At 33.5% G+C, this 72,089-nt stretch overlaps 2 protein-coding genes across 4 annotated transcripts in view; one reads left to right on the forward strand and one right to left on the reverse strand.

Annotated features, from left to right (window-relative positions):
• Positions 1-24,447: 24,447 nt before the first annotated feature.
• LOC123557694 (protocadherin-11 X-linked-like) lies at positions 24,448-55,950 on the forward strand. 3 transcript variants are annotated; one of them, XM_053544050.1, is made up of 6 exons: positions 24,448-24,910; positions 42,882-45,802; positions 49,657-49,836; positions 51,180-51,315; positions 52,014-52,044; positions 53,445-53,584. In XM_053544050.1, the coding sequence occupies exons 2-5, from the start codon at positions 43,076-43,078 to the stop codon at positions 52,031-52,033; spliced, it is 3,063 nt and encodes a 1,020-aa protein (XP_053400025.1). In that variant the 5' UTR covers positions 24,448-24,910; positions 42,882-43,075; the 3' UTR covers positions 52,034-52,044; positions 53,445-53,584. The 3 variants fall into 3 exon arrangements, with proteins under 3 accessions (XP_053400025.1, XP_053400024.1, XP_053400023.1); XM_053544049.1 differs by having other exon boundaries at positions 24,450-24,910; positions 51,988-52,044; positions 53,445-53,563; XM_053544048.1 differs by lacking the exon at positions 52,014-52,044 and having other exon boundaries at positions 24,467-24,910; positions 53,445-55,950.
• A 5,023-nt stretch (positions 55,951-60,973) lies between these two features.
• The window catches only part of LOC123557695 (protocadherin beta-14-like), a 19,430-nt gene continuing 8,314 nt past the window's right edge, over positions 60,974-72,089 (reverse strand). Inside the window, exons 2-4 of the mRNA XM_045349326.2 lie at positions 69,592-72,089; positions 64,809-64,947; positions 60,974-63,822 (exon numbers count right to left, since the gene is read on the reverse strand). The exon at positions 69,592-72,089 is cut by the window's right edge and continues 276 nt beyond it. Coding sequence (XP_045205261.2) covers positions 63,005-63,822; positions 64,809-64,947; positions 69,592-72,089 — 3,455 coding nt within the window. The 3' untranslated portion in view covers positions 60,974-63,004. The remainder of the gene's footprint in view (positions 63,823-64,808; positions 64,948-69,591) is intronic.

Raw genomic sequence — 72,089 nt, forward strand, 5'->3', positions numbered from 1 at the left:
GAGTGAAGTAGAATAATTAAATTAACTAAAAGTTGCCTTCTGATGATAAAGAAAAATTAACAATGTACACTTTGATGTTGATTTTTAGGTTTCGAAGTTTATTACAACGAATACAACTACCTTTCTTATATCTAAATGTTCTTTCACTTGAAATTTTCATCAACATTGACCACCAACAAAATCCGTCCATTAATTTACCTGATTTAGGTAATAAAAGGCGGCGACAAAAAAAGGTGTGACATAGCGACGACTTCAGCTTTTCAGGTAATATTACCTACTGCTATGCTGTGAAGCATCATCAGTAAACATGATCTGACAGAGAATGGATGTGGTCTCAACTTACATGCAAACCTATAATTAACACATTTGTCATGTCCAGAAAAAAAAGATGTCATTTGTTAGCTACCTTTTAAGGTTTCATTTTATCAATGGGTCATTTTTTTTTAAGATTGATATAAATTTATTCTATATTTTGTCATTTTTGTGGGAGTTTACCATCAGAGAAGATGAAAATCTTTTGTCACATTATTACTAATTGGTGCTTACTCTTCTTGTATTTTGCAAATTCATGTTAAGAAAATTACCATATTTTACAGGAATTTTCACGGTTATTTCCATTACCCTTAAAGATATTCTTACAGTAGTGATTATCTCCCTTTATTTAGTATATCTTTAGCCATACTAGCAATAGACATTTGACATGTATACAATGGTGAAGTAAAAAAGAACCACCTTTTGGGATTATTTGTTTTCTGAAAATTATTTCATACAAAAACTTTCACAGGTCATGGATACTATATATTTCTGAGATGCAAAGTTCTCTCCCTTGTTTTTCAGAACTCTAGTTTTTCAAATTGCTCATGAAATTTAAAGTAGTCTCCCTTGATCTCCCGTATTACCAGCAGCTATTTAGTTACAATTTAATGTTTTATTTGGACTGAGATTCATGTTCCGGTGTTCAATGCTGTCTTTTAATGATGATAAATGATAAAATTGGCAATTTAATTTTCTAATAAAATGCAATCTTGTCATGTTCTTTTTCATGTTAACTTCAATATTTGAATAATTATGGTGCATGTTTACAAATGGTGGCATTTCCAAATGATTTTTGGGCATTCTTTCTCCAAAATTTTGAGCATATGATTCATGATTGTCTCGGAAATATTTCGTTTAAGCACGAGAAAGAAGAAAACTATAATGTCCGTCTGACCTTTTTTTCTAGCATTCAAGTTCTTCCCGAAAATCTTGCAAGAGTGATTCATGATGATTTCAGAAATATTCCGTTTAAGAAGAAAAACGATGGCCCCATGATTTGTATTCACTGTAGCAAACTATGATGAATCTTGACATCTGAATGTCCTAAATGGTCGTCAGAATGTCCTAAATGATCGTAAGGGACCGAAAGAAATTAGGAACTTTAAGTTTTTATTATGGTATTATGATACAATTGCATGGCTGAGTACGGTTTATCCATCTCAGGAGGGCAGTATCCAATGAAGATGGAATAATCACTGTGAATTTATGAAGAATGTTTCACATAATTCTAAAAGTTGTTTGGCATTGTTTTTTGGCAGACGGAAAAAGGTTAAATTTAGCGAAGAATCTAAACTCTTGTCATGATGCACCCATAGCAGCGGAGTTTTATCGGGAGTTTTGCGGATTCCAAATGTTTTTAGTAGGAATGTTTAGATTTAATTTGTATTTGAGCATATAAACATGATAAATCTGTATATGAATAAACAGTCTGCTAGAAGTTGTCTTGACAGGCTTTGCTATGCGTAAATATATATGATTTCGGATGGCAAAGTTTGCAGAAATTATAGTCTAAAATTATTAATTTTGTTAAAGAAAAATATATTATTTGGTCTAGAAAACGTGTCTATAAATCATGATGACATCAGTATGAAACGTGTCTATAAATCTTGATGACATCAATGAAAATCCTGGAGTACAGTTTCTTCCAGCAAAATTTCTTCTTCTACGGGCCAAGACATATAACTCACATGGTCAGTGATGTATCTAATATTTCTCTGACCAGGGCACTAAGCACATCAACACCATGGAGCTCTGAAGCAATATTTTGTATTGTTATTTTAGCTTCCATGGCCAGTGACAAATTAAATATTTCTGCACTCGAGTGTATGACAGTGTGTTGGACATGGGCGATGCACATCAACACCTCGGAGCTGTAAAACAATTTTTTTTTCTAATTCTGATGCAAAGGATTAATAAGTCACATGGTCAGTGATGCATTTAATATTTTCATTAGACCTAACAGTTTCAATGAGACATGGGCAGTACACATCAACACCTCGGAGCTGTAAATCAAGATGTAGCGGGTCATAAAGCAAGTCTGGATGATGAGAAAAATGTGATATTAGGACCCTCAAGAGAATCCAATGAAAAACATAAATACCAATAATGATTGAATGTTTCCTATGGTAGAATTTCCCAGTCAGTCGATATTACTGGCTAAAGACTGGTGATTTTTGCAGAAAAAAATTGCTTTGAGATCAGTAGAGAAATGAAGGATGGAAGATGGTGGTTGCAGAGATAGGACGTTTCCATTTTGAGACATAAAATTATAAAGACTGCATGAGCTAATCAAATAAGTACACTTTTACAAAAAAAGGCTTGATATACATTAAACTTTGAATTAAGCCTTTGAATTTAGTGTGTTTTATTTTGCTTAACTGTTTTCTCAAGGATCAACATTATAGGGTGTCTCTGTTGCCAAGTGGCTCATAAATTCTAATCAGTAGTCTCTGAAGTCTGACGGTTATAGCTCAGCTTGGGTTTGTTGCCATGTGAGGAAATTACACAGGAAGCTTGTGGAAGGTTGGGGTTTATATCCAGACATCTGTTAGCCTGGAAGAGCACCTGACCAGGTACCTCTACTTCAAATAAACCAAGAAAGTCGTCGAATGACCTGAAAGGTGTGTGTTTTAAAAAACAACTGAAAGAAAATTTAGCTTCATATAGTATAACAGTAAAACTTCCTTACTTACCTCAAGGGTTGCAATGGGTCAGCAAATTGCTTGCGTTAGCTAGGGTTCAAAATGATCCAAACTTAGAAATATAAAAAAACGGCTTGGAATGAGATATAAATTGCTCATTGTTTTGTGAGTCTGGGTGGCTCAAGTGAGCAAAGTTCTAAAACCTTTGAATCAAATGTACTTTATCATGAGTTCTTCAGAGCCCTGAAAGATTACTTAAAAAAAAAAGTATTTGAAGATAATTATTCTGAAATAATTACAGCAGGCCTGTCAATCTTCAACTGTAATAATGATAAGATACCAGTAAGATAAGACAAGCGTATTCGGTGTAACTTATTATTCACGCAATTAAAGAAAATCCAGAAACTGCAATTTGATTTTTATCTAAGGTTAATGATTTTGCAAACACTTTAAGGAAACCAAGATAAACTTTAAAAAATCAGCTATTTGTGTTCTGTTTCTCTATAGTCAGGAGTTTGTTATAGTAACGCGAGTAACTTTCCCATGATCCGACGTGCTAGATCAATTAATTATGAATGTTGTTAGAATCAAAGAAGTTGTCTTAATTATCACAATGTGTCGTTATTCGTGATGACTATTGATCGTAGTTCGCTAACTGAAGCTAAACACGCCAAAAGACATTTTTAAAATGCTAATCACGATGTAACTTATTTTAAAATGGGTATCAAAGGATTTTGAAATGTGTAAAATTCTTCACAAATACTTAAAGAAAAGATTTTTAGCAGTTCATTTTCTTTTCCCATCTGAGGGGATTAATTAAAACGGGTGTTTAAATTCTAGGAAACGAAAACTCTAAATTTCAATTTTGAGTCATTTCCTGGGAAAATTGCGTTAATTTTCGGATAATTGGGCACTATTGTGGAATTCTTAAAACAACCGACAGTGGCGATGTCTCAGAGGTGTTGATTAATTGATAGAAGTCATTTGTCGTTTCATCATTTTAAACATGTTCTGTGGGTTTATCGTAATTTTGCAAGATTTCAACAAAATGAAAACATAATTTTTTAAATACATTATAAAAGCAGACAAAAGAAACAGTTGTATTAAAATATTCATTCAGTGAAATATTGTCTGTTTAAAGAGTATGAGAGTAATTGTATTCAAAGCCTAACAAACCCGTTCTTTGCAGTTTTCGTGTTTAACTATATATAAGAACATATTTAAATAAAGTGATATTCATCTTCAATGTCATAATGTACACAAACATGTCCTTTCTAGAATTTCAAATTTCAGTCAGATAAGAAATATTTAATGTATAATAAACATTAAATTTTACATCATGTCTGTATTGAAGTGTCATTATTAAACATGTTTTTAAAAAAATGATGCATTATAGATCATGATTATGTTTCCTTGTTGGCTAAGTTGTTACATATGTATGTTACCTATGGCAGACACATTATGTCAGAGATATTATTACTGTAACACCTTGTCCGACACAATTTTGAGACAGTGTCCGACACAGTGTTGAGACAATGTCATGTAATATCAGTGTTATTTGTTATGATGGAGCCAGTGACCATCATTATGTCATTAAAACACTTGTCAATTTGTTAAACTACTGTAGTATTTAGCTGTGAAACAATAACAAACATGATTGTATTAAATACCTTTAGGCTATTTTGATATAGAACCAAACGAAAATGATGTTACGATTTTTACATTTTTGTCAAAAATTCTCATATTTTATGCTTTTTATAATGAATACAGAACAAATTTCACAAATGGAAAAAACCTCAAATTCCTCAGAACAATAACATGGTCTAAAAGAAGTGAAACCTTATTTATAATTTCAGATAATTTTTAGTGAAGTATTTGAGGTTTTAAATTGCCATTACAGTCATAGTATTAGCAGAAATCATTTACCAAAACTGAACCAACTGCAACAGTGCAACTTATTTCTTCCCCTGGGAAATGAAACGTTACTGTTCATGAACAGTGCATGCATATTTCATGAATTGAGTTCATGAACACTTCATGAATTGTTAGTGAAGATAAAATGGCACAAATTCTTGAAACATAATCTTAAATACCGTGTTCATGAAAAGTGAAAGATGACTTCAAGAACCAATGTACATGAACAGTTCATGAACTATTCACTTCATGAATAGGTCTTGATATTTTGTTGAACATGAATAGTTCATGAACTTCTTGCTATATGTTTTTATTGTGCCATTTTATCTTCACGAACTAGCAGTGAACAGTTCATGAACATTATTCTTCATTAGTTAATGAACTACCTGTCATGAGTAGTGCATGAAAGATTCAAGAAAATAACATCATGATAGTTCCTTTAACCTTTTATCATGGACAATTCAAGAACTCTGTGTGATTCTTTAGTAGTTCATGAACTGTTCATGAACACATTTTAAGGACAGTTCATGTCCAAAAATTCATGGACACAAATCAAGAACTGTTGAAGGTTAGTTCATGAACAGTTCTTTAATGGTTTGAAGTGTTCATGATTTCAAGAACTGCATTTCGCAGGGGTTATAACAATCAAACCTTTCTATAAAGACCTTCATTGGGGTAGCCGGAATATGGCCTTTACTTTATTCACAGGTTAGAAGACACTATATTTGTTCAAATGAGAAACAAGGCACATGGAAGCTTTTTTTGTGCCTCATGTCTGACCCTAAGAGTTCCTTTAACACCTAATTTAGAATTAACGATTGTCTTTTAAAATGTAATTTGTGTATTAATAGTCATTCGAAGTAAACGCTACAGACATGATTACTTTTCGCAAATTGAATTCGCTACTTGAAAAGCCAACAGTGCCGATTTTTTAGAAATTGTTTGGGAAACTATTGCACTTGAGATGAAACAGGGTATGATTGAGTACCGAGACTTTTCAAAAGTATCAGGCGATTTGCCCACTTTCGTGCCACGAGTAATTTTCATGAGAATTGTCCGAAATGATTATGGAAATGTGAATCGTGAGCAATTTTCTGTCATTGAACATCAATCAAGGTTCAATTGTTTGCTTGGCATTAGAGCAGTGGCCGTTTTTCGGTCATCGCTAGCAAAATGACCACTGAATGAGTTCTAATTGTATTATTGCCGTCAGTTTCAATAAATGCGGAAATATAATCTGCATGTTGGTTTTTATCTGATTTTACTTATTTTTTATTCGGATAATAGATAATCAAGCAGACCTGAAAGAAAAAGAATAATTTGTATTGGCATTTTGTGTCATTAAATTTGATTGGTTGATTAATGGAACTTGACTAGGAAGTGACCAATTAGTATGCATGAAAGAAAAAGAAAGCCATTGTTCAATTTCTGTGTTTGATTTATTATTATTGTCTATCATCTTATTGATTCTTTGATTAGAAATCTATTTTTTGCCTGTCTTTTCTGTAAATAGTTACAGTTAGTTACCTAAACTGAGTTTTGTCTGATTCAAGAATGTTATATTTCCATCATCCTCTCAGACTGGTGCTATCAGACAGTCAAATTTTGTCATTTAACATGAAATGGTCGTTGTGTAGCAGTCTGCCTGTAAGTAAGAGAGCACTAGACTTAAAATGAATGGCGAGGTCTCAAGTTCAATTCCTTAGCTAGGCATATGTTCTTCTTGACGATTTGATACTGCAACTTAAGACATGAAGTATTTCTGAAGTCATTTGTCCTCAGCCTCTGATTCATGTGGGGAAATTGTGAGTTACTTGCAGAGAAACTTTGAATAGAGAGTTCAAGAACACTGGTGAGTTTAACTAAAATACTGTTGAAAATTGCATTTAGCCTATCAAACAAACCTAAAAGGCGAGCTGTAGTAGTTAAGGTGTCCCTTACGAAAATGAAACATGGAAACAAGCTGGCATTAAGCTGCAAGGTAACTGTCAATGATCTGGCAACAGTCTGTCAAAAAAAAAAGGTAACTGGAAATAATCTGACTCCTATATGGGAACAAACTTCCAAGAAAAAAAGTTTATCTGAAAATAATATGGACACTATTTCCATATTATTTCCAGTTTCTGGGAATAATCTGCAAACTATATGACAATAAACTGGCTCATAACAATCAGCATGTAAACACACTGACAATATTGTCAGCTTGTTTCCAGTGTCTGGAAGAAATCTGGCAGGAAAATGGCAAGAAACTGGAAATAAAAAACATAATTTCTATAATCGAATTGAATGAGTACTGAGATACCAGCTTGCATACAAAAACTTAAGCAAAAAATGCTATGTTGAAAAAGGGGCTTAATTTTGGAAAAAAGTATAGTTATGGGACCTGCTTAGTACATGTCAGGTCATGACATTGAACAAGTGTGTAATTAGTTTCAATTTGTAATTTTGTAAAAAAAAACAAACAAAAAACACAAAAAAAAACAACACAGGGGCATGTCCAATAACTTCTATTCTTTGAATAATCGAGATAAAAATTACATAAGTGACAATATTGTATGGATTGGCTGTCTGTCTGACAGTACATTGGATATAAATTTACTCAGAGCAGATTCTGACAATACACTGGCTACACAATGGCAATACACTGGCAATATACCCATCTTAGCAATTTTCACAGCAAAACAAATATTACAAGACACCTTATCAAAATGGCCAAGTGTTGCATTTTTCCCTCCAAAACTTTTTTCAGTTTTCAATAGTTTTCCAGCACTGATGGGCACATTGTAAAGGTACTTTTTCATCATTATACAGTTACTTGTTTTCATTGTAACACAGATTCTGTCCGCAACAAGTATTTTTGCTAAACAGATACAGAAATTTTAAAAGTCATGTAATTTCACTACCCTGTAAAATTAAACTTGCAGATTTACCATAATCTTTGTCAAATTTCCTTTGGTTTTAATATTATATTATTGATAACTGAAATATTGCAAATCTGAATTTGTATTAAAATTGAGTCACAAGCAAATGAAGGTTTTAAGTCACATTAAAATTCATATTAAACATTAATAAGGATAAATAGAAAAAAATATATACTGACACTAAACTGGAAACAAAATTCCCATACACTGACAATGCTATGACAATACAATGGTAATAAAGACAATTTTCCTAGGGGAAATAAAAAAAAATTAGTAACACTGAGTAGTAAGCGATATATTGGGATACTAGTCCATCTTTAGCTCAGTAGGTAGAGCGTCGATCTACGGATCATGGGGTCGTGTGTTCGATCTTAGGACGGGGCTTATGTTCTCCATGACTATTTGATAAATGACATTGTGTCTGAAATCATTAGTCATCCACCTCTGATTCATGTGGGGAAGTTGGCAGTTACTTACAGAGAACAGGTTTATACTGGTACAGAATTCAGGAACACTGGTTAGGTTAACTGCCCCCTGTTACATGACTGAAATACTGTTGAAAAACAGCATTAAACCCAAAACAAACAAACAAAACTAGTCCATCTGCCACACTAATGTATACCCGCTGTTACATGACTGAAATACTGTTGAAAAACGGCGTTAAAAACCCAAAACAAAAAAACACTCATGTATAAGTGCTCATAACTTTGTACTGCATAAAGGAATTTAGTTAAAACTTCAAATAGCCCGCCCGCTTAGCTCAGTAGGTAAGAGCGTTGGTTTACGGACCGCGGGGTCGCGAGTTCGATCCTCGGGCGGGGCGTATGTTCTCCGTGACTATTTGATAAACGACATTGTGTCTGAAATCATTAGTCCTCCACCTCTGATAATTCATGTGGGGAAGTTGGCAGTTACTTGCGGAGAACAGGTTTGTACTGGTACAGAATCCAGGAACACTGGTTAGGTTAACTGCCCGCCGTTACATGACTGAAATACTGTTGAAAAACGGCGTTAAACCCAAAACAAACAAACAAACAAATAAAACTTCAAATAATGATTCCAGTTTGCTAAAGTGTTTCTCTTGTCCATGTAAGAGAGCCTGGCATGTTGTGACTGACTATACACTGACAATACAATGACAACACACTGGCAATATGCCAGTGTGTTGTCAGAAAAATATTTCCAGTTGACTGGCTGTGCACTGACAATACAAGGACAACAGACTGGAAAGTCCAAAAAGCCGCTTGTTGTCAGTTGTGTATCCAGTGTGTTGCCAGATTGACATTGCATACCAGTTTGTTGCCAGATTGTTGTCAGTGTTTATTTCCAGATACCTCTATTTAATTTAGCTCCTTCAAATAGTTTTATATGAAAAATCAATGAAATTTTGTTAAAACATCATTACAAAAATCACTGACAACAAACTGTATATAAACTGACAGCAGACTGGAAGTTAAATTTTACAGCTGGTTTTCAGGTCTGGAAATCAGCTGACAAGCACATGGACACATGATGGTTATTAAGTGGCAACACACTGGATCAGTTTATTGTCAGCTCTGGAAATAGACTGGCAAGTAACTGGATTTTAGAGTATTATTGACTGGAAACACACTGGACATAAACTGACCACACACTGACAATAGGGAAGGTTTTTCATAAGGGAGCAAGTGGTCAACTAGGGGGTCATGAGTTCTAGTCCCACTGGAGTCATGACCACACCTCATACCACACCAGTACTAGTTTGCTGAGTTAGTGGACTTGAGGGGGTCCAGCATAGTGGCTACTCAGGGAAAACTCTTGTTTACTCGTGAGCGGGTCTCAAACTTGGTCTAAGGCCATTTTTGGAAATTTTCACTTTTTTCAGTTTGGGCACCCCCAGCTCTGCCCCAAACCTTGAGTGGTTTAAGTACCGGTAAGATTTAAAGCTTTCATCACAATCAAGCTAAACAAATTGTTACATTAATTGTGAGGAGAACATAAATGGGAACATAGAAAAAATTATTTCCACATTTTTAAAAGAGCGAAAAATTTCATTAAATACAATTTACGTAGGATTTACAGAAAATTGGTAGAAATAGAAACTTAGTTACCCAAAAGCATTAACATTTTTAAGTATTAAAATAAAAGCAAAATGGCTTATGAGGCCAGAATGGTCACACAGTATTTCCAGTTGATTTCAGTGTAGCTTAACTTTTTTTTTTTTTTACAGTGAAACAGTATGAATAATAACACATTTTTTTGCTAGAAACAATTAAGTTTTTTCTTACTTTTTCAAGATCTAGGAATTCAACCCATTCAGCGGAATTATGTGCAAAAAGTTGAGCTCATTGTAATGCCAGGGTTTGTCCCCATGTCTTACAAGAGGAAGTAACCTTTGCATAATTGCCTGCTCAACAATAGCAACATTCTCTGGAAAGGCCAAAATTGGGGTGACTAATTAATACTGTTACACAAATCAAATTTGTCCATGCTTTCCATGCATTTTTTTGAGTGAGTGAAAATCCAGTGAAAGATTTCGGGGAGAAAATTGTTTCAGTATTGAAAAGGTAGTCAGAAGTGGAGGTTGTGTTGGAGAAATAATAAAAAATTGAGAACAAAAGGACAAGAGACTCGGAATGTTTGCATAACTCTGTTTCGGTAAATATTTGAGTAGTGTCTTCTGAAATAATTTACATTCTTTTTTATTCAAGGGCTATATTTGTTGTGTTTTGTTTAGTTTTTGAATTCAGACATGAATATAGATTGCTTTTCTTGGGTTTCTTCCTTAGAAATAATTATGATGTTTGTAATGTCATTGCGTCATTGGAGCGGATGTCTCTTGTTCAACGTCTGGCTGCAGCTCATGGCTGGCTTGCAGAGAAATCATTCCTTTACATAGGAATGGAAGCTTTATCAAAGTTGTTGAATAATATTTTTTTCAAAAATCTACAAATTGATACATGACCGCAGAAGGTCGTTGACTGCATGTCACTTGCCTCACTCGCTGCTGTGGGTTCGAAGCCCTGCTTGGGGTGTGGAATTCTTTCACTTGGAATCTATTCTTATAGAAGGTCAGTGGTTCTGTCCGTATGCTTGCCTGTGATGAATGGATGAAATAAAACCAAAAGGGATACATAGGGCTCTTCACCAGTAAAAGCTGGATATGTCACCATATGACCTAAATTTTGTCGATGTGACTTTAAACACAACAAAAAAAACAAAACAACGCAGAATGTTAATATTCGAAATGAAGATAATCCAGAAACATTCAAATCTACAAATTGATCTATTGATGCATGTTGCATTTCAAAGGCTAGAAGCAATTCTGTAGGCTTCTTGTAATAATTTTATTCCGTCAATTTAAAGATTGGGAAAATCAGACTGGTTATTAATCAGTTCACTGAATATAGATTATAATATCTGAAAACGATATTGTATTATTGATTCTGCTTCATTTTCTTTATCAGTGCAGTTAATGCACTTCCAAATGTCATTAAAATAAAATACAGTAGGCAACTTGCAGTAGTGGTAAAAGTAAATTTTATTTACCGTCGCTTTGTGAAACCGTGAACATAAGCTCCGTAGAGCTTTTGAGTGACGCTATTTTAAGAAACCAATTATACCTTACCCGTCCCCAGCTATTTGCTGGAACCTATTTACAGCTGGGTCGATTGAGGCAATTGTGATCAAGTGCCTTGCCAAAGGACACACCGCAATTGGAGTAGCCAGGAATCGAACCAGGGGCCTTCACCTCCGTAGGAAAACATCTTAGCCCAAATTCATTAATTTTTTAGATCAGTTTCAGGGATTGAGAGGATATATTTGAATCACCAGAAGCATTATGCAGCTTGTTTTATCAAGTGTAGTATAGAACTGACAAAAGTTATTGCAATTCATTTTTATTACCTCCCCTGTTCTGTCACCTGCTGTTATCTTTCTAAGTACAAAAATGCATATTGAGCACCTTAATCATTTTGTCAAAGTGGATAAAAGTCAAGTTCATATTGGACAGAGATATTGTCACCCTTGATTTCCATCTCCTATAACACTACTTACAAAAGGGCTTGAGGTTAGTTTTTGTAGTAATTTTTATTTGGCAACTCATTGTCTGCAAGATGGATGTCGCCCCCTGGTGTACTGGTCCTTAAAGCCAAGGCTCAGAGGAAGATGTCTTCTAGTAATGGGGCTGCATTGCAAATACTGTACAAGCACTTATAGATGCAAAAGGATGCAACATGGGACCTTCGCTGCTAAATATACTCCCAACTCTTTGAATGTCGTATTACTTTCCTCAGAATTCTGAAATTCTAAAGTTTATTTGCTCATTTAGCATAGCCAATACTCTGTATGACAAATTAATAAAGACAAAAAGTTAAAATCAAGAATTTTTTGCATCTTTTTTATCAGTTAGGAAAAATGGTCAGTTACATTCAAAGTTTTGCTGACCAGTTTTAGCAACATGTTTGAAATATTGTTGTTGATCATTAAGGTTTTTTCTGCATTCATTACATAAACAAATTAATTTCTTTTATTTCAGTGAATCATTGCAAGTGTATGGGCCGACAATAAGCGCAGCATACGCAGCCTGTCTGTTGACGAGGGAGTGTAACAGAAGAGCCTATTCCAAGAATCGACGTTCCATGACAACCTCAGACATGATTGAGTGCATCCGTGATGCGTTCGAATTTCTTTATGAATAATTGATCTGATGTACCTTTTCTTTTCTATGGTATGTGTTCAGTTTATGAATTAAAAATAAGACATGTTTATTTTTAGCTCGACTATTCATAGAATAGTAGAGCTGATGGACTCGCCCATGCGTCGGCGTCCGCGTCGGCATCCGCGTCTGCGTCCGCGTCCCGATTTTGGTTAAGGTTTTGTATGTAAGCTGGTATCTCAGTAACCACTTGTGAGAATGGATTGAAACTTCACACACTTATTCACTGTGACAAACTGACTTACATTGCACAGGTTCCATAACTTTATTTTGCTTTTTTACAAAATTATGCCCCTTTTTCGACTTAGAAATTTTTGGTTAAGGTTTTGTATGTAAGCTGGTATCTCAGTACTTACTAATGGGAATGGATTGAAACTTCACATACTTGTTCACTGTCATGATCTGACATGCACTAAGCAAGTCCCATAACTCTACTCTTTTTTTTTTTCAAAATTATGCACCTTTTTCGACTTAGCAGTTTTTGGTTATATTTTTGTATGTAATCTGATATCTCAGTATCCACTAATTGGAATGGATTGAAACTTCACACACTTGTTCACTGTCATGATCTAACATGCACTGTGAAGGTCCCATAACTCTTCTTGGCATTTTTTACAAAATTATGCCCCTTTGACTTAGCAGTTTTTGGTTAAGTTTTTGTATGTAAGCTGGTATCTCAGTATCCACAAATTGGAAAGGATTGAAACTTCACACACTTGTTCACTGTCATGATATGACATGCCAGTACAGAGGTTCAATACCTCTACTTTGCATTTTACAAAATTATGCCCCTTTTTCAACTTTTGTATTCATTCAATTGACAAGGCTGTTGAATAGTCGAGCGTTGCTGTCCTCCGACAGCTCTTGTTTATAGCCCAGCAAGTGAATGTTAATGGTTTAAGTCTTGCTGCTGGTCACAAATGGTCATAGCCCATTGCAAAACAATTATGGCTCAAGCTTGTACAAATTCGAGTGAAACTTCATACTTGCAGTGAAGGGAAGATGTTTGTGACTTTTTCAGTGTAGGTCAAAGCATTGCAGAACTTGCTACCCTTATTTTTTCTGACAAAATGGTACTGCAGGGTATTAGACATATTCAGAGATAGCTCTAGTTATCTCCAAAGACTAAGTAAAAAATATCTTAAAATTGTAGACTACTGATCCACCTGAGCTCACATTGTTTAGTTTGGTCATGTGATATACTTTAAAAAATCAATGGTGTATAACTTTTAAAACAAGTGATACAGTTTTTGTTATAGATTTTCGTTAATGAATAAAAAAAATATGTGTTGCAAAAAAAGTGATGCCATTATAATGTGGTATTTTAAATGACAAAAATGGTTTAAAAATATAAATAACAGAACATTAATTTTGTTAAATCTAAATTGAACGTCTGATGGATTCGTAGATTCAGATTTTAAAAATTCAACACGTTTATCAGTAAAATTGATCATTCGATGAAAGTGACGTGCAAAGATTGCAATATCTTGTCACGTTTGTCGCAGATTTTTGCACCTTTTGTTTAAAATACGTGAAACAAATATTTGCACTTTTTCCACCGAGACCCTATGTCTAACAAACAAGTCGAGAAACCATAAACCATTTCAAGAAACCATAAACCATTTCCGCGTAAGTGATAGCCTGACTTTGTAATGAATTCTCCTATTTTAAACAAAAACGTCTTTATAGTTGAAACAATCGGCAATTTTTTTAGATGATTGACCTGTCTGATTATCTGTTTTGACATTTGAAAAATATAAAGCAGTAGTCACTTCCACTTACGTTGTTGTCTAGGTGATAACTTTCTTTTAATCAGATAGGTTAAAGAGGGTGTGGGGAGTATGTAAGTGAAAATGTTATAAAGATGCCAGCATGTCAAGGGTTATATCAGAATTTTTGTTATCAGACTCCTTATTACAGGCATTAAAATTTTTATAGCAATAATTGTGGTCACAAAAACCAAGATTGTTCCATTTTTTGTCGGTGAGAATTTCAAACTTGCAACTGCTGCCTTGAGCTTCTGACACTCTGATGTCCCTGATTTAGACTTGATTTACAATTTTAGGAGAAATCATGTAAGATCCAATTGTTATGAGGCCATGGATTTGGTTTTGGGTTTTGGTTGGGCTGCACATTCTTCTCACTGTGAGGCCAGTGTTTTATGGGTTGGTACAAAGTAATGATTTTGTATGCTCTGATTATAAGCTCATTATTAAGATGACTTATAAAACTCAGTTAATGGTTACAGCTGATTGCAAAACTGTTCTTTTTTATATGCCCGAAGGGTGCATATGTTACGACGCCGGTGCCCATCTGTCCGTCCATTCATTAGCAATTTCGTGTTCTCTCTGTAACTCTTGAACCCCTTGAAGGATTTCGAAGAAGCTTCACACATATGTTCTCCACATTGAGATGATATGCATAGCCATGTTTCAGATGGTTTGCGTCAAGGTCACACTTAGGGGTCAATGGTCATACCTTCAGATGTATATTGCTCTGCATTGCGGTGCTCTTTTTACCAGTTGACTTGAATGCATATATCTTGAAATTCAGTAAAGAAAATATTACAGAAATAGCATAAAGATTGCAGAAATAATAGGGGGAAAAAGGAAGTAAATGAAAACGCCTATAAATTGTCATAGACAAATAAAAAACTTAATTTACTGCATTATGACAATATTTGTCAAGATAAAACACATTATACATGTAACTCTTTATCTACCTCTTTGATATATGTACAAATAAATCTTTAAATACAATTTAATTACTCCACTTCAAAGCTACATCCTTTAGCCAGTGGGCAGTACAGTAAACGTTTTAGTAGTAAATTCAAATAATTTATTTACTTATTAATGACCTTGGGTAATAGCAAAGAACAAACATTATGGCCATTTATATTGTCAACTGTACATCCTTTTAACACCAAGGAATGAATTCTCATTTCTCCAGGCTCTAAACTTATAACAAAAGTAAACACCTATGATTAAGATCAAAGACAAGAATTATTTCTTTCATTATGTTATGTAACTATTGCAAAAATAAAATTTGCAAAAAAAAAAATCAGAATGATTTATAATCAAATGATAACATTTTTAGCTTGACTAATCTGCAAGAAGATGGTTAAATTTTATTGTTATTAAAAGTTTTGATATATTCCATTTTATTGCATAGATTCCATTTAATTGCATAGATTGTAAGTTCGGCTGAATAATTTTAATGTCTGTGACAAAAATTGTGTAGATTAATTGTTGTTGAACAAGTTAAAAAGTCAAAATTGAGTGCTCTTGTATGACTCAGTCTTATTTTTTTCCAGTTTCTATAAGTATTATGCAATTAAGTCTGATTGTTTCTAATTTTTAAAAGTATTGTACCTAAATGCAGTGTTGAAGAAATATGTAAAATTGTCGGAAATCCTCATATTTACTCTGATATGTGCTCTTTAATTATTTGGATGTTCAGTATTCCACACACTTTAGCTAATTACGTGTTACGACAATGAACTTGCATTTTAAACATGCAGTGAATTGTAAGCTATTATTACCGTGAAAAAAGGAATTTCTTTGTTGTTTGAATTTTTAAACTACTCAATGTTTTTGATGCATTTATATAATTATAAATGTATTGAAAAGATCATTCTTCTTTGTTTAGAAACTTGTATAATGCCATAGATCTTATACTGAACTTTCAATGCTGAACTTGAAAAAATTAAATTAATTTGCATTACTCAGCATGTCTATTTCTAAAAACATTAAAAGGACTATGTCATATTTTACGGATATGATATTTTTTTATGTAAACTGACTCGTATTTGTATGATTTAATTTGTTCATTGATTTTTGAAATTTTACATTATTGTATAATAATGCATGTGGCTAAAATTTTGTTTGCTAGCGTTTTATTCAGGATGTTTGCAGATCAAAAAATAATCTTTTCATTTTGTATAAAATTTGAAATAAATGAAACTAGTTGAAATTTGCTGTTCTTCAAACTTTTATGTATTGATGCAATGTTATTATTAAGTATATGTTTCTAATTATTCATTATCCTGCTCTGTTAGTCCAGCATGTGTACAGCTCAAGAGGACACAAGTTTGATCTTTTGACAGTGGGTCTCCACGGCAGAGTGGTTAAGATCATTGCATTTGACTCACTTGCTCCCTCACCGTTTTGGATTTCTTGTGATGAAGCTGTGATCCAGCTGGTTTGTGGATGACAGTGGTTCAACCCAGGTGCCCATTTTTTACCTGAAATAATTCTTAGAAGGGCACATAGGGTCTTCCGCTTCCATGAAAAGCTGAAAAGTCGCCATCTGACGTATAATTGTGTCAATGTGATTTTAAACCCAATGAAAACAAAAATGTGCCATGCCATGAGAAAACCAACATAGTGGCTTTGTGACCAGCATGGATCCAGACCAGCCTGCGCATCCGCGCAGTCTGGTCAGGATCCATGCTGTTCGCTAACGGTTTCTCTAATTGCTATAGGCTTTGAAAGCAAACAGCATGGATCCTGACCAGACTGCGTGGAAGCGCAGGCTGGTCTGGATCCATGTTGGTCGCAAAGCACTTATGTTGGTTTTCTCATGGCACGGCTCAAATGTTCTTTTTGCGAGACGGATTTCCTTTATGAAGATTTTGACAAAGATAGTTTGTCTTAAGTCATCTGTTCTTCGGCTCTGATTCAAGTGCGGAAGTTGTCCAGTATTTTCAGATAAGAAGTTAGTACTGATACAAAGTCCATCAAAACAACAGCCATTTTCTTGAATGAAATGCTTTTAAAAAAATCATTAAACCAACATCAATTGCATACAAACTAAAACTGTAAAAATCTGCAAGGGTCTTAGTTTATAAAAATAATTAAAATGTTAACGATATCCCAGAAATTAAGATGGTACATTAATTATCGCCAATTGCTTTTATCTCATCATGCTTATAAAATTACACCAGAAACTTTTCATTCTTTGATATAATGTATTCTTTATGACATTATATTTAATTTTTCTTTTATGAAGTTTAAGCAAGGATTGATGGCAGCAAATTGGTATGAATATCCATTGAATTTTAACTCTCTGATGGGACAACAGCATAATGTTTTATTTTTCATATAGATTTATTTTCCTTCAATTTGTTGAATAGTTGAGTCGACAGCACCAGTTACTCAAGGGATAAGGGCAAATTATTACATGTTTTTCGATGAATTACAGTAATATTAGTTTGAAATATATCTGATATTTTCACAGTGAAAAATATCAGGTAAATATATTTTTCACTGGTAAAAAACTACATATTAATGGGTAAAGTTAGTCAAAACTATTGAACTGCAAGATGTTGCTTTTAGTGATATGTTTTGTTTGGTTTAACATCACACCAAATACAATTATAGGTCATATGGCAACTTTCCAGCTTCGATGGTGGAGGAAGAACCCAGGTTCCCCTCCGTGTATAATTTAATCACGGGTGGGCAGCTTGGTAGTACCACCAACGTTCTGTAAGCTGGCTGGATGGCTTCCTCACATGAAGAATTCAACGCCCTGAGTGAGGCTCAAACCAACATCGGTGAGGGGCAAGTGGTTCGAAGTCCGGTACCTTAACCACCCGGGTAATGGAGGCCCTTAAAATATTAGTCATCAGTATCATCTCAACAAAAGCATGTTGACTAACCAGTATCTTTTATACGGTAGCATACAAATAAGGGGATTAACTCTGTAAATCTCAAGACTCTAACTTGAAAACATAGAAATAAAGGGATTACTTTATACTGGGAGGGATATCCAATCTTAGGGATTGTAAGGGCTTATATGACACAAATCCCACACTAATTCCAACTAAATATAATCCTGTTATATAGGATACAGAGACACTTTGATGATAGTGGTGTTAATTAATTGTATATAAATTAGGGTATACAAATAAACAGATTTGTATAAAATGTTGATAATGGTTAGAATTCCACAAATATAGGTTGATTGGTATTTGAAGGTCCAATGAAATAGTGTCAATCAGACAGCCATTTTCCAGGTTTTAGCTGTGGAGTAGGATATCTTTTGCCAGTCAGGGATTTAGTTTTTGCATGGGCAGGTACATGGGTAGAGCCAGCTGGATGACTTCCTCAAATGACAACATGACTGAAACTTTAATCGGTGCAAGTGATTTTAATACGGTGACCATAACCACTCAGCCACACAGGCCCTTTCCATGAATTTTGATGATCTGCAACATCAGTGTTTTAAGCCAACAAAAGTAATGTTTTTTTTTCAATGGCATTGAATTTTACCGATACTGAGAAGTTGGCATGTTTTTGTTTTGAAGATATTTGTTATCCTTGTGCAAACAGGTTTCTCAAACAAGTTGGGAATGATAGTAATTTTTGGATTGAATTTATATAGGTAGACAGTTTTACATAAATTATATAATTTTATGTCTTATTTTTTGTGCGTGTAATTCTCAGTTATACCAGCAGAGTACTCTTGAGTTAAGTCTCTTGTAAGACACTTAAATTGTCTTTAAGTCTACTTTTGTATATTCTCCAAACAGAAAACAAGCACATTTCCATTAAAAGCCCTATTAAAACAGTATGTCTGTTTTCAAAAAGAAAGCAGTCATAGGAGATTAGTACTGTTTAAAAAAGGCAACACTTGAAGGTATTCCAGATAGGTAAAATGTCAACAGAAGTTACTTCCCTTTGTTTTTGCTGCAAATGGCTACAAATTGGTAAACAGGATTAAAGGGAGATTATCCTTCAGGTGTTAAACATTTCTTATCCTATTATGTTCATTACAATTAGGCTACCTATCTATACATACCAAATGTTATCAGATTAATTCATTCTTTACACAAACAACACACAAGAAACTACTAATGTTAAATAAGTTGGTGATTAATTGTTATATATATGTACAGAAGCTCTTCATATTGAAATGACTAAGCTGTGGAATTTTCTTCAAGTGTTTTGCCTGTCAACCATTTATATTATTCTGTATAATTGACAATATTTTCGGCAGCTACTTGGCTGATTTTGATGGAACTTTAACGAAATTAACATTGTAACTTGTTCATTTACACATATAAATATTTTTTAGGCAATGCAAGGTCACCATAACAGTCTGGCACATATTCTTGTTTAGTTTACCATGCAAAATTTCTAAAATGGACATGTGCATCATTCCTGGGCAGTACCATTTATTATTCACAGGGATTTTCACTGAAATTTTACAGACTGAATAGCATGGACTTGAAGGCTGACTTTTGGTCTGCACTGGTGGCAAAGGGAAAACCGCTTGCCACCAGCAAGCTAAAGTTTGATATACTAATTTCTTTTAGCTTGATTGTGATGAAAGCTTTTTTATTTGAACCATTCTGTAGTGTGCTTCCCAAGAAAAAGCCAGTTAACTAAGGTGTGTGTAGTCATGATTTCAGTACAGCTAGAACCCATGAGCCCCAGGCTTTCTATTTTTAGCAACACAAAAAGTTAGACAAATAATACATATTAAATGTTTCAAAAGAACTAAAGCTGAATTATTTTAGAACTAGCAGGATTCGGTTGCTCCAGTTTTTAAGACAGTTGGGAAGAATTGAACTGACTTTGCAGAAACTGGAAAAATGGATATATCAGAAAAATTCACAGCATGAAATAACTTAAATATTTATAAACTGAATTCTAGTTTGAATGATCTGTTTTGTCATCCTTCCTCAGGGCCAGAGTTTTGAGTGTCCAGTAGCTATTGTAAATGTTTCATACAACAGTTCTGCAATGGATAAAAGGGTAGATAGATATTGTTGCATGCAGTTCAAGGAAAATAGAGACAGTAAAACTGGCACCACGATATTGACTTTACGTGACAGATAATTACCTTTTGATCGTTTCGTATTGACCCAAGTCGGGACAGGGACACTAAAAGAAGCTTAATGTTTAATGGAGATCACTATCTTTTGTATGTAACAAGGGCTCTAAGTTATAACCATTCAGGTAGCTTGTTCCATTGTTAGAAAGTAAAAAACTTGGGTATTGTCCATATAATTCTTGTTTTTGGTTGTATTTAGGAATGGCTTTTCTTGGACTTTTAGTGTAAAATTGAAGAGGTGTGTGATTTTTGTACTTCTATTATAAATATTGTTTTAAGTAATGGTTTTGTATAAATGTTTTACCCATCCTGTTCTTTCATGTTTGTAAATACAATAGAACTTGATTTTGTGTTTTTGCTATGCACACTTCTTTAACCTTTAGCCTGCTGGCGGCAAATGATTCTGCCTTTGCGACCTGTGCAGATGAAGATCAGCCTGCAGGTCCATGCAGGCTGGTCATGGTCTGCACTTTTCACTATTCAGTGAACACCCCTTTGAATAATAAATGGTATTGCCCAGATTGAACTATGGACCAGTCCATTTTAGAAATTTAGCTGGGAAAAGGTTAAGCATAGTGTCAGACCCACTTACCATAAAAGTGAGAGCACACAGAGTTGCAGAAATGTCCTTCTGGCTTGTCCTAATGTCCCCAAAATCTTTTTGAACAGCACCTGTCTTTAACCGTTACCATGCTAAATTTCTAAACTGTACTGGTCTATCATTCAATTTAGGCAATACCATTTATTATTCGAAAGGGTGTTCACTGAAAATTTACTAACTAAATAGCAAACAGTGCAGACCATGATCAGTCTGCAGGCTGAACTTGGTCTGCACTGGTCGCAAAGGCAGAATAACTTGCCACCAGCAGGCTAAAGGTTCAATAGGTCTAGGACTAGTTTTAAGAAGGTCTATATATGCTGAAATGACTGTGAGCCAATTATAAAGACTGTTGCAGAAATGGGAAAAAAGAGATAATTGTTTGAGAACCAGTCTAAATAATTTTGTTATCTTTTGGAATTATTTTTTTTTGTCCATTTTAAACATTTCTGAATAATCATAATATCAAACAAATGCTGTTTAGGAAAAAGTATTTTTTTGACACTCATCCACCTCTCGACTGAAGCGTTACTTGGTCCTTGTACCAGTCGTTCTTTGACCTGGTCGACAGGCTGCTTACTTTTGACCACTTATTATCATGGATCACAGAAATAGAAGTATAAAATGTTCGAATATTTGATAGATATTTTAAGGTTCAGGCATTGTTGCCTGTTTCTGTACTTGCTGAAGTTTATAAATTAAATCGATCATTCCCAACACGCCCCCCAATTTCACCATGCAATGATCACAGCACTTAAATCGATAATTATGCCTTTTGTGTTGACCTGAGGCTTTTAATTTTGTGGCCACCAGGGTTTGGATATTGGTAACGTGTCTCATTCTTTGTCAAAATACATGTTGACAGTTATTCATTTTTAATAACTTCAGTGTTGTATAGGCTGACTTAAGCGTTTTTATGGCTAACATTTTTAGCTTGACTATACAAAGTATGGAGAGCTATCCTACTCAGCCCGGCGTTGGCGTCTTTCTGCGTCCCCACTTTGGTTAAAATTTTGATGCACTTTCTCTTTATCTCTGTAATTACTTGATGGATTTGTTTCAAACTTAAAATGGTTATTTCTCATCATCACCCACATCAAACAGCACAAGGGCCATAACTCACACACCAATATTTCGTGAATTATCCCCCCTTTTACTTAGAATTTCAGGTTAAAGTTTTGGTGAACTTCCACTCCATCTCAGTTATTATCCCCCGCCGATGAAATCGGGAGGGGGGTATTGAAATGGCGTTGTCCGTCCAACAGTCCGTCAGTCCATCTGTCCGTCCGTCCGTCCGCAGCCATTTCTCAGTAACTACTTGGTAGAATTTCATGAAACTTGAAATAAACATGAACCAACATACTGCGATGATGCCCGTCAAGTTTTTTTTTTTGATTGGTCAATTTCTTGCCCTTGATTTAATAAAAAATGTCCATCTGCAGCTATTTCTCAGTAACTAACAGGTAGAATTTCATCAAATTTGAAATAGACATGAACCAAGATACTGTGCTGATGCCCGTCAAGTTTTTTTTTTGATAGGTCAATTTCCGTCAGAGTTATTGCCCTTGATTTAATGAAAAATGTCCGTCTGCAGCCATTTCTCAGTAACTAGCAGGTAGAATTTCATCAAACTTGAAACAGACATGAACCAAGATACTGCGACGATGCCCTTCAAGGTTTTTTTCGATTGGTTAATTTTCCATATAGTTATTGCCCTTTAATTGTTTAAAAATCCACAGATCTGTACATAACAAACCAACCAATTGGAAGAATTTCATTAAACTTCTTTCATTCTTTTCCATGAACATTTATTATAAACATGTGATGTTGTGTACCTACACCTGGTCACCACCTTACCTTGGTCTCCCCCCCCCCCCCCCCCCCCCATTTTTTTATTTTTTTTTATTTTTTTTTTTTTTCATTTTTCATTTTCTATCAATATTTATAATCAACATGATAACTGTATCCTCACCCCCCCCCACCAGCCCCACCCAAACAAACCATTCATTTTCTTTTAATTTGATTTTGACTAATGAAATTATTTGCTTCTTGGTAACATTCTTAATTTTTTGCTGGATATATTTTTTTGCCGTTCCTCAACTCTGACCCTTTCGGCGGGGGATTCCAATTCATCAAAGTTGCTTGTTACTATATGGATTTGATTCAAACTTAAAATTCACACTCATTCTCCACCTCTTATTCATGTTGGGGAAGTTGTCAGTCACTTGTGGAAAACAAGCGAATTCTCTGGTATGGAATCCATTAACACTGATTGGGTTTAATGACTACCGTTACATTACTGAAATTTTGTTGCAAAGTGGAGTTATGGTTGAGTTGGTAATAAATTTAAAATAGTAAATGATTGACAAAAATCCGGATTGTCGCTTTTACTCAAATATAATTATTAAGCTTAGTCACAAAGCCCGATAAGCAGTTAAAATAAGATATTGTAAAAATGTGCCAAGTTTGTGTCATCTTTGAACCTTTTCACAACTGTTAGGTATAAAATTATAGTCATTTTTGTAATTACTCAATAAATTGTGTTCAAATTTTCGTATCCATTACCACCATATCTTGTCTGTTTCGAGTTCAAAACAGTTTAGAAGGTGAAATAACGGAGAAAAAATGTGAAAATGGTCTTCAGAACAATTGAGTGATATTATCGGAGAGGAAAACAGCACTTAAATGTAACAATTTCATTACTTGAATAGTCTCATATATTGTTTATTTTGTATTTTTTATGATAAAAAATAGTATATTAGTATATTGTATTGTGAAAAACATAGATTATATCTAAGACATATAAAAAATTTGCACAATAAAAATCTTTATAAGCCGAGACTGTTGTCCAAAAAATATTTCTACTACATTAGTTCATCTATTAATGTTGCCAGTTTATTTCATGCAATTTAGGAACTTGTACATAGCATTCTTTTATGAAATTTGCTGCACAGATTGGCATTTATTTATTATTAGCATTTAAAATGAGGAAACATAACTAATAAATTAGATATTTATGCAAAATATATTTAGCATAGCTGGCAATACATGATCATTTTATTAAAAAGAAACCCAGACTTTAAGGGTTTTTTTTTTTTTTTTTTTTTTTTTTGTAAAAGTAAGGGCTGAAGTTCCATTTTTTTTATATCGTAAGCTGAAACCACCATACTAAAAGTTTTTTTAAAATCATTAATATCGCCGAATTGGTTTAATGTGGAAATCCCTCATGATTGGTTAATTTAAATGTTAATCACATGATTATCTGGAACAACAAATTGCCAAATGCAGATTGAAAATGTTCGTAAAATAAGCGAATATCATTAGCTTTGTTTATGTTTACGAGCAGTCAGTTGTGAAAGAGTGAAAGGACGTAAACTTTGACTTACGCCCTAGTATTTTGTCCCTGCAAATTACATGCCCACTCGTTCATTGTGGTATACAGTGCACTTGAGTAATTTTCTTAATTGTTTCAACAAATCCGTTAGGTGTCTATGATATATGTTTTTTTTTGAGGTAATGACTAATAGATCGGCAAAGAATTATTAAGAGCAAGGTCTCCGAAAATTACACGGAGTGATTTTTCCGTAAAGTGGCGACAACGAAAAATTTCAGTTGAAAGGAATTGAATAGGTGACAAAATGCAGATAGTCTGTCATGTAAAAATAAATGAAAAAAAGGAATTAAAGAACAAAGACGTACGAAAACAAGTTACTTAAGGATGGTTATTTTTGAGCATTTTTTAAATTATAGTTAATTAGTTATAATTACTTTGTACTTCGTTATGAGATTAGTGAAAGTGACATCATGGGGAGAAAAGGAAATGAACAGAAAATATGAATGGAAAATATTTAATTATTGCTTGAAATAAAGGGATAAAGTAATTTGACAAATACAGTTAAAATATGACAGAATATTAGGATGCCATTGAAGAGGAATATTGTACAATATGATGGCTTTTTATAGTTTCTGTACTCCAGTAAAAAAGGTATTGTCCTTATTTTTCTGCTATATTTTGCATGTTTTTTTGTTAGAAATTCATTAAAATGGTAACATTTTTGTGAATATGTCGTACATGGTCAGTGTTATATTTTAAGTGAATATTTTGTATAGAAAATCAAAATTGAAACATATTAAGTTGAATTGAATATTTTAAAAGGTTGATTTCTGCATACTGGCTAGAGAAAAAGATCTGTTTCATTTGTCCATTTTATTAAAAATGGCTCTTAAGATCTGTTACTCTCATCAAAGGGTTTTATGGTCAAAAATTAATATGTTCAGCTGAAATATTTTTAATATTTTCCCATTAAGGCGTTAATAGGCTCAAAGAAATGTCTCGGAATTTTCTGCCTGATTTCTTGTCAAATGGTCCGTTAGATCCTGTAAAATGCATGCCACATGCTATTATGAATTATCTTTTAAAGGTTAACTACATTGCTTGAAATAAAATGGGTTAAAGTTTTACTGTCACTAAAACATGCAAAAAATTTGTTTTCCTTTCTTTGACTAAACTGTCTTTAAATTTCTGCAAAAAAATATGGCAAGAGTAGAATAGTAAAAACCTTTCAGTCTGTGCATGATATTTAAAATACATGATATCAGTGATTAAATTTTCAATGTTTCGTAAAAACAAAGCTTGCATACAAATTGTTGACATCTAAATAAAAACATGTGTTCTTAAGGACATTACTTCAAAAAGAGAATTACTAGTTTTAAAGATCATCATCATCATCATCATCGTCATTAATTTATCCTGTTATAAATATGCATCTCATTGTTTTAATGTGAGAGAAAAAAAAAGTTGACAAAAAGAAGAAAAGTTTAAATTTATATGACTTGTCTTAAAAGCCAGCTGCCTTATTATGTCTATTAAAGTGTAAAATAGATGGAGTAGTGACCTTTTCATTGTCTCCGTGGGTCATGTCACCTGACCATTGTCGACATGTGTGGTATGGCCTTATACAAACATGTAATCATTACAACATGTTGTCAGCTAATTACACCTGTCGTAGTCATACAGGTATTGTCGCTCTGTCATAAAATACATGAGAGGTGCAGCCATATTGCTGCCTGAACGTATGTACATCTTACATGTACGTCTTATTTGTATGATTTACTGATGAGTGTTCCTGTTATGGTCAGTTTTTGTGGGAAAGTTTTTTAGCTAGAGTCGACATGTCTCTCTTACCTTTGCAGGAAGGTATTAATTTAACAACAAAAATGTTGTATATTTCTCATAAGCTTTAGTTACGTTAATATGAATGTAAATATGAAGTAATTATACTCAAATACAGTGAATCCTGTCTTTAAAAGCCATTCTTGGGAAACTGAAAAAATTATGGCTGTTCTTGACAAGTGGTCTCTTAAAACAAGTAAAGATGTACTATTTTCTTTGTTGTTAAAAAGTGAAGAGAAATAGGCATCCTTTCCAGTCAGGTTTAGTAGTTGTGCCAGGTTTTAGTTTCGTGATGTTAAATTTTAGATGTTAGATTTTGTCATACTCAGATTCCATGTGTCACAGGATTCAAACTCGTGACTGTTTGCAATAGAATCTGACACGTACATTAACTTTACATCGTTACACCATCCCCGACCAAGATTTTTTTCTAAGATACTAGAAGACAAAACAGTTGATTTTAGCATAATATGGAGTTAGCCTGTGAAGTGTTTTATTACTCAAACTGATGTGTTGGTTACTATAGACAGATAGTGAGAAGCTCATCTTCAAAGCTATAAACAGTGTCAATTATTCAACAGTTATTGGTTAATAAGCTGTATTTGTTACTAAAGTTGTGAAACCGAATGAATAATTTGTGATCTTCCGTAGCCAGACTTGATCTACCGATACTTTTAATGTGCGCAACACTAAGTAGACTTCAGTGTGTACCGGTAATAAAACATGTTGGGGGAAGGATAATTGCCGCTGCAGTTGTACGTAACATGTACAATCCCCAGGGTAAGTCATTATGTTCTAGACAACTATTTTTCAGAGAAGTCTTAAGTCACACATGCAGTCCAACACTGACCGATGTATGGAAGTTGTCAGATACTTGTAGAGAACAATTTGAAGCTCATTCTAAGGTATGGAATTCAGAATCACTGGAAAGGTTACTGGTCATTCCGTTACCTAAATAGAATCGAAAAATCGAACAAACAAAGTTGTTTTAGTAATTCTTTTCTTTGGTCCTTGGTTGAATGATTAGGTTTTTATCTTAAACATACTATACTTTATCCATCCTGCATCTACTTTGATAGCTCTCGGATCTATAGATGCTGTGGCTATGTATTTGATCCCTAAAACGGAGTCGGACTTCTTGTTCTGCTATAGTTGTGACAAGATTTTGAAGGCTTTGAAATTCAGTTGTTTTTCTACCTCTGTAATATGATTAGAAGTTGTAATTCGGCAGTTTCTCGAGTTGAGGTAGGAGCACATTCTTGCTCTCCTATGTTTGGAGGTTGAATGAGGTCTTGAGGAACAAATTGCCGCAAATTAAAGGCCAAATGACCAATTCATTACCTCAATTTATTTTAGGTCTTGTTACATTAAAAGTTTTGAGCAATAAGTATTAAAATATTATATTAAGATTTCCCTGTAAAGTTGAAATTAATGTTTTGAAAAGAAACATATATATCAAATTACAATCACAATTTTTGAGAAATTATCCAGTTATTTTACTGTGTTTTCCGTGAATTATTCAAATTCAGTATCTTCGAATACATCAAAAAGCATATCTTTGCTAAGTTATTCTTTAATGGGAGTAATAATCATATCAAAAAGTAATTTATATCGCGAATAAATCGTGATGCATTACTGAATCTTTAAGCCTCAACCTCTGTTTAATGTAGCGATGTATCAAAAAAAAATATCTGAAATACCTAAAAAAAATCATTCCCTTAAGATGTTGACATGTCAATATTTTTACGAGTGATAATGTGGTTATAATTGGTCGGACCAGTCTGGATCCTGTGATCTGATGGTACAAATTATTAATCAGTATCCGATCGAATGTATCAAGATGCAATATTTATTATGGACCATATGCTTCACTTCTTTTTTTTCAAGGTATTTATTTTATTTTCTATTCCTTATACACTTGAATCAAAAATTATCTTCTTGCTTTGTGGTCTTAATGATGATTGTCATGATCATTCTTGTTACAACTGTTGTCATCATCATCATCAACATCATCATCCAATTGTCACCTTCAGCAACATAATTATTATTATTGTCATTACCGGTACTTTTAAGATGATGATCACTTTCACTGCTAATACTGTGTTCACCATTGCCATTGTATTCGCCATCATCATATTTTGGTATAGAAACACTAAGCCAGTGCTTTACCTTGCATGAACAGACTCGGTCAAACCTAATCTGTTATTTTGCTTTGTTGTGTTCTTTGCTTTCGTTGCATTTTCTTGTAGATTTTATTTAACATCATCAGCTTCAGCACTGATAATCTAATATTCATTATCATCTTTATTATTGTCATCGCTACCAAGATGGTCATCATCACTGCTGCTAACATCCAGATCATATGAATGGCTCTTCTCATCATCATCATCGTTGTCAGCAGCAGCATTTTTGTCATCATCTTTGCTGCAATCATTATCATCATCGTTGTTATCATCATTGTCATCGGCATTATTATTGTTGTTGTCATTATTGTCTTCATCATCATTGTGATCATGATCATTTTTATTGTCATCATGAAATTATCAATGTCTCAATATTCCTTTTCATCAACGTAATTACCTTCGCAAAAACTTAGTTACATCAGATAGTAAATTGTTAGAATGAGCTTTTAAGATCAGAGAAGATAAAAATTAATTAAGACTTTTTGCTTTTTACTTTTAAAGCAAAGGTATGATATGATTTCAATAATTAAACAACATCTTAAAGCCCCTGCTTTCCAGATGTTTTTATTCATCGTGAGGAAAAAAGGAAACAGATCGAATCTTTTCCCTCCCTCCAAATTTGGGTTGACAAAGTATTGAGTATTGTCAAAGCATCTGGCTTTTTGATGATAGTTTGTTAAGATGTTTCATCAGCCAATCAAATGCTTCAGTGAAGTGTTACTGCAAACTACTGTGCAAGACGCTCGGCTATACAGATAGTGTTATTAAATGATTTCGTTTCTTCATACAGCATTTCATAAAATAAATGCATTTGGTGAAATTCATAACAGACAGTTACAAGATGGCTGGCCTGGTGGGTACTTAGAAGAAATTTGGGGCAGGTGCTATGGAATTTTAGTTGTTTGAGTTACCCTTAGCATTAAATGATAACTGCAGTAAAAAGGTTTTTTGCACAAAAAAAATGTCACACAGTGTAATATCCAGTTTGGTGAGCATAAATTAGTGTTTGCTCACATAATTAGGTTACAAATTGTCTGTTTTGATCACAGGAGATAACTCCTGAGGCAATTCAAATTTGTATAATTGTGCCCCTTTTCTTCTCAAAACATAGGTTAATGCATATGTTTTAATTATCAGAGCAGAAAATCAGGACTTATTGCTGACATAATAAAATGCAAAAAAAGAGAAAATCAGAAAAACATTTTTAAGAAATTGAAAGAGATTTATCTAATCAATAAGTACTTTAGAAGGGTTAACTGGATATTTTTTTAAAAAAGTTTTCTCTATGATACAATCTTCCATAGAAATAACATAATATAGTGGCTTTCTCTCACTTGTCTTTGAATTTATTTCATTCCTACAGAAATATGACACTAGAATTATATTATCATGTTTGAAATTCAAACAATTTAGTTGCAAAAGTGCATTTTGTCTGCATTGAAAATGAAGGTATTATTTTGTAAAGTTTAAATTGAACCTGAATTGATTGAAATCATAGAGAAATTTCTCACCTGCATGACAGTGAATTTTGTATAAGGATTACACTTGAACCAATTTTCATTAACCTTTAGCCTGCTGGTGGCAAGTAATTCTGCCTTTGCGACCAGTGCAGACCAAGATCAGCCTGCACATCCGTGCAGTCTGATCATGGTCTGCACTGTTCGCTATTCAGTCAGTAAATTTCAGTGAACACCCCTTCGAATAATAAATGGTATTGCCAAAATTGAATGATGGACCAGTCCATTTCAGAAATTTAGTAGGGTAAAGGTTAAGGATTTTGTAGCTTTCATATCTGATATACTGAATTTTATAATTGAAAATGTTGCTGTTTCATTCTTTCTATCCTGCTGTGATGTGGAATTATGAGTTTAAAATTTTCAAAATATTCTATTTTATTCATACAAAGAAGTTACGTTTTGCCCAAGCTCTCGCACAGTCGTATGTAAATACGTTTATTTACACAGTTCAAACTTAAGTCAAAAAATATAATCCCATGCAGGAGGAACATTATTTGGGAATGTTTAGTGTCCCGAAATTCATGAATGTGTAAATATTTGAATAAAGAATTTTATTCGAGAAATTGAAAAAAGAGTTTATATTTTCTTAAGCTACATGTTGGTCAGTTATATATTACTTGTACTTGATTGGATTATTGATATAGAAAACATATGGACTAAATATTTACATGGTATATCTTTTGACCTATATTGTATTAAGTTAATCAATTCAGACGAGTTAATTAATAGATTCATTCATATAAAGTAATATGGTCTGAATTATTCATTGTTTGCTATTTTGAAGACTTTCTGTGATCAGAAAGAATGTTAAGATTATAAATAAGTATGCTACAGATTTGTTCATTTTCCGGCAAATCATTAAAAGGGCAATAACTCTGTTTTAGAATATCTGTAATGTCTTATACTAAACTCATTTTTATGCCCCCGAAGGGAGGCATATAGTTTTTGAACAGTCTGTCGGTCTGTCAGTCTGTCGGTCTGTCAGTCTGTCAGTCTGTCCGCAATTTTCGTGTCCGGTCCATATCTTTGTCATCGATGGATGGATTTTCAAATAACTTGGCATGAATGTGTACCACAGTAAGACGACGTGTCGCACGCAAGACCCAGGTCCGTAGCTCAAAGGTCAAGGTCACACTTAGACATTAAAGGAGAGTGCATTGATGGGCGTGTCCGGTCCATATCTTTGTCATCGATGGATGGATTTTCAAATAACTTGGCATGAATGTGTACCACAGTAAGACGACATGTCGCGCGCAAGACCCAGGTCCGTAGCTCAAAGGTCAAGGTTTCACTTAGACATTAAAGGATAGTGCATTGATGGGCGTGTCCGGTCCATATCTTTGTCATCGATGGATGGATTTTCAAATAACTTGGCATGAATGTGTACCACAGTAAGACGACGTGTCGCGCGCAAGACCCAGGTCCGTAGCTCAAAGGTCAAGGTCACACTTAGACATTAAAGGATAGTGCATTGATGGGCGTGTCCGGTCCATATCTTTGTCAACATGGATGGATTTTCAAATAACTTGGCATGAATGTGTACCACAGTAAGACGACGTGTCGCGCGCAAGACCCAGGTCCGTAGCTCAAAGGTCAAGGTCACACTTAGACGTTAAAGGTCATTTTTCATGATAGTGCATTGATGGGCGTGTCCGGTCCATATCTTTGTCATTCATGCATGGATTTTAAAATAACTACGCATGAATGTGTGGCACAGTAAGACGACGTGTCGCGCGCAAGACCCAGCTCCGTAGGTCAAAGGTCCTAAACTCTTAACATCGGCCATAACTACTCATTCAAAGTGCCATCGGGGGCATATGTCATCCTATGGAGACAGCTCTTGTTGAATAAAAATCAAGAACGAATAGTTCAAAATGTGAACTTTGCTGTCTAAATATTATAAGACATGATCATTATAGGTTATAAATAATGTTTGCCAAAACATTTATTTTGTTGGTACTACAAGTAATGATACATACATTTTTGAGTCTATAATAACAGTTTTGGCATGTATATATGCATATTTTGTCTGCGCTCGGCAATTAAGTAGGAAAACTATGTACCTAAAATTGCAGCTAATTATCATTATTACTATTTTCTCCACCGAATATTGTCATTAAATGTTGTTCATATTAATTATGATGTTCAACACTATGATTGGTTAATGGTCAATTACCATGACAACGTAATTGGTATTTATATACCTAGGTTGACGCTTAGCATATTGATGGACAAAAGGAAGAAAAATTATTTTACAATTTTTGTTGTGAAAATAATTATCGACTTTTGTATGACTGTGATATTTTTGGGGGTCAGTTTTTCGACAGTCTTTGTCTGTGAGGGACTGTAATGTCCACTTTGGAGTTAATGTGATACTCGCCTTCAATGCGATGACCATTTGTCACCCTGTTGACGTGGGGACAGTAACGGCCTGACCGTTGCATCTGCTGACCCGCAGTCTTTGTAGTGGACATCGGAATTTCTACAATATAGTCATCAGACATGCGATCTTGGACAAAACGATACAAATATACTGGTCATTTTGAAAATAAATAATGATAATTGGTCACTAAATTAACGGGTATGTGAAAATGCCCCGAGGACGATAGAAAGAGTTCAATATCGGCTAAATTGTTTTGGGTACAACTAGCATATGTTACGACTAGGGCAAAGTGCACATTCATATTTTGATAACTGCGGCAATGTCAAAAACTACAAATGAGGTTGATTTTATCAAAAAGGGATATGAAAATATGAAAATGTGAATAAAAGAAAGTGATCACAAACTTTGTTAAATTGAAACTTTCCCTCTATTTCTTCAATGAAATACTGATTTTTTGACTCCTTGTGAAATTATTTTCTTGTGTAGTTTTTATCATTGATATGAGTCAGTCTTTATTTTCATGATTCATGAGTGTGTTCTGGGTTTTGAATGTTTTCTTCTGTCCTTGAGCAATTAATATTTGGTGCACAGTTTGTATTTTGTGTTTGTACCTGAAATTGCAGCTAATTATCATTATTACTATTTTCTACACTGAATATTTCAAGCAGTTTGTGTTTGTATTACACTATTTGACACCAGTATTGTGAAAAAATTCAGATTAGTTACATTGTTGAAAGAAGTTTATCATCAGCATTGTCTTCACCATCATCATCAATTTAATCATCATCATCATCATACGTATCTCCATCATAAACAACAGCAGCAGCAGCAGGAGGATCTTAATGATACTATTATCATGATTTTTCATCATCATTTATATCATCATCATCATCATCATCATCAGTACCTTCATAATCAACAATACCAGACTCTTAATGGTACCTTCATTCATCATCATCATTGTCATCATCATTGCCATCATCATTGTTGTTGTTTTCATCATCAATTAACCAGTTAGTAATATAACAAAATGTAATAATATCAGTAAGTGATGTTTCCATTTTCATCAGGAATTAAGATCACAGAATGATGAAATTGCTACATTGTAGCCACAGCTCACACTAATTATTTCCAAAGCAGTCAACTGTCCTTTAAGGAAGGTGAAAAAATGAACCTGGTGAGCTACAAAGATCAGGTGTACAACTGGCTACCACCATATGTTGTAATCTGGGTATCCATTTTTAATGAAATCACAGAAGGTGGGATAATTAGAACTATAGTAAGCCAATAATTGAATAATGTTGTACAATACAATACCTGCCGCCCAAAAATTACCATATAAATAAAGCATCTAGAGTATTACTTATTGAACGTATATTGAACATATTGTACGCGCACTTCTCTATTTGTATTTTGGCTTGTATTAAAATTGGACAGACAAGTTTAAAGATTTTTGATTCATGTGACAGCTGAGTTTGAAGGACTAAGTTTTGTGGCAATTTTGTTTTAATGGAATTTCTTATTTTCTGGAAAAAATTGATTAAGTTTCTATCAAATGAAAATAGCTGGTGATGAGGTGAAATAAGTCCAAAACATACGCAGGTATGTGTGTTCACTTCAATTCTGGTAGTAATCTGCATTTTTTTAAGTATTAAAAGATGATTTTGTTTGTAAATAAAATATATTTTTACACTTAATTGAGCAGAAAAAAAAGAAGTTAAGTGTTTATGCAACCAGTAGCAGGATTGTCAAATTGTTATAAATTTATAGAATGTCTCTATGTCATATTTTATGTTCATTTTCTTGTTTAATGAAAATAGTTCATTTAAATAATGTATGCATTTATTAAGTGTGAAAAAAGTTATTATGCGTGTTTCAAAGTGGAAGGTCAAGAATAGAAAGGTTATCAGCCGAGGTTACAAGGGCTTAAAAGAGGATGTTTTGCCATATAATAGATCAAAATTATCTTCATTAAAGTGAGGCACTATGGGAATGAAGAAGTATGTTAACCCTTTTAAGGCAGTAGTTTAGTTTTCCTCACTTCTCGTAAATATAGATAACGCTAATTATAAGTCATTCTCAAAGGTTTAACAAGTGGCCCCTTAATCCTAGAAACAAATCCCCGAGTTGTACTTATTGGCATTAAGTTTGTTTGATGTACCTATTGAGAAAATGATAGGCTCCATTTTAAGTATGATTTGACCATTTCTTTGGCTACATTGAAGATCTTTGGTTTAATTGGTCAGTTAATGGGCTGAAATCCTTGAGAGTGTTTTTCATAGAATATTTCAGTCGCTCGGTCTTAAATGTACAGATTTCGGTCTACAGCAGACAGTAGAATTGAAAACGAACATTTTAATATTGGTCTAGTTTTGATTTCAAATTAAATGATACGTTATTAGTCTGTCTGAAGTTAATGGAACAATTATGCAGTTATCTTTGTCAAAGAGTCTTCAACGTATGTCTTACATTTTGCCAAAATGCTAAAATTTTAAGAATCGAAAAGGTGCCCAGTTAGCTCAACAGTGCATTTGTAATAGCTTGCCCAGTTAGCTCAGTTCAATATTTTGTTTTAAATCTTAAAAGCCTCAAGTTTGATCCCCTGGCAACACATTGCTGTACTCCAGGATGATTTGACAGAATACAATATTTATGGAGTCAGTTAAGTCTTCCACGTCTGATCCATGTGGTAAAGTTGTCAGTTACTTGTGGAGAACAAGTCAAAGATGTTTCAGAATAGTGAGAGGATCAAGATTTGATTCGAACTGGCCCCATGTGGTTCTGGAATGATCTGTGTTTGAAAAGAATTGGAACCATTGCCTTACCCTTGCATGATTGTAAGAGGCGACTAATAGGGTCTTAACACTTGGTTTTGCAGTAACTCTGTGATTCCAGCAGTTATGCAAATTTTGATTCCATACCTCATGTTTTTATTTTGATGTAAATGAGATGTGGAACCAAAATTTGTAGTCCTGTTTGACGCCATATAACCTATACTGTGTTGGTGCGCCGTAAAACCCAAATAAATAAATAAATAAATAAATGATTCGAACTGACTAACTGAAAGACTGTAGACCCAAACTCCGCCGACAAAACTGTGTTTTACCGGCTGTCATGCAATACATAATTGCGAGACATACTATAATGATCATATTAGTTTTGACATGCAATACAAAATGGATTTAGTGAAATTTACATAATGTGTAATTATCTTAAATTATTCAAATATTGCACAAATTCTTTTGTAATTATTTTTGCGGGAAATGGCCAACCAGTGTCGTCTGCAGAATTCCCAGAGTAGAAAAAATAGAGTAATTGTGGACAAAAGAAGGTGCGTAAATTGTAGAGATTTTCCGAAAGATACTCTTGGTTGTCACACGCAAAATTAAGGTAATCATCACCATGATGCTGAAATATTATCATGTCGTTTACAAATTAGAACATAATTATGTCACATTTAATTATTTTGGTAGTGGCCATAAACGCTGTCATTTTCTATCAATATGGTCACTTTTATTGAATTTCGTTGGGTTTCTTTTCTGCCTTTGGGTTAGACTTGGACATTTTCTGTTGTTTTTATTGTAATTGATTGTGTTTTTGCAATAATTGGTATTGATTGATTGCAATGGGTATGATTAGTTATACTTGATAGTATATTGTTTTTGTAAACTAATTGCTGTTCATGTGAGTGTTCAACAAGGGACAATTGTGTAACCAAGCTTATTTATCTGTAAGATGTATTGAATTGGCCTTTAAAATTGGATGTCAAAATCTTGTCAACTTCTAACCAGGTATTTGACTCATTTTCTTTTGACAGTGTTAGAGATTTCAAAGGATTTCGCACCCGACACATCTTGAGCATTAGTTACCCGCAGAGTTTGTGTATCGATGTGTGAGAGGGGAGGTGTCGCATTCATTTTGACCATGCATGTTTTCGATAAGAAGGTATTGTAGCACCCAGCAAGATGCATTGTGGGTAAATAGACTGGAATTGATTGCATTGATGCTTCTTATTAGAGTCGAAACATGTTTCGGGTAACATTCGACAGCGCAGTAGTCTATGGTGGCCAAATTCTGATTTACACTGAAGATTTGAAATGTTTTGAAAATTCTTTAGGAGTACAGATGTGTAAAGCCAGGTTGAAGTTGTAAAGGTCAGAGGTGCGACTGAGGCCAGGTTCAGGAGGGGTCAGATTTTGGCAGGTAGCAGGGGTCCATGCTGAGCGCTTTCAAGCAGAAATTGAACAAATTAGTTTTGCATGGGGATTTTTCAATTAGAGCTAATGGGATTTTAATTTGAAAGAAGGACACCCTTTGAAAGAACTATGAAATCTTAACATTTCTTACTTTTTCTACTTTAGGAAATTTATAGGCTAGTTTCCACTAAAAAAAAATTTAGCACAAAGTTTTATGACCAATGGTTTCTGTGTTTTATAGACTAAAGATATCATTGCAAAATCAATTGTTGGAATATATTTGTTACTTAGGTATTTAAACTATATATGATATTATTGAAATTAATTACTTGGATGTTTACAATTTGTGACTGTGTCTCTGGATTATGTACTCAGCAAAATATGTAAAAAAGATTACCGTAAATGCTAATGTAGATTGTGAATGAGAAATAGAAGTTTTTTTTCAATGCACCAATATTATATGCAATCTAAAAAGCTCTTAAATATCATGAATATTGTTTAGTATGTAAATAAAGTTCTGTAACTCTGTTACAAATTACTGAAGTAAATGAATGAAATTTATTTGAGTAGATCTATAATAGAACCCATTCAGTTGCTGTATATACTGAAATATGTCAATGGTATTAAATGTTGTGGAAGTTACAATGTCATATTAAAATTAAGAGAAAATTCTTGTTAATTGTTTGGTTTGGAATATCTTTTTCATAATACCGCCCACTTTGTATCAAATTTTGAATTTGTTACCGTTAGTTCCCATGGTGATTTAATAGAAAGTTGATATTTGGTGCATCACAATCAATATACCAGTAGCAACCTGTAGAAATATAATACTTAGAGAAAAAAAAGATAATGAGACTTTGTGTACTTAGAGAAAAAAAAGATAATGAGACTTTGTGCTTCATTAGGATGAGTACTGTAAAACAGCTATTGTTTGCAAGAATTTTATTTTCACTAGGGTAATTGTTGAGAATTTCATTCCTTATGTATTCAATGTTTTTAGCAAAAAAAACAACACATGTACATTGGCACAAATGTGCAGGCTGATCACTATCTGCACTGTTTGCCATTCAGTCAGTATCTTTTTGGTAAGCTCCCCTTTTAACAGTTAATGGTACTGTCCAAATTGAAAGATGGATAAGTTCATTAAGAAATTTAGCAGGATAAGGAAACCCAGAATAGTCATTCATGGTCACTTTTCAAGCTGATAATTTGTCTAAAAAGGCGGATGTGATATTACATCCACCAATTTAATCAGAGGTTGGAAGTTGTGGAATATTTTAATAACAGCTCTTTTCAGTTTAGTTAACAGCTTAGTACATGTATTTTGCTAATATCAACAATGTGCTCAAATTTGATAAAGATTGCCACAACAGAAATCACTTTTTTTTTTGTGATGAGAGTATGAGAAAATTGTTCATATTTGCCAAGACTTCAGAAAAATTAATGCACATTTGAAATTTATTGAAATTTATTAAAGTTAATTAATGCAAAATTTTGCTGTGACTCATTTTATATATTTCATGAACGATTTGTTTCCATGTTTAGCGCCATTTGGCTGCCAGAGTTGACATGATTTTTACACTTTTTAGACAAGTCATTATACGCGATGTGTTAACTTGGCGGGATAAATCTCGTGGGGTGGTATCGCTAATCGTCACTACGCTGGAATGACTCGCAATGATTTGTTGACGAAAATAATAATCCGAAAGTATCATATCTCTTCATATTGGTTGCCCTGTTCTTTTCATCGTTCCTTCTGTCAGATAACTTATATAAATGTCAAAGATTACGAGGAATTATGAAATTTTTGGTATTCGCAGGTTCGGGTTAATTGACGTATAAGGCATGGGGATTATTGGTAAAGCCGTCTGTATCAGAAGGGCTATTGAAAATTTAAGACAAAATTGGTTTGGAATAAAATTTTCAAGCAATTACTTTCGAGAAGCTATAGTGTTTAAATTTATTTTATCATATTATGCTGAATGAAATGAGCCGTGCCATGGGAAAACCAACATAGTGGGTTTGCGACCAGCATGGATCCAGACCAGCCTGTGCATCCACGCAGTCTGGTCAGGTTCCATGCTGTTCGCTTTTAAAGCCTATTGGAATTGGAGAAACTGTTAGCGAACAGCATGGATCCTGACCAGACTGCGCGGATGCGCAGGCTGGTCTGGATCCATGCTGGTCGCAAACCCACTATGTTGGTTTTCTCATGGCACGGCTCAAATGGATTTACGAATACTTTACTTTGCACTAGTTAAAGATTGTGCAGAGGTAAACAAGATTTCTTCATGCAAAAATGTATACAATTCTATACAGTTATATATCTTCATATACATTTTTATACAGGAAAAACATTGTTGGAACATGTTTTTGAATATAAATCAAAACATGGCAAGTACCAGTAGAGCAGAGACTTTATGCATTATAATCAGTGGTTCCACAACTGCAGTTATTTAGTATTTTAGTATTACCATAATACTATAGTTGTTGAGTGTTCTTCTTTTCATGTATCTATGGGAAAAAACATAGCAATATTTGGTAAAAATTTATATTTAGCAATCTAAAGCTAATGACTTAAGTCCTACTCAATTTTTTTTAGACACACAAACTTTGGCTATTTGTAATTTTGTGCTGATGCCATAATGGTCTCAAATTGTCCACTCTCACAAATTGTTAGGAGCGGTTATTTGCCTTGTGGGTCAAGCTTTAAGTTTAGTTTGACCATCATTTAACGGAAGGGATTAAAAAGCAATCAGATGTTTTATTTATTGGTGCCTCTACAAGGAGAAAATTGTTCACCGATTAGATATAAGACTGGGATTGAAGGAGATTTAAACAGTAAACCAGACAACGGAAACGTCTTTGGTTGTCTGCTTGTTTGCTCGATAGAGACTTCGTGACAACAGTTTAGATCATTTTGTCGGGGAAATCAACATCAGTGTTGCATCCAAAGTTTAATAGTATAAGATTGCTGAGTTCTCAATTGTTGACAAAAGGGCAAGCGGTGTATATTAATTTCTAATTGACAATTTAAACAAACATGTTGACATAAGAAATGCAGTGTGAAGTCATCTGCAAACAAAAATAACTGTACATCTAGATTGTAAAGATATACATATACATAGAAGTTACATCACAGTGTTAATCTCAAACTTAAATAGATCAGTGTCAGTTCATTTAGAAAGTTTTATCAGATAAAATCAGTTTTACTGAAAATCTGAAAATTCTCAAATTTGTACACTGTATCAGTGTCAAAGATTGGGGATGATAAAACTATTGCTGAAAAGCAGAGTGCTGGTCTTTTTGTGGAAGTAGAATTCTTGCGAAATTCTACAGCAACTGATAAAATTGTTTTTCATTAACTTAATTGTGTATTAAATATTGTAAATATTATAATTTAAGTTCTTTGTGGTAAATTTATAAGATACAAACAGAAAATATTTAAGAACTGTAGAGTATGTAATTTTGCACATTTATTAAGTAACATGGTATTTAATATGCATTAGGATTCACTTATATAAAGATTAAAGAATTTTTTGACCAAATTGAAATTAATACAGATTTAATGGACAGAAAATTTCAAACTTTCTTGTCTGGACAAATTGACCCATTATTGACTATCAAACTTTCAGATTGTTCAAACATCACCTGTGTTTTGTAAGATATATGTCATCACATTTAAGAACTGTGAAAAGTTTGATGAAAATCTAATTGCCCAAGAAATCAGGTCATCAAATTGTTTTATAGGCTTGTTGAAACATGGTATATGCATGTCTGATACCGATGAAACTTACCAAGATTTTCCAATACTTAGACAAAAAGTTATTTGGAAGAAATTACAAAACTAATAGTTTAAAATGTGTTAAATATTGACATATTGAAAGATTGTCAACATCTGTATCAACTCTATTTTGGACAGGTGTAAATAAATAATGGCTTACGTTAAGAAATAACACCCAGGATCATCTTAGGTTTTTTTTTATTTCAATAGTTAAATAATAACATTTTTTTTATGGTTTCATACATATTAAATCACTATAATATTCTAGAAAAAAATTGAAACAAATAAAAATGCCCTGGTTTTAAATGATTGAAAAAACCCCAACTTATTTGGTTTTAAGGAACAGTAAATAATTATTAATGAAACATTAAGCAAGATGAATATTGCTTTATGAAATGTTCCAATTTTCACATCATTTTCAGCAAATTTTATTTTTGTAACGAAAAAATCTATATTTAACTATGAGGGACTAAAAAATAAGTAAAAATGAGGTATTTGATCAAGATTACTTCATGTGTGAAAGGAAATAAGGTAATTCTCACATTATTTTTGGCACACTTTTGTCATTTTCTATGTTTGAGAAATGAAATAATTTTTAGGTTAATTTCTGACACACTTATCTCTTGGAGATCACTGGGTAAAAGAAAAATGTGTTCACTAATTACAAACAAAGTGTGATTAGCGTTTACTGTAATTGCAATTGGACTTTCTACTGATCAACAATCTGACAAAGTTTTTCATGTTTTCTTTTCATATGTCAAACATGACAAGTCATTTTGAAAAACTGTGAAAAATCTCACTTTCAACAGAACCAAACTATTAAAAATAGTGCTGACCAGTTTTTAAACCATTACTTCACAGAATATGTTTGAAGGTGATTGGTGTTGTAAAAGAAATAAATTGCGCCTAAATAACTGAATAAAACTTCTAAAAGAGAAGAAAGGTGATTTTGGAATAAATAAAATGTGAGTAATTTTAAGTTTGGAACTGATAATCACATGACCATTAAACCTGAGGGATGGCTGGGAATATACCAACTCATTATTAGTATAAAACTTTAGTCAAATGTTGCGATTCGGAAGAATATTTAGGAGGGATTTATAATGCATCATTATTATAATTATGTTAAAAATAAAATTGACACATTAATCTTAAGTTTTTAAAAGAAAGAATAGAAAAACTGTAATTTTTTTTTCTTAGACATAGCATAATGTATGTAAGAACAAAAAAAGAACTTGAAGGTAAAAAAGCATTTAGGTCAAATTAAAACTTATTACCAGTATCAAAATCAACATCATCTTCAGATCTCAACATTTTTCAGTACTAAATATTCATTCAAATGTATATTATGTGTTCTGTACTGTTAATTTAATGTTGAATGTGCATTATTATTATGGTCAGACACAGTGGAACAGGGGGAAGAGTGTTGGACTCATGGAACAGTCTGAAATTCATTGTGTTAAAATCTTCGTGTAGCGGTTTCCACAAACCCTAATCTATATAGGTGTAAAGACTGGTTTCCTTAAGTAGTCGTAAAACATAGATCTGCAACTAAATGTAAAATAATCATTTTGAACTGAACCTTAATATTTTGCTTAAAAGTCTTCAGTAGCAATTTTGGATTTTTGCTTATCTAAAAGCTTTGTTTACTTTATGTCATTGTTTATACAAATTATTGTGTAACAAATCTCATAAAATCAGTGGCGACCAAATTGACCACATGGTGTAAATTATCTATACTTGTGGTCATTGTCCTCAGATGTCCACTGGGCTCCACCCCCATTGATCAATGCTGCTTTCTGATTGGCTGAGACACTTGTCAGTCCTACCTACTGTCCAGTTACACACCTGTAATTTTATGAAAAGTTTTGATGGTCAGTTTTTCAATAGGTAGGGGGTAGACAGGTGGATAATCACTTAGGCGTTTTACGTTATACATAAATATTTTATCTTGATGCACTTCATAATGATGGCTGCCGGAGATTTTCGATGATGTAATTAACGCAGATACCAGTTCATTTGTTTCGGAATTATTTTAAGTGTTTCTGGTAGGAAAATTGTGTTTTTTGTTTGTTTCTGTGATTTTAAATTTTTTTGTTGATATTGTCGTGTAACCTTCAGCTTGACATGATGTTGTTTTAGGACATTTTTAAATATGAGTCAATAAATGTTAATAAATGGCAGAAAAATGTCAGCAGGATAATATTAATGGAGAAAATTAATTAATAAGGTGATATTTTTTTCTAATTTATGAGTGAATTAACAAATGTGAGCAGGGTGGGTCGGTTAAATGTACAATTCATTGGATGGTGAAAAAAGTTATGTTTTTTAATTAATTTTATGTTTACATGAATGGACAAAAAACTCGAGCAAGTGACAATTTACTTTGTGCTCTTTCAAATGAAGTAACTTTTTTGCTCATAAAATGACGACTGTGTTTTTTTCTGCTGAAAGAGTCATTTGCATACAAGTGTTAGAGTAAAACATTACAGTCTTTTGGAAACATTTATTATGAGGTTATACTTGACTGAGTGTTTAAATAATTATAAAATTTACCCATTTTATAGAAATTGATATTCATTGATATATTTTACTTAAAAAATTGTAGTTTTATATTAAAGCAGACATTATGAAGCAGATATGAGATTATTTAAAGCCGTTAGTGAATAATGTGAATATTGATGAGGCATGTTTTCTTATTTGTTCTTCTTCTATTCCAGATCCTGCTACCTGTTTCGATTATTGTGCATGAATGAGAGAAAGAGAAACAAGCCTGATTGTGTCACAACATTCGTCAATTCATTGAACAGTTCATCCATCATACTTCGTTTTTCACTGTGAACTATTTTCTGTGATTTCTTAGAAGCAAATGACTTGAGACCGTGTGACGTTCATTTTTGTCAAGTGCGGAAGAATGAGGACTGAAATGTTTTCGTTTTGTGTGATTATTTCATCTGTCAGCTACGTGTTAGCTCAGGAGACCGTTGTTACATACAATTTTCTTGAGGAACAAGGGGAGCTAACTTATGTCGGAAATGTTGCACGAGACAGCTTTTTGTACCAGAATTATACCGATATGTTTCCACAGATGAAATTTCAGATTCTTACTCAGGGAAATGTTTACGCATCAATGTTTACCATCGACGAAAGTGCCAGTACATTACGGACTGCAACAAAGTTGGATCGTGAAGATATTTGCCCATATTCACATCAGTGTACATTAAACTTTAATGTTGCTGTGTATTTGAAAGATTTGGATACTGAAGTTCTCGATTTGTTCAAAATCATCAAAATTCAAGTCTTTTTGGATGATATTAATGATAATGCACCAGAATTCCCAAACAAAGAAATAACCATCGCTATTCCTGAAAATTCAGAAGTTAAAAAAGAATATTTTACGCCTGGAGCTTTCGATCTTGACACTGGGGCAAATAATTCTGTACAGAGATATGTTATGGACCCGGCAAATGAAATGTTTGGATTCGATGTATTATATAATTCAGATGGCACCTCAGATTTAAACATTGTTGTGAAATACCCACTGGATAGGGAAAGCAGAAGTTTCTATCAACTTTTGATCTATGCCATAGATGGTGGCTTTCCAGTAAGAACAGGATCGGTTAAGATAAATATAACAATAACTGATCAAAATGACAACCCACCAATATTTACGAAAAAGCAATATGGCATTACAGTAGAGGAGAACACTGCAGTAAATTCAACAATTTTGGTTGTCACAGCAACTGATGCCGATGCAGACGACAATGGAAACGTTTCCTATCGGTTCAGTTCAAGAACGCCCAGCAAAGTCCGTGACAATTTCGATATTAACATCATTTCAGGGGAGATAAAAGTTAAGAGCCTATTGAATTATGAGGACAAGAAAAACTGGACATTCAAAGTGGAAGCTTTCGACCATGGTAACCCAGCCCGAACCAGCACTTCGACCGTAGTTGTAAACATTAAAGATACAAATGATAACTACCCACAGATAAATATAAACCTACCACCAGGTGGCACTAAAATGTCAGAGGCCGCAGATACCGGAAGTTTTGTTGCTCACGTTGTGGTGTTTGACCAAGATGAAGGTGTGAATGGGGAGATAAAGTGTAAAGTACTTGGCAACGATTTTCGTCTTGAGGACTTTAAAATCGAGAATAATTACAAAGTAGTGTTGAATAAGCCATTAGATTATGAAGAGCAGGACAGTTATGAAGTTAACATTGAATGTGAAGATGGCGGCGACCCTCCAAAAGCTAATGAAACCAGCATTATCGTGAAAGTTGAAGACATGAATGATAATTATCCCAAATTTTTGTATGATGTCTACGAGCAAACATTCCAAGAGGAAGTGTTCCAATCTATAATTGTTCAAGTTTCTGCAACAGATGCAGATAGTGGTGAATTAGGGAAAGTCACATATGGACTCCATTCCAACACAGATCCAAGGTTCAAAATTAATTACAAAAGTGGTTTGATAACTGCTAATTCGATCTTTGATCATGAAGTTGACCCAATTATAACTTTACATGTTTTAGCATGGGATAATGGTAAACCTTCATTGACATCTACTGCTACTGTGGTTATAAATGTTACTGACATTAATGATAATGCACCCAAGTTTCCATCAAACCCTGTGGAGATTAAATTTCTAGAAGAACAACAGGCAATGCAGACACAAAATTTGAATATAACTGATCCAGATTTTGGACAAAATGGAGAGTTTGAGTTGACATTCCCACAAAATGATTATCTTTCTGAATATTTTGAATTTAATGCAGTAACTGGGACAATCAGAACTTTGAAACCAATTGATAGGGAAGAGATACCTTATTTCAAATTCATTGTCAAAGCTGTTGATAAAGGAACCCCGCAGTTATCGAGCACAGCTGATGTGATAATTCAAATCATTGACGCAAATGATAACATTCCAGCTATAACTTATCCAAATAACGGAAACAACACCAAATTCGTACCAGTTACATCTCCTATTGGTTTCTACATAGCAACTGTGATAGCATCAGATAAAGATGATGGACTTAACGCACAGTTGTTATACTTCATCGACGAAGGTGACGTTCGAGATTTATTTAAAATTGATGTGAACACTGGAATTATTTCAGTCGGAAGAGAGATGGCGGAGAAAGATGCAGAAACGTACAAACTACAGTTAGCTGTGCGGGACAATGGAACACAGCAGAGAACGTCATACGCAACTTTGCACGTTGTTGTTCAGCCAGCAAACGAAACGAATTTAATATCGGTTGAAGAAGAAAATAAACAGAATATTATGCTTGTGGCTATTTTTGTGGCGATTACTGTATTTATATCAATTGCGATAATTTCTTCTATCTTTATACTTCGATATGTTGACAAGAGGAATAGAGCAAGAATTCCACCGAAGATCAACGAAAATCGATTCTACGATGCTCCTCCACGAGTTGACGAAAGTATGTCTGCGACGTCGAGTGTCTCCAAGGACTCGGATACAGAACTGTTAAAAAAACGTGCGAAAAAAGAAGTTAGTTTTTCAATAGATGAAAGCTACAGCGATCCTGGCAACAATTCTACGCTGACAAATGTTACGTCTTTCTCTACTGTAAAACCTTCATATCTTTCCATGGACTTTAAATCTCCAGAGGTAAGAAAATACTCCAGCTTTATCTGGTATTATCTTTTTTAACGTGCAGCAGTTTTGCTTCTTATTTCAATTTTGACTGTTATAATATATTGGTAGGAGATTAGGATACAGTCAGACAGTATTTTCTATGTTATGAGATTTTTCGCCATTTATTTTGGGCTTTTTTCAGACTGATTCCTAATTCTTCAATCGTTTGAAAGAAATCCAGAATAGAGTCACCAGTTAGCAATTTGAAGAGTCTAAACAATGATTATAAACTTTTACGCATGATTTCTACGTCTGAATCATGTACATTTTCATGTTATCTAATTTTGTGCGAATATTTGTACAAAAGTTTATTTTTCAAAATCATGTTAAGGGGTATGTCCGCTCTCCTGCAAAGGATTAGTTTTTAAGAAAAAAATCTGTCCCAACTACTCTTATGTAATTAAAATGTATTGTTGCAATTCGGCCATTTGGTGTACCTTTGATTTAGCCTACCCTCTTCAGTTTAGTAGAATAGAAAGAGTTCATTTATATCGAAAAATGTTTTTACTTTGACTTTGGGTGAAATGGATAGTTTAACTGACTGAACACAAGTGTTAAGTCAGTACCTTGAATTAACGCTAAATACATAAAATAAATATTGATAGTGCACTGTTTAGGTAAAATAAAAGCACACGTCCACAATATTTTGACAATTTTTCATTTCACAATAAATTACGACACTGTTTTTAATGACCGGTCTCCTGTCTACATAAAAGGAATAAGAAAGGCCTAAGGTTGTTTCTTTAATGTTTTAACGTTTTGGTCTGAACATATTTAGATAACTTTAATAGGTCTCCTAGTTTCCCTGTATTTCGGCAAAATTTGTTTTTACTGACAAATCTGTCTGATTTACAAGAGGAAGATAAGATCTTTCATCAATTAAAGCAAGATTTTGTATTAGATATTGCTAACTGGTATCATAACCTGTCATAATTTATTAGAGATATTAAAAATCAGATAAGTTTGTGTGTTTTTCAACTGTAGGTGATAGGAAAAATGATAAAATTGTATCTGTGTGTAACAAATGATAAAAAAATGTTATCTTTTTTTGTATAAAACTAAAAAGAAAAAAGTAGTTTATTTGAAGTGATACCTTTCTGTGATCAAGCTCTATTGCTTTTGATTCTAGGATATTTTTTGTGTCTTTTATTTATCCAGAATCTCTTTATTAATGTTTTTTTTTTTCTCATTTTGTAGGATCTCATTTCATATCTTAGTTTGGTAATAAAAACTTGCCAGAGTCATATTAGACAAAATATGCACACTTGTAAAAATACAGAAATATATGCCAAATGAATACTGATTAGAATAGGTTTCTAGTTCTTTAAAATTGAATTGAAAATTTCTTATTCTGCTTGTTACTAAAGTGGTCACTGTGTGTCATTGATTCGGACAACCAGATTTTCAATTTTTCTGTTGACATTTTCAAATATTTGTGGACAAACGATATTTCCATAAAGTACACATCGCAGTTTACGGAGCTGTTGACTTTTGGTGTACTTGCAACCTCGTTAAGAAATCAGAACTTTTAAAACTAAATATATCCCTCAAATAAAACTGCCTTTCTAATATTAAGCATGGCAAATATTAAGCGTGGCACAGGAATGACTCCTTGTAAAATGAATAATCTCCGAAAATGTAAAATTTCCATTTGAATAGTAAATATTCTATTAATTTGCATGAAATATGTTTGTGTTGGTCAAATGATCTTTATTAGGAAACAAGTTTGTGTTTGTCAAATGATCTTTATTAGGAAACAAGTTTTGTGTTGGTGAAATGAGCTATGAAACCTAGTAAAGCACATAACTTAGCACCCCTTGAAAAATTAGAGAAACGAAAAATTAGAGAAAGGAGATTTAAAAGCTTTAATTTAGGATGCATAAAAATTTGATAGAAAGTCAGTTGAAGTTTCAAGTACCATACAAAGAGAAGCAATGGTCTAGGGGTTAAAGTGTCGGCCACTCAACCAGAAGATCATTGCCTCAATCGCCATTTGGCTCACTACCATACATTTCTATGTGACATCTTTGCTTGTTTTGCTAGGAAGCGGACTCGAGGGTGATTCATTGTAAGTTTTCAAGTTTTCTTCACAACAAAGCTAAAATGTATTAGTATGATCTAAGTACAATATATATTTAACATCAAAGTAAACTTTTAGACATTAAGTCATGGTAGACCTTTTAAGGCAGTCTTTACCGTAAAGTTAATACAACTTTATATCTTTATTTTTACTTTTTTATTACAATATTTTTACTGGCTTAATTTGATAACATCTTGTTAGGAGATATTTTTTTTAAGATAAAGGGTTGTTGGTTCATGCTTGATCATCAAATCGTAATTATCATGTGGAGAAAGATGACAACAATATTTTTACGAGGGGTTAGACATGGAGATAAAGTACTTAATAATTTTTGTTAAATCATCATCTTTCAGGACCTAAAACTTTTTATTTTAGATCACATTGAGATTGCCTGCTCTTTGCTCTTCATTAATGGAGGAAATAAAAGTGTCTTTCTATATATATCCTCTAGTGAAAAACGATAGTAAACACTAATTTTTCACTAGCTACTTTCAACACAATGAGGAAGCTTTGTCTAAAAAAACAATAACAACAAAAAAAACATACTGTAAATAATGGAAAATTTAACCCCAATTTCAAAAAATCAAAAAAAAAAAAAAAATAGCAGATAAACATTATTAGTTAAATAGAGCAGTTGACAGAAATTGATAATTTCAAAACTGATCATTAAAAGCTCAAGTATTTTGATAGTAACGTTGCAATATTTCTAACGATATTAATGGTACTAGATTATTTCTCAAGCCAATCAACCAATGAAAATGTTTTCCATCTCGCAATGGACACTATGAAGTGGACATAATAAAAACAAGATTTTATTTTCTCTTGATAAAGTTCTTAAATTGAGCCTTTCAATCGATTTTCTATTTTAAAATGTATCAATTTAAGTAAACATTGGAGACCAAACATAGAACCCTGGGTCAGACCTTGTCATAAACAGACTTTTGACCATTAAAATACACTAACTTTCAGCACATTTTATGGTCATAATGTTTCAGTGGAGTTAAACTGTTATTGAATGGCCTCTAATTTCCTTCTAGGTAATATTAGATAACTAAAATCTTAAACCTATTAAAGTAATAAAAGTAAAAACTCTTCTTTAAAATAGGGTTTAAACTTCTAAGGCGAAATTAAGTTTTCTCCAAAATAACAAGACATTTGCCACTATCATATTGTTGATAGTAATAAAAAAAAAGTTTTTTGTACCAAAAGTCATCATTTTAAATTTTGTTGAAATTCCTTAGGCTTTGATTTTTAGCCTGATTTTTTTTCAAATTGTCGTGATTATGAGACAGGCTTAATATTAAAGGAGCATCCACCCGATTTCTATCAAATTACTTAAAATTTAGAATCCACTTTCATTTGTTACCAGTAGGTATTTTAAATCAGAACAAAACACAAATTGATCCAGTGAGTTCCAGACAGTATAGAATAACACTTTTGTAGTGGGTAAAACATGTTTAAAAGCTATCTACCTTGAAATATTTGATGTAAAGTAGAAGGAATTATCTTGTACATACTGTACCAGTCTCATAAAATTTCAGCTTGTATTATAAAGATATATAATTATGATTTATGATATTTCATAGTTGTTGCTATCTTCTTTCGATCTTTCTTACTGCAATGCTTATCTGGAGTCATGCCCCTTTAAAAATATTTCACTAAGAAGCCTCTTAAATAGCATACGAGATATATTATAATTTTTAGAAAGTCTGTAAGTTTGAAATAAATTTTTAATTCAACCTTTCAGGACACACAGTCAACTACCTGGTTGTGCAATAATACCATGTCTTCAGATATGAGTAAACTGGACATGTACAGCGAGAAGGAGTTATCTAGTCTAACCCACAGTCAGCTGCAAAATGCCCTACATCATATAGCAGGAGCTAACTCTGACAGACTATGGTTACAACCAGTCAGAGAAGAAGAGGTGAGTTGTCCCCCTTTTGATCTTTAAATGTAATAGGAAGTCTATGTATTTTACCTATGTTTTTCCTATTGCAGAGGTTGAAGAATAAAAGATAAGTTCAATTTTAATAAAAAATCGAGAGTATGAATTTATGTAAAACAGAAAAGTCCTTCTTGAAGTATTGTTTGAATTGAGAATTAACAGCCCTTATGAATTATTCATAATTATTCGATTCTGAGACTCATGGCTCCTTATTTCAAACAAAGATTATTTAAACGAACATTGGGCTTTAAATCGAGTCGAGTGTTTTCGAGATCTCAAGGAAGTTTGATTATTTAACCATAATTTCGAGGGTTTGTTTAAAGTCAAAATGAAGTGCTCTACGTCCGTTTAAGTCGCAGGATTAGGAAAGAAAATAGTTAATTTTCTGCGGAACATAAATATCAAGATGCTCTAATCCTGAAAAAATTAAACGTGAGACATCTTAAGTGTATCGAAATAAAGTCTGCATTTTATTGCCAGAAAATTTGTTATTTTACGACTGCGAGATTGTTAGTCGGGTATTTCAACAATTATTTTACTGTAAAAATCATGTTGCCCATTCTGCTGGTCAGTTCAAATGCTTTGATGATCAGCAAAATGCGTTTCGAAAATAGTTTTGCATTTTGATTTATGGCGTATCATTGAACAAGTTAAGTACAGATAAATTTTAATTATTTTGATGTCTATATGTACAAACAGATTTTTCATAAATTATTAAAGATGTCATATTTTGATTCTTCATGCAGTAAATTTATCAGCTTTGTACATTTCTCGTTATAATAAATGGAATGATGTTTAAGTTTAAAAGAGCATAGAATCTGGAAGTTTGGCTTTCAGGTCTGATCTTGTTCACCTTTTAGGGTGGGGTCAAGCTTTATATTGTTGGCTAACCATTAAATGAATTTATAAATGCCAAGATGTTGTGACAAGTCAGAATTCAGCAGTAACAATGAATGACAACATATAATTTGCGTAACAACAATTTCAGTATCAAAATAGTATTCAGATGTCAATAATATGTACATGTATACAGCAATGTATTCAAGAGTATAACAGCATCTTTTATATTTGATCACAATTGTCACTGTGTCATGTCATTACAATCTAAAGTCGGACCATTTTTCTTTGTTAGTTCTCTTAATATGTATTAAAGTATCAGTGGAAGCAGTAAGAAAATTGCTCAAGCATTGTACCTTAATCAGTACAGATGAAAAATCTCTAAACTTCTTATGAAATAAAAGATATTCTTTGTAATTTTCGTATGTAGCAGATGCCACTCAAAGATTTTTTCACTAAATTATGCGTAATTTTGTAATTTTCAGTCGAAGCATATGATGATGAAACGAGCAGACGACACTCATAGTGAGACTTCCCACGAGACAACGACCAGCGATAGTGGGCGTGGTGGGAGCGAGGAAGATATACATAGTAACAGAGGACATCCCCTTAGTGATACAGGTAATTTCATTCCCACCCCCCTAGTGTTTGCCACTAGATTTCTTAAATTAAGGAGATAAAACATTAGGTCCACATATTAAACATATTTGACTTTAAAAGATAGTTAATATTGCCTTGAAGGGACCATAGCACAGTTTGCTCAGGGTACCAAAATGACTGTCTGTGACAAATCGAAACTACAAAAAAATATGTTAACTTGTAGCTTTATATGGTAGTGGACATTTAATTGCAATTGACAGTATGTGTGGTTATATATTCTTATATGATATTTCGGCATTCTTGTGCTTATAATGTAGCATGTGCAATCACAGTTTTCTATATAAAAAGGGAAAACTGATATTACGTATGGAGAATGTGTACAGTAATTAGTTGAAACTGTTGACTGTTATTAGTGGTCCACTACCCTTAGTCCCTAAATGAATTGAAAATATATTTGATTGTAAATGAAGAAAAAATTACCATATTTATTCAAATATTGTCAAATAGTAAGAGTATTTTGCATGGTTGCACGGAATACATAACACAAAATAAATAAACACTTAGGTTGCCTAGGCAAACAAACTGAGAAAAGTTCAAAGATGATCACATTTATGCACTCTTATTATACAAGTTTAAAAGAAAATATATCTTTTAGAAAGCTTTCATAGACACTATGAACCACATGTATTTCAGCTATATTATACCAATGCTATGTTTAGCTAAGGCACACGCTCGTTGAGAGCTTGGGGGGTAAGTCAAAAGTAGGCCGCACGACCCCCGCTTTTGTGAAAATTTTCACCATTTTCTGGACCCCTTTTTTGTGTGTTTTAAGCACAAGCATGGATTATGAATTATGATGTTTTTCCTTAAAGAAATTTGATTTTAAGTTTGAAAAGAGGTTAAAAGCAAATTGCATGAGTCAGAAAATTGCTGCTTTATAGAGAGGTGTACAGGAAAATGTAAATATATATGTATAATGTAGGTTCCGTTAGAGAAAGTAACAGCCTTTATTTATACTGAAAAATAGGGGTGAACATTTTCTCCTTGGTTTTATTTCACAGTTTATTAGTCCCATGTGTTATTTGAATTGTTTTGACACAATTTTCGGTGATATACACGTCAGATTGCCGCGTTTGAAAAAAGTACCATTTTGAATAGTAGCTAAAACTGAATATAAGCATATGTGTACTATGTATTTTAAGAAGTTACTTTTTAGAATTACGCATATGCGTTCAAAAAATATATAGTCTGTGATCTTTTGTGTATATTGAGAACAATAATATGTACACCCCTATTTTGTCAGCATTAGAACTAATTCGCTACCAACTAAAATCCAGCGTAATCAGATCTCGTTTAGAGTTTTATTTTTTACAGATTTTTGTTTACACGGAAGTGCTGTCGTGTTTTTTTGTACTTTTTGTCATAATGTTGACTGTGTTTACAATTTTGATAGAAACCCTTAGTAAGTTACGTAAAAGTATAGTACATGTGTAACACAGTTTTTAACAGTATGTAACGCACATAAATAAAATGAGCTGCGCCATGAGAAAACCAGCATAATGGGTTTGCGACCAGCATGGATCCAGACTAGCCTGCGCATCCGCGCAGTCTGGTCAGGATCCATGCTGTTCGCTAACAGTTTCTCCAATTCCAGTAGGCTTTAAAAGGGAACAGCATGGATCCTGACCAGACTGCGCGGATGCGCAGGCTGGTCTGGATCCATGCTGGTCGCAAACCCACTATGTTGGTTTTCTCATGGCGCGGCTCAAATGTCTGTGAAATGTTTGATAGTACTAGACATCCTTTAATTTTATGTGATCTTTATGTAGGGATGTATCTGATAGGCAGAAATGACCATTCTTAGTAATTTAAGCATTTTTCTTCTTAAGATTTTTTGTTAAATTGCAAATTCTTACGATAATTCCACACCTTAGCGCAAAAAGTGGTTAACTGTTTCTTAATGTCAATACAGTTACCCAATTCTTGCGCTGAGGTTACAAAATATCAGATGATGATAAGTTAGTGTTTCTTAAGTGATCAAGATCTTCCATGTTAAGCCATGTATTAGCAATTCAGGAAGTAATGTTCATTAGTTAATTGCAAAAGCTAGAGTACCACATTGTAACATATAATTTTATTACTCATTTCAGAAGAAGGCAAACAGTATAATTATAACTACAGTAACCGTCACAGACAGAGGTCACGGAACGACAAGGTGATGCCAAGACGACCTCCGCCGCCAATTCCTACTGACAGTTTTCCAAGAAACATTAGTTTTAGTGACGATAGTGTAACTGCTAACACTACAGTCGCCAGTTACAATAAAATTTTGCCACCTAGTCCTGTGTCGAGTTCGACAATGTACAAAACACCGCTGAAGCAGCAAGAACTGTTCACAATCAGCGGAAATTGTGCGAGAGACACATTTTTAGAAACACAGATGACAACTCCGGGTATGGCATATTCGGTTGGCGATATTGAGACAATGAGTGAAATGGCAACAACTTGCCGAGATGATGCAAGTACGACTACATCGGGAAGTTACACCATTAATCCTGATGACTTGTGCAATGAAATAGACGAACTGTTCTTCAAAGATGTCATCGTCTGATGAAAAGTTGTCTCCCTTTACTTGAAAAGAATAGACACTGTGAAAGTGCAGAAACAAATTGTGCCAATTTTGATATTTGTTAATTTAATTTAAATGCAAAATGTATCAAGAACATTCAGATGTTCTTGAAAATCAAGTAACTTTAAAAGGTGCTACCTGATTGGTCAGTAATTGTCACATGGTCAACATCAACCAATAAAACATGCTTCTAATGAAAAACATCGGACCTCAATATATTAGCGTTTAGTAATGATTCTTGCAAACATTTTCATTCATCATTTGTCATCAAATTATTTCTCATCAGTTTCATTATGTTTCCACGGTAACTGAGTGATCTCATTGTGGACTTGTTGTCTCTTATGTTCATGAATGGAAATCCTATAAAAGATAAAAAAAAAATGAAAAAGAAAACAAGGAAAATACTATATGTCAGTGATTCTTGTTATACTATGTTTCGAGAAGAGGATGTAAGAAATGAGATGTTGTTCATACTACATAAACTGAATGATTTTATGGTTGTTGTGACACAATTGGTTATATATGTGCTATTTTGTTTGTTGCTGATGACGAAAAACATTGAGATTTTAAATTTTCTGAACTTGAAATTTTTAGGACAAAAACTTTTTGAAAATCAGCAGTTTTATGATTTTCCCGGTTTTAGTAAATGTTACATCTAAAATGATTGGCTAATATGTTTTCATGCTGTCAGTTATGTGACACTAAGAATGATTGGCTTATATGGTTTAAGACTGTCAGAAAATGAAACAAAATACAGACACATATACTTCAGAGTGACTGGCCAAGACAATAGTTTGAAAAGTTTATTTTTTCAATGCTTTTCATCATCTTGAATGTTTCTCTTGTCTATCCATCTATTTGTATGTCGTAAATTGTACAGAGAATCTGTGAATATGTATGATATGCAAATAAGTTACTACTAAATATGTAAAGTAATGCACATTTCCTAACAGGCAGCAGGCATAGGAATTTTTACTCATATTTTATAGTGCAAAGTTTTAATTGAAAAGAAAATTTCAAATGAAATTAGAATACAGTATTACTTGAAAAAAAGTTGTGAATATGTTTTGTTGTTTGTTCAAGTTTTAGTTTTGGGGATTTTATGGTAACTTTTTACTTTTAAAAGGGCATACTGCAGGGGGCAGAGTTTACAAGGTTTTTATTTGGTAATTTAGAGAAAATATCTTTATCTTGAAGAAAAAAAGAATTCATGATTTTGATTTACATCTTTGAACCTATCTTACAAGCATTTAGATAAAAAAAATACCATTTTTATGGTTTATTTCATTTTAAATACCATTGTATTAAGTCAAAGCCGCTGCAGTATTGATAATTTTCAGTTATTTCTTTTTTAGCTAAAAGTCATCAAAGTCTGTTTAGAAAATATAGTAAAAAGCTCCAGCTGAAATTTTAACACTGTTCTTATCACTGTATGTATTTTACAGCCACTGGTTTTACTAACAGAGTCCATTGAATTTATGTTTTAATATGATGTTGTTTTATTTTTGACTTTCAGTAGACTTTTCCCCAAATTTCAAATGGTCTTAGAGTAAACATTTTCAGCCAATAAAAACAGTCCACAGATTTCAATTCATTCTGCTGTTTTTTTTTTCTAGATAAGAATGTTAAAAATAAGGTTTTATAAGAATTTATAAGTTTGAAAAATATTTTTGTTTTTAATACATTTGAAGTATGTATAAGAAATTCAGTATGTGAGGAAAAAAAAAGAAAATTGTTGGTATATAAAATGTTACATAATTCAGTTGCCAGAAGATTTTGTCAAAATTGAATTTATTTTTTTATCACAGTATTAAGTTTTTGTAGTAGGATAATTCAGTAGAAAAAAATCAAAAGAAAATTCAGTTGGGCTCTCTTGTACTTACTCCACTTTGTTTTAACCCATGATTGTTGATATTTTTTGTACAATTCTTGTATAGATTATTGAGTGTATTAAATATACTCGTATATTATATTGGGGTCGTGGAAGTGACCCCATAATGATGCAAAAATACAAAAAATCAAATGAACTGTTTTCTTTGTTTTACTTCAACACCATTTTGTTTTGACTGTGAAATCCTCAATACTTGTGGGGAAATAGTTTTCGTGGTCGTGTCAGTCGAAGTTGCATTGGGCAAATAAAATTCCCATTAATTTTATCTCAGAAGTTTAATACTAATTTATTTAAGCCGGATGAAAACTTGAAGCATAATGTGAATTACTCATGAGTTTGCTTCCTGAAAAAAATATTACTGGTGTTATATTTTACGGTATGATTTATTCTGACAATTGGAGAAAATCATGTTATACGAAATGACTGTTTTGGTCAAAACCACATAATTGATACTTACGAAATTAAAGGATTTCACAATAAAGAATAAAACTACAAACCTATCCCCAAACTGTAGGGATCTTAACCACAATGATGTGTAATTTTCGTGTGTATTCATTAAAAATGAAAAGAAAATGTCTGTATTTCCATAAATATTATCTTTAACCCTTACCCTGCTAAATTTCTATAATGAACTTGTCCATCTTTCAATTTGGATAGTACCATTAAATGTTAAAAGGGGAGATCACCAAAGGTTACTGACTGAATGGCGAACAGTGCAGATCTTGATCTACACTGGCCGTAAAAGCAGAATCGGTCATCTCCAGCATGAGGGTTAAGACAGGCTCTGAGAATCTTCACAAAGGAGGACAAAGGTCTATTTGGAATACCTGCTTTCTAAGAATGGAGTCCCCATAAAATGAATCACTACCATTTAATGTATGGTTATGCTCATAACAGCTGTGTACCCTAAAAGTATGAAGCAGATGAACAGGGTTGACACTGGCTTTTAGCAATGTGAAAAGGTCCTTTTTTAGCAAAGTAATTTTGATAATCGACTTAGTTTAGTTGATATCTAATTTAGTTTAGCTCCATTGTGATGAAAGCTTAAATCTTATTTTAACCACTTGTGAATCCACTTCCTGGAAAAACCAGTACTGGTGTCATATGTGAAAGTGTGGCCATGACCCAAACAGGACTTGAACCCATGACCCCATGGTTGAGCGGTCGACACCTTAACCACTACACCACTACTCTCTTAAAAATTATTGACTTCAAAGCCCTTCTCCTAGTCTGTGTTCAGACTGTGTTTTGTTCACAGAGATAACTCCTGAGGGTATTCAAATTTTTTATAATCATGTCCCTTTTCTTCTCTAAACACTCAGATAATCAGAGCCAATTGAGAAAGATTGGTCAGAATATAATTATAAGAGAAATGATTAAAAAAAATTAAACAGATTATCTAGTCAGTAGCCAGACTACTCTTCTCCCTTCATGCTATTGGTTTAAACCTTGTTGGACTCTTCATTCATCCATGTGATGCAGTTATCCAACAGGTTTGCAAAAACTTTTATGAGAAAAGTTGGCAGTTACACGTGTAGATCAGGTTAGCACTGATACAGAATCCAGGAGCGCTGGTTAGGTAAATTGCCTGGCATACTGCTTAAAACGTTGCTAAACCCCACCCCAAAAAGAACAAACACAATCATGCCTTACAAGATGAATCAGATCAGTTATCAGACAGCACTGTTGTTTTAGTGGAAGATATAGAGGACCTATCTTACAGCAGTGAACACCAAATACAATATTTATATGAGTGGCAGAATACTGTGTAAACATTATAATTCATGGAGAACTCTGTGTAAGTTTAATTTTTAAAACTGAAACCCTTGAAATCTGAGGCCCCTTCGGCCACAACCAAGTGGTTAATGCATAAATGCTGAAATGAAGAATGATGCTTCAGTCCGGTTTAACACGGATGTTACTTTAAATTCTGTTTGTTTGTTTTTTTGTTTAAGCAACATGTTTCAACAGTATTTCAGTTATTTAACCACAGGCAGGTTACCTCAACAATGTTCCTCGATTCTGTACCAGTACCAACTTGTTCTCCGCAAGTATCTGCAAGGTTTTCCACAAGCATCAGAAGTGACCAACAGATGATTTTAGATACAGCCATCAGATTGTAAGAGAAAATAGGCCTCACCCTCAACCCCATCATCTGTCCATATGCACTGTCCTTACTGAAGTATGTTTCTCTGCCCGTTATACCCAAATAAAATTAAATATAAAGATAAATTAAGGGAGATAATTGCAAATATAATATATTTAGTAGTCTTTTTGATCTATAAACCCTTATCATGCTGGACACGATTTGTTCTGCCTATGCGACCTGTGTAGATCATGATCTGCACTGTTTGCCATTCATTCAGTTTCTATTTGGTAAGCACCCTTTTTAACAGTTAATGGTACTGTCCGAACTGGAAGATGGACAAGGTCATTATAGAAATTTCACAGTATAAGGGTTAAAACTGCCCCCAGTGCTTGAGTTGTTAATGTCCCTTGGAAGCATTTGCCACACAAATATGTAGGTCAGATCCCAATCTGACTAAAGTACTTGATCTTCTAAACGAAGATCTGAGAACGACCCATTCACAGTCGTCTTCTGTATATTTTGGATTTCCAATATTGCTGTTTTTATTTTCGCAAATCTATTTTTATTTGAACCAATCAGACAACTTGTTCGAATGTCAAAGAGTAAGAAAACTTTGCAGTCAATCCAGGGCTCGAACCCGGGACCTCTCACTTACAGAGCAAGTGCCCTACCAACTGAGCTAACCGGCTATCTGACATTTTTCGACATAAAAATTGTATATTAAAAAACAAAGGCTTTTTAAAGCTTGCAGAATGTTGTAAGTTAGCTTTTGATTGGCTAGCGGAAGGGTCGTCAGAACGAGGCTATCAATAGCTCGTCAGATCCTATGCGTAGCATTATAGGAGATGTACTTTAGTCAGATTGGGTCAGATCCTTACTTGGACCATCATATGAAGCTGCTTTCATCTTGTAGGAACAGAAGTGATAAAATAAACTGTTTGATCCAGGTTTTCTGTAACAAGTCTTTTTTTCCTTGATTTCTCTTTAAATAGAAGACAATACCACTGGTACATCTGTCTAGAGAACTATAAGATTTTTTTAATTTTCAAAATATCTTGATTAGTTTTAAATTTATCTTCAAAAATCGATACTGATGGGATATTTTCCTCTATGTTTGACATTCAGTTTCAACTTTATTTATTAATGGAATGTTAAAATACTCCGTAGTTAATTTTTGCCCATAAAATTGACATCTTTAAAGATTTTCAAGTTCAAAAAGATCCTACTGCCACCTTTGGACATTTTTAAATATCATTCATGTATACTTTCTGTCTGGGCCTAGGGCCTCTGTGGCCGAGTGGTAAACGTCGCTGACTTCAAATCACTTGCCCCCCACTAATGTGGGTTCGAGTTTCACTCGGGGCATTGAATTCTTCATGTGAGGACTTACAGAAGGTCAGTGGTTCTATCCAGGTGCCAGTTCATGATGAAATAATGCTCGGAGGGGAACCTGGGGTCTACCTCCACCATCAAAGCTGGAATGTCACCATATGACCTACAATTGCGTCAGTGTGATGTAAAATCCAAGAAAACAAACGAAGTATCTTGGTCTTGCAAAATAGAACCGCAATTCACAGTAAAAAGCCTGTTACAGGTTATGAGGATTAACAAAACAGCAGGTGCCTGTCTCTGACTGAAATAATGTCCAAAATGCATTTGGTGTTCACTACCCTTAAAAGCTGAAAGATCCCCATGTGACCTGCCCTGTTTATGAATCACTGAAAAGTCCAACAAAGCAAACTTGTCTATGAAATGAGATTATCACGTCTTGAGTAATTCCGCTGTATCAAAGGGAGATAAATCTTTTGTGATTATTTCTCGATAGGATTTTTATGCCCCCAACATCTACTGATGCGGGAGGCATATAGTGATTGTCCTGTCCGTCCGTTCGTTTGTCCGTCCGTACAAGGTTAACCAAATGGGACCGTTTCGTCTAGCATCAATACCCCTTACTAGAATGACTTGATACTAATGCAAATGTAACCTGTGACCATTCCTCGTCTTCAGACATCACCTAACCTCAGTTTGACCTTGACCTTGACCTCAGTTTGGCCTTAGGTTGCTTTATATGGGCCATCTCTTGGTTAACCAAATGGGACCGTTTCGTTTAGCATCAATACCCCTTACAAGAATGAATTGATACTAATACAGATGTTAACTGTGACCATTCCTCATCTTCAAACATCACCTGACCTCAGTTTGACCTTGACCTTGACCTCGTTTTGGACTTAGGTGCAAAATCTATCGACAAGGATGCCACTGGGGGCATCAAGCGTTGATTGAATGCAGCTCCATGTTATTAATATTCTAAATATATGCCCACTAAATTATAGGATAAAAAAAAGTGAGCTAATTACATATAAAAGCTACATGTTGTTAAGATTTTTGATTAGCTCAGTCTGTTTTTTTTTACTGTACTTGAACACTGCAGTATCCAAGGTTATTTAGAATTATGGAGACCAGTCACAAAAAATTTATTTTTTAGCATTGTCTCGCCCATACTGGTAACCAAGGTTCACATTTATCAACTTCTCAAGTGTGAAATTCAAATTCAGAAACTAGTATGCACAAGTGCAAGGATAAACACAAATCCAGAGTCATCATCTTTAAAAATATGATTGGTTCTTTAATTAAGTCTAATGAATTGAAAAGAACTGTTTTATCCATTTAGGCAGTAAGAACATAGAATTTAAAATGCATTTTTCTGCTGGCATACAGATATTTCAAAGTACTTTCATAAATTAATTCCATCCATCCATTCTATGATTTAATATCCACCCATTGTATAATTTATTATCTTCAGCAAGCTGAAATTAATTATCTTTTTCATTATATCTGCCAAATTAAAGATGTAAAATTTTAGAGCTTTTTTTCAAAAACAGAAGTACGCATAAAAAATGATGCTATGTTTACAATGGTCTGTTAACATTTATGGTCCAAAGGGAAGTAAATACTATAAATCTGCTCAAATAGTATAGTAAGATTACCTTCCCTTGTATAAAACTAAAGGGGATTAATTCCTACAGTACTAAACTGTGCAAGAAGGGAGATAATTTATAACATACAAAAATTGGCATAAAATGGATTTATTAAAAATATGAGCATTAAATTCTTGTTCTGAGAATCTAAAATGATTTTATAAAAACATAACTCTTTGACAAGATATTGAGCACAAATATTTGATCACTACATAAGACATATAAATGAAATAAAACAAAATGTACATGTATTATAAATTCCACTCATATCTTCATATAGATGTGCATTTATATAAATGTGTATGTATATTCTATAAAATCAATTTCTTTCCAGAAAAAAAGAGATCTAAACCCTTTCCAGAATAAATATGTGGAATATTTACAATATCTAACAATTATACCAACAGTGAGAGATCTTAACATATCTACAACTTGGATAAAGTTACAATTTTTGTAACTTCTGTGCAGCTTAATCATAAATTTCATCTAGATATTGAAACTAAAAAAAACTTATAATTAATATTATCAGGCTGACGAATACACCCAATCATGGAAAGAGTTGCAAAATTTTGCAGTAATTGTTTGTTTTTTCTAGTTTTATGATTATAATTTGTATAAAATTAAACTTTTTATGATGTCACAACATTATGACATCACTGATGGAAATAAATGTGTTTTTAGCTCCATCCTTCAGTCAATATAAATTTTTGACTGTGTTTAGACCAATGGAAATGATCAATATAGATTAAATGATAAACAGAAGTATTGTTTTGTGTCAAATTAACCACATTTCTTAGTCTTCAGCAGGAACAATTTCCCTAAATATACTCAAACCTTTAACCTTTAGCCTGCTGGGAGCGGGTGATTCTGCCTTTGTGACCAGTGCAGACCAAGATCATGGTCTGCACTGTTCCCTATTCAGTCGGTAAATTTTCAGTGAACACCCCTTCAAATAATAAATGGTCTGCCCAAATTGAATGATGGACCAGTCTGTTTTAGAAATTAGCAGGTTAAGGCTTAAAAATATGTAACTTGGCTGTTATATGGAGAGTTAGACATGATAAGAATTACAGAAAAATAGTTCCATATTGTTTAACAATCATATTCCTTTAATGCAATTAATCAATAATGAAACACAAATGATTATTCTTTTTAAATACCTGTAGGATTTTTATAATTATGTGAATACTAGGTAATTTGTGTATAAAATCAGATACAAAATGTTGGCAGCATTACGCAAAAACTTAAAATTTCAATGGCATTTAGTACAAAGTATATCATTTCCAAAATGGGAGCACTCGTATCAGAATGATCCCATGTTTTTTTTATTAAATTGAATGAAATGGTTTTATTCACCACAAAAAAAAATTAAACATTTAGCTGAAATTGATTTATGTACAATGTCACCATTCAAGAAAGTGTTATTATGCAAGTTTTTGCTTTGTAACTTGACAAAAATCATAAAAGTATAAAAAGGTATATCAGATAGATACTTTATTACCTTCACAGAATGAAGAGCAGTTGTAAATTGTTTTTTTTATTTAAAAAATCAGAGCTTAGAATAAAATTTTACATGCACTTTATTATTTTGGAGTATTTTTCACACTAATTTTACAAACTAGACGCACTATCATGTATATATTCTATCTTTTTAAACAATCGAGGTGAAATACTGGACCAAATCTATAATTGGGTAAGTCAGTCATGACAATTATACCAAGTGAGTTGTTGTTGTCACAAATGAAAACACCCATATAGAGGTCAGTTAGACATTGTTGACCTGAAAATTTAGGCAGCTGACCCATAATTTCACTCGGCAATTTCCATATGATTACGTACCATCATTGTAAATGTAGCTGAACGCAAATATGGCATTCCGTAATGAAATGAAGAATGCCGAAATTGCGTACGGAGAATACGTTATTTGCCGATTGTCATTACGGGTCCATGACCTTAAACTATATACTTGCTGCGTCATCGTCCTCAAAATGTATACCATAATATAACCATCGAAGTAAAACAAACTTGAATATTCAAAGTATATTCAAAGTATCAATAAAAAATTCCCTGACTTTCACCCTGACCTAGATATAACCAGTGACTATCATTTCAGATCACTCTATTTATATTTCAATGTCCCTTGCATAGGTGTTATTTGAGTATGAAGGACTGGCAAGACTTAAAGTATTTTCTTCATTTATCAAATCATATGTCCCTGAAGTCGTTATACTGTCACTATCTCTGTAAGTTGACTCAGACGCTAAAGTATCAACAGAAAATACATTGTCACTTTCTGAGGATTTTGAAAGGTAACCATCACTTGAACTACTTGATTTTGATTTTTCCATCACTTTGTCGAGATATGTTTTGAAATTGCTCCCCATTGGTCTGTTTCTGAAGTCCCTTCCCGATCCGAACTTAATCTGGTTGCTAGGCAACTGATTGTATATTTTGTCATTGTTTGGTCGTCTCGAAAAACTATCTGCAGAACGTCGCAACCAGTCATTTGCTCGATTAAGTTGACTTGGCGAACTTGTGATATCTTCACTTAACATTCGATGAAATTTACGTGGTTTTAGTCTTGAATCACTAATATGACTAATATCAGATGCTGACTGATTGGATAAAGTACTTGACCTTTCACTAGAATGGGAGTTCTCAAGGTCGTCACTAAACATGACTCGCTTTTGACTCTTTCGTAACTTTGAGATTTCTCTCCTCTCTGCAGTTTTTGTAGGGTTACTGCTAAAACTTGCAGTAGTTTGTGGCAAAAATGAACTATCTGAATTATTACTGCTACTATTGAAATTATCAAAATAGGTCTGATGTGAGAAAGGAGGTAACTGGTCATTGTAAATGTTATTTTTAGAAACACTTCCATCCGTGTAGTTGCTATGAAGATCTGTGTATTTTGGAGGCAGATAACTGTCTGTGGAACTCCCTGAAATTGAAAGAAAAGATGATTCTTAAACTGAGTTTTGATTAAAAACAGGAAAAACTTTTCTTCTAAATGTATGTTTATTAAGCAGTAACATTTTTCATTGTCTCAGGTACATGTCTCACCAGAACTCATGCCGTTTTATTCTTTTGTAGAAGGGAAACAACTCTTTACTTACCTTGGATATCAAGAATAGATAACTCTGCTAGACTGCTGATATCATCATCACAAGTTCACACTAATTCTGACCAAGAAAAAACAACTCTTTGCTTACCTTTGATATCAACAACAGGTAACTATGAAACTTCATCCACCAAACCATCTTAACTTCCAACTTTAACAGAATTATCACTACTGGTGATTCTATATACCAAAGGGAGAAAACACTTACCTGTGATATCAAGGACAAGTAACTTTAAAAGACTTCACAACAAGTTTAACTTGTTACCTCAACAGAATCAGTTTTCATACCAAAGGCAGAAAACTCTCTTGCACATCTTGGATAACATGGACTGGTAACTGTATGAGACTATAAGGATCTTACATGCCTGCCTGTGTAAGACGGGGTTTTCCCTACCCGAGGGACAGTGTGGAATGGAAAACCGAGCGTTAGCGAGGTTTTTTATCCATGCTGTCCCGAGAGCAGGGAAAACAGCTGTCTTACACAGGCAGACATGTTAGATCATTTTTCTTGCCTATCATGTTCAAAACAGAACGTGGAGACTAATAGGTTTGGGTATTTCTTGACATTATTTATAAAGTTTATGACGTCACAATGGTACCAGTACTGTGTGACGTCACCTTGGTGCACGCTATTTTAGACAAGGTTTTTCCCTAGGGAAAGACAGGAATATCTATCCCCGGCGTGTGCTCGGATAAATGTATACTTTCCCCACTAGGTAGGCAAGAATAGTAATATCAACATCACTACCACCTTGACCACAGTTCCTATTTCCTACCTCGCCAGACTGGAAATAAATCCTGCTTACCTGCGATATCAAGGACAGGTAACTCTGTAAGACTATTGATATCGACATCACTACCTCCCTGACCACTGTCCCTGGTTCCTATCTCACCAGAATTGTCACTATTTGTCTCATCTACCTTCTTTTCAAGCTCATAACCAAACTGAAATTTGAAATACAAAATAAAAATCTTATAACTTGTCAAATTTAAATAAGGAAGACCATTTTCTAAGAAAGGGTTGATTACTGTCATGATATTTTCATTTTTTTATATACCTTATGATTAACAGTAATATAAATGCACAGGCCAGAATCCTGTAACTCTGGCCAATATTACTGGAAGTGGGCACTACAATCAGTTACCCGGACCACCACGGGTGTGTTACATCATTTTTGATGCCATTTTACCCAGTGTTGTTGGAGTAAAAAATTCATTAATGTCCATCTTTTTATTCGGTTAACTGATTCAAACAGTCAAGTACTTATTTCTGTGCTTAGGTAAATAATAAACAACTCATTTCACGGGCATGATGTACTTTAAGTGAGTTATTAGCACTCCTTAGCCTATATTGGCACTCGTGCTATACCCTCATGCAAATAAAGAGTCATGTTAATAACCTCTTCAGGTCAACCATTGTCATTTAAGAAGTGTATTGCATTCTCCAAGTACTAATTTCATTTACTGACAAAATAAGAAGAAGGTAAAGGGTATTGTGAAATTATTTAAGTTCATGGGCTTGAAATTTCTCGGTTTGGACAAAAACAGCTATTTTGTGTGGATATAAATTCATGGCTTTCAACCTTTTAACATAAAATGAATAGGAGCTTAACTGATGTTCAAAGGGTCCCATTACTTTTAGGGATTGACTCAATTACAAAATCCACAAAAATTAGTCCCTAATGAATAATAAGGATTTTGCAGTATTTGCTTACTTATATGATACAGAAAAGTTACATTCAACCATTACCTTGCAATATTTCTGAAATGGACTGGTCTATCATTCAATTTAGGCAGTACCATTTATTACTAGAAGGAGTGTTCACTTAAAAATAACTGACTGAATAATAATAATAATAATAATAATAATAATAATAATAATAATAATAATAAAGACTTTATTTTAAGAGGCAACGAATTCAGGTAAAACCCGATCTTCCAAACGAGCCTCTTCATAATATATACATTTTTACAACAAAAAAAAAAAAAAATAAAAATAAATAAATATATATATATATATATATATATATATATATATATATATATATATATATATATATATATATATATAAATAGCAATATGAAAAAAGTCATGGTACACTACAAAGATCATTACATTGTTAACAAATTAATGACATTATATATACAGTATATAGGAAGAAAGTGAAGATGTAATCTAAAAGTATAGACAATGTTTACACCTGTGACACTTTCCAGTATGCTAGATATTTTTGTTTGAAAGAATATAAGGTATCTGCATTTCGAACTTCAACAGGTAATTCATTCCATATTTTAGGACCAGAATAGTCAAGACTTTTCCTATAAAATTCTGTGCTTGGTTTTGGCAAGTGCAAGTTCAGTTTTGGGTCAAGTGACCTTAGGTTTACTGTCTTTACTTCATGTAAAAATGTTCACTAAGTAAATTTCTAACTTCATCAAATTTTGGAGAAAAAAAGTGTATATTTAAATGCATGATTTTTATTCCATGTTTTTCAAACCAGGCTTCTTCAATGTAAGATTGATCAGTTGATTTATTTTGTAGATTGTGTTGTGCTTCAGTTTCCTTTGGTTTTGTGTTTGAATTTTCATTTAATATGGTGGGGGTGGATTCATGAACATCCATGGAAGATGTCTCCACATCACTGCTGTATTCTGGAACTGATGGTAGTTCAACCTTTGTGGGCCTTTGAAGGGTTGCTGGCGTGGTTGCCACATTGGTTTGCGATGCAGGCTGACCTTCGGAAAATTTCCATTTTGTGGTGTTTTTCTCTGGCTGGCATGGATATTAAGCACTTTTCGAATGGCTGCTTTTATATTTTTTGCTAAAACTGAAGCTCCTTTATCATTGAGATGAACTTCATTAGAATACAGACTTAGATTAACAGATTGACCATTCATAAAGGTATTAGTGTGGTCAACAAATATGTACTCATGATCTTCACAGAACTGCTTCAATTGCTGGTTTGAATTTCTTATTGTTTTAATTGATAATTTGTCTGTTTTCTTTTGCAGTATGGATGAAATAACCACTTTAGCTGAAGGATTTGTTTGTTTCAGTAGGTTTGTTAAGTCACTGTATTGTTCCATGATGTCAGATGTTTTCAAAATGTTTTCTTTGTAATTAAAAAGAAATCATTTAGTTTTAATTGATTTAAAATAGCGACCAGTGCAAGCCAAGATCAGCCTGCCCGTCTCTGATCTTGGTCTGCACTTGTTGCAAAGACAAAGTTACTTGCCACCAGCAGGCTAAAGAATAAGAACTTGGTCCATGCTGAGATTAAATATAAAAAATGCAGAATTATGGAGCTGGAATATTTCTTGACTGAGTCATTTTGAACAGGGACATGGGTAACTCTGTGATGACATCTTTTTTCACGGTTAAAAATTTTTCTTTTCTAAATAGGACCAGTAAAAGTACCTTTTTAAAAAGAGATTATATATTTTAAGGATTAGTCATAGAAGGGGCCTGGAGCGTTTGAACTAGTCTTCATAAATTATAACAAAGATTTGTGACTCTTCTCCTAACTGTAATTAGTAGATGACTGACAATTTATTATTACTAACTGCAAAATTATCATAATTAAGTAAAAAAAAAAATTAAAAGAAAAACTAGACCCCCATATTGAATTATGATTTTAAACCATAGCTTATAACAATTGCTTTGTGACAGTCATATTGTTGAGCCGCTAATTTACCTGTTTACAGGATATGTTTTGACACCTTTCGATAATGGAGAGCTATCTTTTATTTGTTTCCTGTTCACCCTTTCAGTCGTACTTGAAAAGCAACCTTTGAAAAGTTTACTCAATTTAAATTGTACGCAATAAGCCTTGTTTTGACAATGGATGAATTATTCCAATTTTCCTAATTAGAAGTAATTAAAACTAATTTCGGTTCTTTTTGTATTCGAACGATTATAGTCGTCTGTCATGCGACGTCGTATGGCACAAAATATATTTATCGGATCAAGTTTACAATGATCTGCCCTATCAGTAAACATACAGCGGTAACTTTCAAGGCCTTATTATGAAACAAATTTTGCCACTTCTACGCTGTTTTCAAAATGTTTTCTTTGTAATTAAAAAGAAATCATTTAGTTTTAATTGATTTAAAATTATAGGTACACCTAAAATATCTTTTTGATGCTATTATACAGAGTTGAAGAAAATGGTTTACACATAACGTTTACTTTTTCATTTACTAATTTGTTTAAACGCACGGAAAGTGCTAAATTGATATGAGCCGCACCATAAGAAAACCAACATAGTGCGTTTGCTACCAGCATGGATCCAGACCAGCCTGCGCATTCACGCAGTCTGGTCAGGATCCATGCTGTTCGCTTTCAAAGCCTATTGCAATTAGAGAAACTGCTGGTCACAAAATAATGCACTATGTTGGTTTATTCTAACCTTCCATTGATCAAACAAAACCGTGATTTAGTAGCCATGTTGTTGGAGCCTTTCCATGCAATTTTCTTTTGTCATGCGATTGTATCTGTCTTAAATTTTTTTCCAGTCTTAATTTGGAAATGTATTTGCAATCAAGAAATACAAACACACATTCAGACAAGTCTCCAGACAGAGATTTTAGCAAAACACTATAGTAGACTAGTGTTCTCTTCTTTCAAGAATCCTGACCAATGATCTCTTCATTCCAATTTCTGCATATAAGACAACCCATCAGGCTGGGCAGATTCTACTTTATTGTTAGCAAATTACCACTGATGTTGATTACTTTGATATTAAATGAGGCTTACTGTTTATAATTTTGGAATAATTCAATAATCATATGCAACAATTTGAAAGTTTCAGTACTTGTTGCCCTGATGTAACAAGATGGGTGTTTTTTCCTCATAGTCCTAGCCAAAGGACTGGAATGCCCACTAAAAAATGTACAATTGAAGTACTGCGGATCATTATTATTCATGAGTGGCTGTAATCTGTGAGTGTAATCTGTGTTGTGTCATTCTGCAAAGTTTAATCCAAAATGACCATATAAAACCCCAGTTTCTTCTTTTTTTCATTTTAAATTTGAAATCCACAAAAAAATTAGCTGTATGTGACAAACCACAATTTAACACAGTAAAATGAAATGATGTCACTGGTATTGTATCAAATAACAATACATATAACATTAACCTTCATCCTGCTGTCAGCAAGTGATTCTACTTTTGCGACCAGTGCAGACCAAGATCAGCCTGCACGTCCATGAAAACTGATCTTGGTCTGCACTGTTCGCTATTCAGTCAGTAAATTTTCATTGAACATCCCTTCAAATAATGAATGGTACTGTCCAAACTGAATGATGAAGCAGTCCATTTTAGAAATTTAGCAGAATAAAGGTTAAAATGTTAACCCTTAGCCTGCTGGCGGCAAGTGATTCTGCCTTTGCGACCAGTGCAGACCAAGATCAGCCTGCACATCCATGCAGTCTGATCATGGTCTGCACTGTTCGCTATTCAGTCAGTGAAATTTTCAGTAAACTTCCCTTCGAATAATAAATGGTATTGCCCAATTTGAATGATGGACCAGTCCATTTTAGAAATTTAGCAGGCTAAGGGTTAAACTGTACATCAATAAGTTATCTCACCTGTTTAACTTGTTCTATATATAGCTGATTATCAACAGAAGCCAAACTAGAGTTTGAAAGGTAACCAGTCTCATCTAGACTATTGAAGTAACCCTTCTGGTAGCCATCTTGGATTTGTAGACTGTCATCTTTGATTTTCTCATTGCCGTTGGAATCTTTAGAGGATGTTGAAGCAGACGATGACGAATCTATCAATCTCGGGTCAACTTCTTTTGATTCCATGATTATGTCTGACGTACTTCCAGATGTTGCCTTAAGTCGGTTGCACAAGCAGATTTTAACAATAACGATGATCATTAGTACAGAAACGATAGCGGTAAATATTACAATCCCAACTACAATCCACAAATTCAAGCTCATTCCAGCATTTAATGTTTCATTATTTGGTCCCTCTTTGATTTTGATAAAAAATTCTACTGAAGACTCCAAAGACGGATTTCCGCCATCTTTTACACGTATATTAAATCTTAACGTATGTCCAATATCCTTTTCATGCAAAGTCTTGTTCAGAAACATTTTCCCAGATTGACTATCTATATTAAAAGTGTAACTTGCATTGTTCTCGTCAATGAAATAATAAAGTTTAGCATTTTCATCGCTGTCATAATCTCTAGCAACTATTTGAATAACTTCAGAATTTTCCTGCAAGGAGAAAGGGATGCTGATGGTGTTATCATATTCATTCGGGTAGATAATTTCTGGCACATTATCATTATCATCTGTCACATATACAATTACCAAAGCGGAACTTGTTCTTCCACCCATATCAATTGCATGAACATAAAATTCATGAAAAGCGATTGATTCCCGATCAAGGATCTTTTTTGTTGTAATCATTCCAGACTCATGAAAATCGAAGAATTCAAGAACATTCTGGTCTTCTGGAAATTTCAAATAGAACGTTCCATTTAAACCTGCATCGGGATCTCTTGCAGAAACATTCCCAACAGCTGAACCTATGTTTTGACTTTCAAGAATATTCATTTTAAATGGGTCATTTCTGAAGATCGGATCATTGTCATTTAAATCAAGAATGTTTACAACGACAGTTCCGGTTGACGTCTGAGCAGGTTTACCTTTATCTATTGCAAAAACTCGAAAAATACTTTCTTCTCCATGTGTTTCTCGGTCAAGACTCACATTTGCAGTAATAAGACCTGTAAAAGAGTTCACTACAAACAGTCCTTGAGATTCAGCATGTAACGAATAATAAATCTGTCCATTTAATCCACTGTCTTTATCCGTTGCCGAAATTCTGACGATCGAAGCATCTTTATTGTTATTTTCAACAACCGATACAGCATAGACTGATGCAGTAAAAAGTGGGGCATTGTCATTCATATCCTCAACATGAATGATAAAACTTGAAAAAGTTTGTCTTGGCAAATTGCCAAGATCCTGACAAAGAATCGTAACGTTATGATATGCTTTAGTGTCATGATCTAATGTCTTATTCAAAATGATTTTGTAATTGTTGGCAATATGCATTGTTTCAAGTCTGAAAAAGTTGTCAAGCACATTGCAAAATACTTTCCCGTTCTTTCCAGAATCTTGGTCCATAATTTCTACATGCGCCACAAACGTTCCGATTTCCGCGTATTCAGATAACACATCGCCACCTGGTGGCAAATTTAAGTTTATAGTCGGTGAATTATCATTGATGTCAATTACTTTGATAATGACACTTGCTGTTGATGATTTTGAATTAATTCCGTGATCATATGCCACAACTTGGAAATTAAACTCTTCGTCCGTTTCAAAATCTATTGTTCCAATGGTAGATATTTTCCCACTTGTAGCATTTACTTGAAACAACTCGGATATTTTCTTTGAAACGCGATTGCTGAATTTGTATGAAACTTTTCCAAAATCGTTTTCATCTTTGTCAACTGCAGATAATTCAAGAATCACCGTGTTAGCTGCTGTATTTTCTTGCACAGATATATTGTAAAGTTGTTCAGAAAATATTGGAGCATTGTCATTATCGTCAGTGACTTCAATATCTAACGTAACCGTTCCTGTTAGTGGTTTGTCTCCACCATCTTTTGCCAAGACCACAACTTGATAAAATGGCTCCATTTCTCTGTCTAAAGGTTTTGTAAGTCGAATTTCAAAATCCATGTTGTCAGTTACCGTCAGATTAAATATATCAGTATCTGGTAATAAAACGTAAGTTTTAACATAGTTATCTTTTCCTTGATCTAAGTCAATGGCCGCTCCTGTTACTATTACTGATCCAACATCCAAGGACTCCAACACTCGAACTGGACTTTTTATTGGCAAAAATTCTGGTGCATTGTCATTTAAATCTTCGATTTCGATTTGAACTTGTATGAGAGTGGTTGGTTCAGACAACTCATATACAACAACATTGAACTCCAGGAAACACTCTAAATCGCAATCGTCAAACTTTTCTCTGTCAATTATTTTGTCAATAAACAAAAGACCATTTGTGTCGATTTTAAAATAAGTTGCACCCTTACTCATTTCACTTGAAA

The sequence above is a fragment of the Mercenaria mercenaria genome, chromosome 5, assembly GCF_021730395.1.
Source record: "Mercenaria mercenaria strain notata chromosome 5, MADL_Memer_1, whole genome shotgun sequence".
Taxonomy (NCBI): Eukaryota; Metazoa; Mollusca; class Bivalvia; order Venerida; family Veneridae; genus Mercenaria; species Mercenaria mercenaria.

What these genes read in the sequence shown, in the direction of transcription:
- LOC123557694 (XM_053544048.1), top strand. Translation starts at nt 43,076, where the DNA reads ATGAGGACTGAAATGTTTTCGTTTTGTGTGATTATTTCATCTGTCAGC. An exon ending in TGGACTTTAAATCTCCAGAG is followed by an intron (nt 45,803 to 49,656) that starts GTAAGAAAATAC and finishes TCAACCTTTCAG; the next exon opens with GACACACAGTCAACTACCTG. An exon ending in AACCAGTCAGAGAAGAAGAG is followed by an intron (nt 49,837 to 51,179) that starts GTGAGTTGTCCC and finishes TGTAATTTTCAG; the next exon opens with TCGAAGCATATGATGATGAA.